The following is a 72,089-nucleotide window of genomic DNA, read 5'->3' as shown; positions in this document are numbered from 1 at the left end:
TATGACAACAATGGTGAAATACAACTAACAATTTTCATGTTTTTATATCCTGAATACTCTATTAAAAGGACTACCTGTATCATCTCATTCAGTCTTGAGAAAGAAAAACAAAACAATGAAGCAAGCCTGGTTCAGGGGGCTCATGCCTAAAAATCCAAACTATACAGAATACTGAGATGTAAGCTTCAAGGCTTTAAAGCTACCCTGGGCAGAAAAATTCAAGAAACTCTATCTCTAATTAACCAGCAAAAAGCTAGAAGTGGTGGTGGGACCCAAAAGGCAGAGAGCTGGCCATCAGTGGAAAAGCAAAGTGAGAGCACAAGGGCCTGAGCTGAAGTACCAGCCCAGCCCACCTGCCTGCCTGCCCACCCACCTGCCCGCCTGCCCCACTGCCTGCCGAAAAGAAATCGAATTCTAGAGAGACTCAGCAACAAGTGCAATTCTAGAAAGCCTGGTTGCATCTTACAAAGTCTGTCTGTCCCAGGTTGTCAGAGCAAAAGGAAATAGAGATACAACTAGAAAGATCTAGAGGAAGAGCAGAGAAAAACCTTATGGTAGGAATATAGGAAGTACATTCTGTTTGGATGGAGGAGAAGAACAAGTATTTTGATAATTTGATATCATATTAGAGTCTTCTTTCTGAAAAAAAAATTCGCTCTTAACTAGTTGATACCTCCAATCTGCGTGCTTTTTAAGCAGGGTCAAGATGGGCCATAAGCCAGGTGCTGGTGATTTACACCTATAATCCTAGCTGCCAAGAATACCAGAAGTGGAACTATATCTCAAGTGATAGAGCATTAGTCTTGAGCCCAAAAAAGCTTAAGGACAGTGCTCAGACTCTGAGTTCAAGTCCAAGGCCCAGGAAGTCACACACACACACACACACACACACACACACACACACACACACACACACACACACACTCTTACATTGATGGCCCATAAGATAATGAAAGGTAGAAATTGAGAAATTGTTCATGGGCTGTCAGCTGCTTGTTTAGTGGGAGCAATTTGTTGCTCTGGGAAGTCAGGAGCCACAAACTACCACAAGTCACAACAGAGGAGAGTTTTGGGGTTCTGGCAGTTCCTTAGAGCTCCTAGGTCCATTCAACTAACCTCTGAGTTCACATTTTGCTTTTTCTTGTTCATCTGCCTTTTGGAGCAATGGGGGCAGGGGGCAGTATTGTGCTGGTACTGGGGCTTAAACTCAAGAGCCTAGTCCCTTGGTTTTTGTTGCTCAAGGCTAGCACTCTGCAACTTGAGCCACAACTCTTATGGCTTTTTGGCTTAATTTGAGCTTTGATGATTATTTGGAGTTAAGAATTTCATATAGCCATGTGCTAGTGGCTCATTCCTGTCATCCTAGCTACTCAGGAGGCTGAAGTCTGAGGACTGTGATTCAAAGCCAACCCATGTAGGAAAGTCCCTGAGACTCCTATCTCCAATAAACTACTCAGAAAAAGCCAGAAGTGGGACTGTCAAGTGGTAGAGGACTAGTCTTTAACACAAAGAGACTCAAGGATAGTGACTAGGACCTCAGTTCAAGCCCCAGGACCCAGAAAAAGAAAAGAAAAAAACAAAACCTCACAGACTTTCCTTCCCCAAGCTAGCTTTAAACCATGATCCTCAGATCTCAGCCTTCTGAGTAGCTGGGATTACAGGCATGAGCCACTGGTGCCCGGCTTTCATCTGTCTATTTTATCATTTATCCTCATTTTTGTAAACAGTTACCAAACCTCAGGTACTATAGTTCATATTTGGACAATTATGAAGCCTTAAAAGCAAAACTCAGGAAAAAGATTAGAGTATACAATAATAATTCATACAATGCAAAAACTATTGAGAGTACATAATACTAATCCCTGGTCTGAGCAACACAGACAGGTCTTTAACTCTCTTATTTGATCTCCCCCATTCTGTGTGGGCTAGAGCTCTGGGCAGGAAGAATGGCAGCTATGGAGCTACTTTTTCAGTTAGTCAAAAGTTAGTAACTCTTTCTGGTGACCTGAATGGCAGGCAGATGGTACTTGTGTGTTAGCTCCTCATAGCTTTGACTTCTTTAACTAGAAGGTCAGGGAGTATATTTGGGTGGCATATTTCTAATTGCATCTTCTGGAGGCTTTCTTGATGTCCTTAGTTGGGGTGAAAGTCTAATGAGCCAAAATGCTAAATCTTACATTTGTCTAACACTGAAGGGAAATAGTAGAAGTTATTTGCATTTGAGATGCTACAGATGCTGTCATTGGATCTCTGCTATTCCTTTTACCATTTTTGTACTCTTCCATATACAACTCCAGCAAGAGGCTTCTAATTCTTTTTAAATGAAGAACATGCAATTTATCTTTACATCTACCAAAGCCTCTAGCTTTAGCTTTGTACCTATCACATGCAGGTACCTGGCACTTTCTTGTTGGATGAAGGGATGCTCTGAGATGGTACAAAAGAGAGAGGAGATTGAAACCTTCATATCTACCACCTACTTCCTAAAATAACGTGTTAGCTACAATTATATTCTAAATATATGTCATACCCACCTTGTACTCTGCTATGTGCTTAAAACACATAGGATTGCTCAATAAATTACCAGCTAAAGACAGGGAAACAAAACGTTAAGACAGGGAGAGAAAATTCATGTGACTCATGGTGGAAGAACTCATAGGATACAAGATCTTTTATTCAAATAGGGACTTAGAAAACCCTCTCTCTTGGGAATTCTATAGTATGGGAAAGTTGATAAGAATCTCACATCTTGTACCTATTGGAGAACCAAGAGTCTAGTATTGGGTCATAATTTGGGAAAAAACAATTCTTCTGAGACAAACAGACACACCCCAACTCAAACTTAGAAAGTAAACCTCCTTTTCTCAAATGACAGCTGCAAACAAGCCCCACTGCATTAGGGGAATGGCCCCTAATTCTGAGCTTTCTTCTGTTCTTATAGATATTAGCACAGCAACAAACATCTACTAGTGCTTGTTGTATAGACACTATGTCATTCTAAAGATTTTCAAAGATGAGTAAGAAGCCCAGAATTGTTAAGTCTGTCCTACAAGACGCTTGGGGAGTTTAACCCCAGTCAAAGTAAACAACAAATTGAAATGAAAAATACCATGAAAATCAACTTCTCTTAAGTCCAGAGTACTGAGGTCCCAGGGCAAACCACTGTTCCCCGACTGGGGAGATGGTGGAGACAATTACAGCTGAGACAGAGCCATGTGAAAACATTAGGTGTAGCTGACTAATTACTGGTGTCTGAATGTGTGCTAGTTTGACAGGACTTTAGGGGCCCACTTTTAGGGGAGGTAGCCATACTTTCATGCATTTTTATTTCCAGGTGAAGCACCCCAGGTTGTCCTTCTCATTGGTGTTTGAAGTCAGGGCCTTGCATTTGCTAGACGGGTTTCTATGACCCCCTCTGCCTCTCTCCTCTCTCCTTAAACACTACAGCTACATGTATTTCCCTTCGGTTCCTACCTGAGAAAATCCCACCTCAAGACCTCTACACTTCCGTAGACCTTCAATGCTCTTTCTTCAATCTTTCTCATTCTTATCCTTCAGGTGATGGTTCCAATGTCATCTCAACGATCTCTTCCCTACCACCCTAGCTCACTAAACTTTCCTACCCCATTACCTTGCTTTCTTGGAGGCATAGAACATGCCATCATGAAAGGTCTTGTTTGCATACTCACGAGTCTCTACCACTAGGATGTAAGCAGGGACCCTATATGAACTGTTACCTAGGCAAAAGCCTGGCACAAAGTAGACTTTCTGTAACTTTTGTGAATTACTGAGATCCCACCTAGGAAAATGTTAGCCATGATCAGATAAGATTGTGAAATTGGTTCTTTTGGCAAGCTTCAACTAGCATACATAAAAACTCTCCAGCAGCTAAGTGGGAAACAAAAGGATGAAGTAGGAGACAGACTGGAAAGGATATTTTGCTACATTTTCACAGGAAAGGAGGTTCAGGTGGGAGAAAGTGCTGGGCTGAGGATGAAGGGAGTAGATGTCAGAAGTTTTCAATGAGGGCAAGCTCAGCTTTCTTTACTGGACTGGTAAAGCCAGCCCTACCATGTGGGTATTTATAGAGAGCACGAAGCGGAGCTTGGAGGCATCAGGGCACAAGTTTCAGCTTAACTGTGACCTTCATTCAATGGCATCCTGGTACAATGTACAAGCACTTGCCAGTTACTGTCAGTACTCCTGCCTCCCTGTACCCCTGGCTAAGAGGAAATTTAGAGAAGCCAAGTAAACAAATTGCTAGATATAAGTTACAAGGAGAGCCTGTAGAAATACATTTATTTTTAAAAAATCACTCTAGGCCTGATGTTTCTGGAACGATTTGTGGGGTGAATTCAGAAAATGGGAATGGAGAGATGTAAAAAGGATTTAGGGTGGGTGGCAGAGAGAACTCCTTTAGGAGTTCAATAAGAACAATGAGAAGGCTTTTGGAAATGATTAACAAGAGTGACAGCTCTGTTCTGAGGGGAGAAATGAATATTAGAACCACCCCACAACATCTAGGTGGGAAGCAAGAAGTAGATGTCTCTGCTATAGACAGCAGCATTCGTGCCTGTATGACCAGAAAAGGAAAACAAGTAGCTTATTCTTTCAGATTTTCTGAATTTCTTTGGGTTGTTCTTCAAGACAGGGCTGTGTGCTACCCATTTGTCAATTCTGCAGGCCTGTGGCTAAGACTTACGTAATGTATACACAAAGAAATAACAGGATTTCTGGGAAGATTCTCTTAAAGACTTTTTTTTAAAAAAATACTGCATTGCTAAATTTAGGGAAGTGACTCAGAAAACAGGGCCCTCTCCATCATACAAACACCTCTCCAGAGAGTAGTCCATGCACATTTAACTGTTTTTCTCAACATTCCATCTTTTCTAGTTTCAGTGTAGTGTTTTGCATCTGTCTGTAAAGGGTCTTGCTATAGGGATTATTTGTCCTCCTTCCCCCATTTGTAAAGGTGAAGTAATGGCTTGAGACTACCATGAATAAAATGTAAAGCAGCATATGATGACTCCTCCCACAGATCAGAAACATGGGGTCTGCATGGTTTGTGAAGGCGAGTGTGTCCTCTACGGGGGAATTTCAGGGGACTTTTACTTGCCAGATACAGGACATCAGTCCATGAATGTCAAGCTAAAAACACTCACTTGATATCAGATGCATGCAATTGGCTCAATCCTTTGGTTCTTTTCCTGCTGTGTGGGTGCAGGGCTGGGTGGCAAAACCACGTGGGAAAGCACCATAAAGGAGTCGTGTAGGTTCTAATCTCAGTGGGCCACTGGTAAGGCAAATTTCTCTGAGCATGTCATACCATCTTTCAGCCACAGCCTTATGCCTAAAAAGCACAGTGTATATTCTGATCCCTTTTGATCTGTCAACGCTCAGTGGCACTGAAAGACTGTTATGTGCTGTAATTAGAAACAGCAATAACAAAACTTTGATTGTTAATCGCATTATTTTCCTATTAAATAGGCCAGGAAACAGACAGTCTGTTTCTCTTCTTGTCCTGATCACTTTGTAACTTCTAGCTTACTGGGCATTCATGTTCTTTGGCATTTATTTACTTTTGGAAGTCTTGAGCTGGATGACTTGGTCAACGACCTTGTGAAACTCCTTCCAGCTCCAGATTCAGCTACTCCAGATTCTGCCTACTTCTTGCCCAGCAAGCTAGTCAGTCCTGCTGGTTTCTGTGACAGGAAAATAGGTTGTCTTCTTAGCTAAAATCAATTGAAAGGATGCTCCAGAAATTAAGGGTAGTTTCTGGCCAGTCGCTTACTATAGAGCTTGCCTTGTGCCTTCAGTTATATAATGGTGAGTTCATCAGAAATATGTGAGTCCATAATGACATGTTGAAAGGAAGCTGTCACTGTTCACCCAACAAATCCCCTCTATACTGTGCTGAGAGAGCACTGTCATGGGGCTGCAGAGGATCAGAAGAGGAGGCTGTGGTTGTCAAGGATTCTGCAGATAAGTGTCAGGAGCTTCCACCATGACTGGCATGTCTGAAATAATTTGAGGGCAATAAAACTTCATGGAGAATGGGAAGACTCATGTTTGATGTAAGAGCAGCTTAGAATCTGTTCCAGGATATTTTATCAAAACATGTCTCTGATTTGGGTTTCTCTCTACTGGGCAAGGCAATTGCAAATCTGCCTCCAGCTTTACAGCTAATGGTACCACCCACTGAGTCTCCATATGGCCCTGTGACTAAGGACAGTTGTTGCAACTTTAAAGTGGCCCTTAACTATGCCATAGGCACAATACTACACATCAAGCTCTGTCAAGAGACAGAAGCTCCAGAGAGAAAACCCTGGCATAAAAGATAACAGCTCACCTATGACGTGCAGAACACCTTCTAAAGCAACAGCTCACCTTTAATGAGCACTCTGAAAGACAGGCCTTTGCTCTGCTTCTTATAGAAGTATCCACATAGGTGATTGGAAGAGCAGTAAATGGAAATGCAAATCAATGAAGCAAAGGGGTGGGGAGACTGTGGGATGGGCGGGAGGTGAGGAAGGCAACTGATGAGCAAGACAGACCCACCTCAAGATGAAACTGAGCAAATGCAAATTAGAGAGAATTTCAGGAGATGGATGCAATTCTAAGTTGAGGGAAATCAAATGCCCACTCCTCCCCAGACCCCATATGTGTAGCAGCAGGCAAGACAGAACACTGCTCCCTAAAAAGAGAGTGGGATGTTAGGGAGAGAAGTGGGGGTAGGAGAAAGCAGTTATTAGGCGACAGTGCGTTTTCCTAAACGAGAGGACCATTTGAAAGCATGTGTTGCAGGGGCGCCTGGGAGGGTGGCGTGACTTCCTAATTAGCCTTTCTCACTTTGGGCGTCTGTGAAGCAGGAGAGGGGGGCTTTACCCACTACAGCATTGGCAGCGCAGGATCTCTTGAGAGAAAGAGGAGGGGAGAGGAAGAAAACAGCCCTAGCTCAGTGTGGGAGCCACACTGTTCATCAGGTGCTAGGGTTGAAGGAAAGTCAGGCAGCTGCTGGATCTTAACTCTTTCTACAATCTCCTTTCTGGTCACTGCCCTCTCCCTGTCACTGGCCATCTTCTCTCAAATCCTTTTCCCAATCTTAAGATGTGAGAGGCTTTCTCTCTCCTTCCTCTCTTGGCCTCTGTCACTGACACAATGGACAGCCTTATCATACAGCTTTATGCATAATACATCACAGTACTGTGTGTCTTTTTACAAATTATAATCTCTAAGTAGTTGTACAAAGAATTTGCCATTTAACAAAGCAGTATATGGATACAATATATCTTGATTAATGTCACCCCTGTCTTTCGCCTAATAATCATTCACTCCAGATCTGAGCATTGTCATACCTGCCTGTAATTCCAGGTATGCAGGAGACAGAGGTAGAAGGATCACAGTCTCAGGCCAGCCCCAGGAAAGAACGTGCGCGCACACACACGCGCGCGCGCGCACACACACACACACACACACACACACACAGAAGAAGAAGAAGAAGAAGAAGAAGAAGAAGAAGAAGAAGAAGAAGAAGAAGAAGAAGAAGAAGAAAGAAAAAAGAAAATCTCTGCAGATTCTCCCTGCCCTCAAGAAATGTTAGCCACCTTTTTCCCTTTTCCTGGTTGCATGGCTGACCACTAGGGAAAAATCTAACTAAATCTGTTTCCTAGGAGCCACTGGCATTCCTGATCTTTCCCTCCCTTGGTTCTGTTTTCCTTCTCTGTAGAGACTGCTTGGCATTCCCCACATCTGTCTCCCACCCCACCCCCACGCCCGGCCCAAGCCCTTCCCCACCCAGATCTCATCTCAGCTGCTGCTCCTGCTCCAGTCTACGTTGAGGCAATAGAAACTGGAGTCTAGGCATCTGGATCTTGTTACTTGAAAGTCCCTTTTCATCAACATAGAACCTTAATGAGATTGGAGTTTAGAGAGAAGCCCCGGCACTGGAGACTGTAGGAGACTGATAAAGGTCTGATATCATTGAAAATAATTTAGCATTCTCCAGGATAACAAAGGAGAGAAAACAGACTGATATACTTACATGAAGAATTCAGTGAAAGTCCTCACTTAAGTGACTGTGTGTGTTTAAGTGTGTGTGTGCCTGTAGTAATTGTCCTGGGTCTTGAACTCAGGGCCTGGGTGCTGTCCCTTAGAATTTTTCCTCAAGGCTAGTACTCTACCATTTGAGTTACAGCTCTATTTTCAGATTTTTGCTGGTTAATTGAAGATGAGAAATTCACAAACATTATTTGCATGAATTGGCACCAGACCTCAATCCTCTGATCTTGGCCTCTTTGAGTCTACAATTAGGGGCCTGGGCCCTAGCACCCAACATATAAGTGTTTTTTTATTTATTTAAATTACTATTTTAAGTAATTATACAAAGTGATTCAACAGTTTATGAGTACAATGCATCTTGATCAATGTCACCCCTTCCATCACTCTCCTCCATCTCTCTCAACCCCACCCACTCCTGCCCATTTTCTAGTTCCATTTTCACATATATACATTGATCATTATGACTGTATTCACCTACTCTCCTCTCTTCATTTGTTAGCCCCTCTTTGCTCCCCTTGACAAAAGTTCCAGTTCAGTAGAATTCTGATTGTGTTATTAGGAAAAGCAAATGTTTCATCTCCTGTTGGAAGCCTCTGCCATACAAATGCAAGGATTTTGTGAGTTCTTTCTTTGCAGAATTTAAGAGCAAGTTCTACCCAAGGCAATGAGACTGCTTCCAGGTATGCCAGTTACCTAGGTAACTCAGGTACTGGGCGAAGACTTAAACAGGTGGGGAGCATCTGCACTGAGCCCTCCCAGGGGTGGAACTTACATTCTAGCCTTTTAATAATTATTAAAAAGGGCCCCTATTCTCTCTGGCTACCTCCTGCTGGCAAGGGGCATCATTAGGGGTAAAAGGTGGAGATGTGACCCCTCTGGAAGAAGGCAAGCAGCAGCTGTCCCTTGGTGGTCCTTGAATGAAGCCTGGAAGAAGTCCCATGAGGCAGGGGCTGTAACTTATTAGGAATTGACCACAAATACTTGTCAGTTATTTCTCTAAAACTTCCCATTCCTTTGGCTTGTGGAGTAGATCAAACCCAGAATGGCTAGCCTTGGAGAAGGAACCAAGGGGGGTGGGGTCCTGGAACCCAGCCCACTGTCGCACTCTCAAGGGCACAAGCCAAAAAAGTTGGGCCATTGCGACTGATTTTCTAGCCTATGAGGTATTCTGACTTTATGGAGTAGTCTGGTGAGGACATAGGAGTCCACAGGATGTAGATGGGGGTCCACAAGGACATAGTGTCAAATTCTTGATTCAGGCATCCCTGAAATGAGAACTGACTGCTCAAAAGGCATAAGGGGCTCCTCTGGTGTGGTCAGACAAACAGAGGATCTGTAGATTGAGTCACTCATCAGACGTAGAGAGGAGATGGTATGGTGGATGCATAATCAGCAATGGTAAAGGTGAGAAGTCTGAAGTGAGTTTCCTGTAGCTTTTGGCAGTTTGGTCTGAGGAGGGGTGGTCAAAGAGGTGGATTAACCCTCAAAAGAGAAGAGGGAGGAGGGGATCCAGGGACTCCTGACTCTGTCCCCATCCAAGTCATTATACCAGATGTAAGGTTCACCAGAAAGGAAACCCACAACATGGCTCAGGCAGAAAGGAGTTTTTTGGGGGGAAAGCAAACTGCCAGCCCACACAAGATTGAGGTGTGGGGACACAGAGGGGAAGGAAAGCAAAAAAGAGAGAAAAGGAAAGAGAGCAGGGACTGTGTCGAGCAAGATTGTATAGGAAAAGATATGGCCAGGTGGATTGTATGTGACCTCAGAGAAGGAGGTAACTGTCTCCAGGTGTGCCAGTTACCTAAGTAACTCAGGTACTGGGCGCAGACTTAAACAGGGGCATCTGCATGGACCTCCCTCCCAGGGGTGGATTTTACATCTTGCATTCTTATTTTTTGTTAGTAGTGCATACTCCTGAAGAAATAAACTTTCCTTTGCTGAATTCCTTTGAGTTGGAGTCCTTATTCCTACGTGACACCCCAATATCCTGAGACATTTCAACAACTCCTTCTATGCTCTTGGAGTCACTCTTAAAAAGGAAGAGAAAGAAACTCTCTCTTAAAGCTCTTCCTAATCTTTTCATTCTTTTAATATGGTTAACTCCCATATGGATACATAATATGGATTAGCTTTTGCATGCTAAAAATTTTCAGCGGAACCATACAGTATATTATATGTTGTACATATACATGTAGTATATTGTTTATATGTGGCTCCTTTTAGATTGCTTTTTGTCACTACCTAGCACATTCAGTTATATGAGGGGACCATACATTTGTCTATTTATTATACTGCTGGGCACTTAGGTTGTTTACAATCTGGGGCTAAAATGAACAGTATAATATAAACATTTATATCATATAACATTTTTCCCTATTATGTATCCATTTCTGTTGAACATCTATAGGATTAGAATACTTAGGCATATTCTATGTCTACTTTAAACTTAGTGAATCAATTTAAGTGAATACATGTTTACACTCCAAAAAGCAGAATATGAAAATTTCAAGTGCTTCATACCTTTACTAAAACTTGATTCTCTATGTCTTTTTAATTCTAGTCATTTTGGTAAATTTAGAGTGGTATCTCATATTTTCATTTTCTGAGTGACTAAAGATTTTGAGCTCTCTTTTCTAAATTTACTCGTGACTCGGTATCATATCCTGTGAGTTGCTCATTCAACCTTGGTTCTCATTTTGTATTGAATTAAACCAATATCCCTTTTATTATTTCAACCCATTACTCTGGTGTTGGTCCCTCTAGAATTTAAATCTTATCTTAAAAAAAAAAACCAAAGTTGTCATTGCTAGAGCTTGAATTCAGGGCTGAGGTGCTGTGTTTCCCTCAAGGCTAGCACTCTACCACTTTGGGCCACAGCTCCACTTTTTATTTCCTGATGATTAAACTGGAGATAAAGAGTCTCACAGATTTTTCTGCCCAGGCTGGCTTTGAACTGCTATCCTCAGATCTCAGCCTCCTAAGTATCTAGGATTGCAGGTGGGAGCCACCAGCAGCCAGCAGATCTGCTTTATAACACTTCTTACCTAATATCTAAAAGTTGTTGCTTTACATATGTATATTTTTAGAGCTACTATCACAATGAGGTAATTTCAGAAATCATTATCTGCGTTAGCCACAAATATAGTATTAAGAGCCTCCAGATATAGGCCAGTTATGCCATTTTCTGTCAAAACCATTTAGTGTCTGGGGGCTGGTGGCTCACACCTGTAATCCTAGCTACTCATGAGGCTGAGATCCAGAAGAGCTCAGTTCAAACCTAGCCTAGGCTTTTAAGTCCTCGAGATTGTAACCCCAATTGACCAGCAAAGAGGCAAGAGGCATGACTCAAGTTTTTAGAGCACCAGATGGGATCAGGATATCTGAAGAATACAGTTTGAAGCCAGCTCTGGCAGGAAAATCTGTGAGGCTCTATCTCCAATAAAACTACTCAGAAAAAGCCAGAAGTGGTGCTGTGGCTCAAGTGGTAGAACGCTAGCCCTAAGCAAAAAGAGACTCAGGGACAGTGCATACACTGAGAAAAACTCCATAAAAGCATGGCACTGGATAGCTACTAGGTGTGCAAGCTAGATGGGAATACAAGTAAGATGTTGGAATTTCTGCTGGCTAAAGAGGAAAGACTTTACTGAATCCCTGAGGTACTCACCTAATTGCCAAAAGGCTACTTTTAGAGTAAGGAGTTTTTAGTAGATTGGGGACCTCTCTCAACCTACCCTCACAGTGCCTAGAACCAAGCCTTCATAGAGTCAAGGAGTTATCAAGTAAGTCTCTACCAACTAGAACAAAGTCAACACCTTCAAAAGGAGAGAGTGAAGTCAGACTTTCTTCAACATTGAGCTTGATATATCCAATATGCATAAACAAAGTAAATCAATCCAGACTATACAGAGGTTCAAGTTACCAGAAAAGTCCTATTATAAATATAGGCAAGAATTTGAAAAGAAAATTTAAAGAATCCAATATTAAAACAGGAAAATAGGAACTATCAAAACTGCATTTCAGAGAGAGGAAAAAATCACAATACACAGAACCTTAAAGAGAGAGAATAGAAAATATATTTGAAAAGAAGTAGAAGAATTCTAAATCATTAACAACTACCTATCCAAAGTTTAAAATTTCCAGTAACCCTAAGAAATATAAACACATAGGCACATTATGCAAACTACTGAAGACCAAAGAGTTTTTTCAAACCATAAAGTTTTAAGCAGGCAGAAAAATATGGTCATAATCCATAGAAGGAAACAGTGAAAATGATGATTGAGTTCTCATCAGAACACCAAAGTCAGAGATAACAAGTTTAAAGTTTACACATAGTGACAAGAAAATGTGTTTAAAAATGAATAAAAATGATGGGCTGGAAGTGTGGCTCAAGTGGTCCAGCTGAGCAAACAAGCTGACCAAGTACCTGGCCCCAAGCGCAAACCTCTTTACTGGCAATAAATAAAAATAAAAAATTAGATAAGTGCATGAAGTAGATTGATTTAATAAAAACTTATGACATCAGATCTAGTATAGGAAAAGTGTCTCCTCTAGCCAGTTAGGGATCCCCTTCCTCACATTGCCTCTCATGAAAGTGAGAGCTTCCATTAGTCACTTCTTCCTTCGCTTAGGGCATGGCTACAAAGGCTCTGCTCCATTCCACTTCATACTGGACATTGTAGTACTTCAAACTGCTTTTTTAGTTTGTGGTTGCTTCAGTGTTTGCTCTTTCTATATTAATCTCAGTATCGATTATTTGATCCTTTCATTATGATTCAATGACAATTTCAGATGATTGGAAGGGTCTGACATAGAACTGCATTAGGTTTTACAAATAAGGTCTAATTATGTAAACAGTCCAAAGAAAGGATACAGAGTGGAGCATCATTTTTCTGGAAAATGTATGAGACCCTCCCTCCCCAATACTGACCTCAGGGAAACACAAACCCTGCTAAGTCCTCATGAGTCCATAGGGGAAGTTTGATCTGCCCTCTCCAGCAGTTCTGTTCATGAGCTCGTTAGGACCTTTATTGGAATGTGTTCATCTCAGTGAGAAGCATCTCATCCATCTCTGGCCCAGACGATGTACAATGTGACTTCAGAGAATGGGTACACTGTACTGAGACATAAACATGGTAGTCATTTCTCTCTCCCATATTTTTCCCTAATTATAAAACAGTTTGGTCCAAGAACTTTCTGGATCTTAAAACTACAGAACTACATCAAGGTTACTTATCCAAATGTCTCATGATATTATGCTAGTACATTCTTTTTTGATACAATTTTTAAAAATCGATTTATTTATTGTCAAAGTGATGTACAGAGGAGTTACGGTTTCATATATAAGGCAGTAAGTACATTTCTTATCAAACTTAGTACATTCTTAAAATAGCAGAAACTGGCTAGCCACCATATTTCCTTCTGAAACTCTAACAGGTAAATTTCTTTACAAATTCTTATAAATTCTCATAACCCTGGCAAGGAATCACTATTATTATCCTTCTTTAATGATGAAAAAGCAATGACATCGGCAGCAAAGTCCCTTATCTGTATCCAGACTCACTCTTAGGATGAAGATATCTTAATTTTCCTAGGGGACAGTTGACAACCCAGAAAACTTCATGGAAATTCATGTTGTGTGTGCTGTTATAAAAGGCAATAACCTCAGCTCTTCTGGAATGTAATTGCCAGGTTTTTGATGAAGACAAAGTCTCTTGGCACTGAATTGAATCTGTAAGTCTCATATTTTTTCCTCTATGGCAAAGCTTCCATTACTCAGGCCAAAAACATTTCTTGGAAAGTGGCATGCTTATTTGGTATACTAAAGATAGATAGTGGTGAACAAGTGAAAAATTGTAAAGTTTGTGGGCAGCATTAACACCACCTTCACCTCTGGTATTTGAGCCATGGTGAGGCAGCTGCTTCTGATTATGCTTTGACTGTCCATGATGGTTAATTTTAGGTGTCAACTTGGCTGGGCCATGTACTACCTAGATACTTTGCCCAAAAATTATTCTAGATGTGTCTGTGGGGTTGAGATTACTATCAAATGGCAGAATGAACAGAGTAGATGCCTTCCCTAAAATGGGTGAGTCTGAAGCCAGCCAATTAAAAATCTGAGTAGAACATGAAGGCTGAGGGAATGCCTCTTGTGTGACTGTGAGCTGGAACATCAGTCTTTCCTGTCCTTAGACTTAAACTGAAAAAAAAATGCTTTTCTTGGGTCACAAGCATACTGATTTTCAATTGAACATACTCCATTGGTTTTCTGGGTTCCAAGGGCTTTGAACTCAGGCTAGATATTATACTATTGGCTTTCCTAAGTCTCTAGCTTGCCAACTGCAGATGTTGGAATTTCTCACCCTCCATAACAATGTGAGTTAACTTATTACAGCTAGTATCTTAAATATAGACATACTCTCTGTAATCTAGATCTATCTCTGTAATTCTGATTGGTTCTGCTTTCCTGAAGAACTCTGACATAAACTGATAGTATCCCATTTCTCATAAACTGAAATGGAGCATGCTAGTGGCTAAATTCATTTTTTCCATAGGAGCTGGCTGAGGCCCTCATAGCCACAGATTGTAAATGTGTTGGCCTTCTCACCCCAGCTCCTATCAGCCAACAGTCAACTGAATGGCTGTGGCCAGATTGAATTTCTCAGGATTGAGTCTAGGATGGCAACTTTTCTTGGGAGGCAAACAAGGAAGTTGGGAGGAAAAGGAATAAACTAGAGAAACTCAAATACTCCAAGTAGGACCAAATTATCACTTCAGAGCTAGAACTGAGGTTAAGATCACTTAAATAGGGAGCTAGTCTTGAATTAAAGTGACAGGAAATTAGGAAAACAAAAATTAGGGCCTCACCCTTATAAATAAAATGCTCACAAGCTGGGCACTGGGCGCTCAGGCCTGTAATGTAGCTCTCAGGAGGCTGAGATCTGAGGTTCGGATTGCAGTTCAAAACCAGCCCAGGCAGAAAAGTCCATGAGACTCTTATCTCCAATTAACCACCATAAAAGTGTAAGTAGCACTGTGTCTTAAAGTGGTAGAGCACTAGCCTTGAGCAAAAGAGCTCAGGGACAGTGGCCAGGCCCTGAGTTCAAACCCCACAATCAATCAATAAAGCATGCATATTTAGGACACGTGCACAGTTGATGTGAAGGTCCAAGAAAGAATACTACTATGTCAGCATTTGTCTTTCCAGTTATTAGGAATGTTTTTCCTATACATTATTATTTGAATGTTTTCACTGAAAAATATTCCAAGGAATCCTTGAATAGTGCAGCATAGGATAATAGGGGAAAAACTAAGATGTCAGTTTCCTTCTCAGATCTAGAACAGTGGAGAACCAGGATACATTCCAGGCACTGGGCTAGATATCCAGGCCTGCAACTTATTAGTAATTCATTTTAGCTAATAAGCTTTACCTTTTTTTTTTTTTGCCAGTCCTGGGGCTCGAACTCAGTCCCTGAGCACCATCCCTGGCTTCTTTTTGCTCAAGGCTAGCACTCTACCACTTGAGCCACAGCACCACTTATGGCTCTTTCTATATATGTGGTGCTGAGGAATCAAACCCAGGGCTTCATGTATATGAGGTGAGCATTTTACCAGTAGGCTATATTCCCAGCCCCTCTAACTGGCAATGTTTATTTTATAGAATATTGTAGGGATTCAATTCAATAGCATGGGTAAACAACTGGTACATGCCTTTCTCCCTAGTCTTCCTTAAGCCTTCTGAAGAAAGGGTGGCAGCATGCTAAGATGGAATAATGGTTAAGGAAGTATTGATTTTAGCTTTGGTCCAGCCATAGAGATAGCCTACAGGCACCAAAAGGACTCTCCGCATACAGGAATGGCTTGGATGGGATTTAGTGTTAGTTCCTTTACCTATCAATGGGTATCCCTGTTGGAACCAGTATTTCTCAGAAAAATAAGTAAAACAAGGAATTTTCTGGTATTATGACCATGAATTTAGTGTCTCATTTCATCTAATAGATGGAAGCTTTATTGCCTAAAGAATGAGAAGGATAAATAGGTTACTGCAGTCATACTTTCTGATGTCTACTGCCAAAACATTTTCATGTTGACTGTTCTAGCTTTCCAGATGTTGGCACTCAGTGTCCAACACTGAAGGTGAGCATGCTTCACCCATTCCCTGAAGTCTGAGAGCCACAGGAATGCACCCTTTACTTTTTGTCAAGGACACAGAATTAGTAAGAAGGGACATCCTGCTGGAAATCTCTTTTGTTCAATGCTTCTTTGAGATGTATGATAAAAATCATAGAAGACAAGTTGCAGTTCTGTGCACCCACTTTCTTCAAATAGAAATCGTAATGAACAAATCACAAAGATGATTATATCCCAGACTCATTTAAGATGGAAAAAAAATTTTTTTGCTTGTTCCAGATCTTCAAAAATATAAATAATATACTACCTCTGGACATTTAGCTAAACTAGATATTTACACTAACTTCTAATCTTTAACTTCTTCTTCATGATTTGAACCTTTATGTCTTTGTATTTGTCTTGCTCTAATGGAAGTTTCCCTCCTTATGGCACCTGCTATTTATGGCTAACACTAAATTCCACTTCCTGCTTCATGAGCTAGATTTTCACCCACTTGTATTTCTAACACCCTCTTCTCTTTTCCCCTCACCATAGAATTCTTTTTGATATTTTAGCTTTATATTTCTATCTCGGTGCTGACAGAATTAATTAGTATAGGAAGAACTTAATTATTCAGTTCTCTCAAGTATTTGGCACAGGGATAAAGTCAGAAGGAAATATAGATACTCAAGGAAATGACACCTAAGGGATGATGGAGCAATATGAAGTATGTTATGTATCTGTGGTTGAAAAATAAAAGTCAAGTTTAATGGTCATAGGTGGTAATCTTCTAAATCCTATAAGATGAGAGTAGTTTCTTGTTATAGAAGCCATATCTCATTCCAAACAAAATTAAGTTAGCAAACATATATTAATTATCCACTATTTGTTTGTTTGTTTGTTTATTTATTTGTTTATTATCTGCTTTTATGTGAAGGAAATGCTAAGGGGAAAAGAAACATAAGGAAGATGGGATCTGTATCTTTAAACAGCCGGCACTCCATGAATGAGAGTACCAGTCACGTGTCTAACTTTTTTTTCCTACATTTTTAGTAGCATCACTTAATTGTATAAGGGGATTTCATTTTCATGTGTCTATATTTGTCTACAATGACCTTGATCAGACATGATCAATGTACCCGTCTCTTTCCTTCTATATTTCCTCTCTTCTTCCCAAGCTTCATTGTTCTGTCTTTAAACATGTACATAAGAGTATTTTGGGGGCTGGGAATATGGCCTAGTGGCAAAAATGCTCACCTTGTATACATGAAGCCCTCAGTTCGATTCCTCAGCACCACATATATAGAAAAGGGCCAGAAGTGGCACTGTGGCTCAAGTGGCAGAGTGCTAGCCTTGAGCAAAAAGAAGCCAGGGACAGTGCTCAGGCCCTGAGTTCAAGCTCCAGGACTGGCACACACACACACAAAAAGAGCATTTTGACAATAGTCACCCTTCCTCACCCTCTCTACTCACCCACCATTCTACTAACACTACCCTTCCAAACAGAATCTGTTTTACATTTATTTTTTCTAATGTATGCTAGTTGTTCAAAGGGGTTTCACAGTAGTATTGTACACATATATGCAGTAGTTTAATCTGTTCAAACCCTTTACTTACTCTTGCTATCCCTGTCTGGCTCTTCCATGTTATTCAACAACTTTCAAATATTTATTTTAGTTTCTTCATTTATGGATACAATGTATTTCAGTGTTATTTACCCTCTAATATTTCTTCCCATCCTACACCTCTATAAATCTGCCTAAACTGTCCAACAATTGCAGAAATGTTTACATATATGTTTGTCTTTTAGGTCTAGCTTCTACATATGAGAGAAAACATGTGACTTTTGTCTTTCTGAACCTGGCTAATTTAATATGATAATTCTCATTCCTTCCATTTACCTGGAAATGAAATGTTGCCTTTCTTTATGGTGAAATACTATTCCAAATTGTGTCTATGTATCACATTTTCTTGATCTATTCATCAGTTGTAGGGAATTATGCTGTCCCAGAAGTTTTGCTATTGTAAACAATTGTTGCAATAAACAAGGCTGTACAAATGCCTGTAATGTATCTGACTTATGTTTTTTTCAGATAATGCACAGCCATAATATTTCTGGAAAATATAATAATTCTACTTTTCTATTTCTCTTTTCTTTTGAGGAATCTTCATAATGATTTCCACAGTGGTAGCACTAGTTTTCAAATCTGCCAACAGTGTACAAAGATTCCATTTTCCCCACATCCTCACTAGCAATTGTATTTCTGTTAAAGACGATTCTGATTAGAATGAGATGAAATCTTATTGTTTAGATGTGCACTTCATTTATGACCAAGACTGTTAAGCATTTCTTCCTGTGTTTGTTGGCCATTTGTACTTCCTTTTTTATATTTATGTCTTCTGTTTATCTAATCATTTATTAATTGGGTTGTTGATTCTTTGGGAGTTAAATTTCTAAGATCCTTATAAATTCTTGTATTAGTTTCTTGTCAGCTGTATAGCTGGCAGAGACTTTCTGCCAGGGATGTTAAGCATTTATGACCAGGGCTATTAGGCATTTCTTCCTGTGTTTGTTGGCTATTTGTACTTTTTTAAAAAAATAATTGCCTCCTCTGTTTCTCTGCTTATTTATTAATTGGGTTGTTGATTCTTTGGGAGTTAGGTTTCTAAGATCCTTATAAATTCTTGTATTAATCTCTTGTCAGCTGTATAGCTGGCAGAGATTTTCTGCCATTCTGAAGGCTTCAGTTCAGTGATTATGTACTTGGCTGACAAGACACTATTTTAGGTTAATTCATTCTCATTTGTTATTTCTTGCTCTTATTTGCTATGCTGCTGGAGTTCTATTCAGGAAGTTTCTGACTATGTCAATATGTTCCAGTGTTTTTCCTATTTTTTCTCATAATAGTTTAAAAGTTTTATGTCATCTGGGTAATAATGGTTCATGCCTGCAATCTTAGTTACTCTGGAGGCTGAGATCTGAGGACAGTGGTTTAAAGCCAGCCTGGACAGGAAAGTATGTGAGACTGTTATCTCCAATAAGCTGCCAGAAATAGCTGAAAGTGGAGGTGTGGCTCAAGAGGTAGAGCACTAGCCTTGAGCCCAATAACTCAGGGATAGCACCCAGGTCCTGAGCTTAAGCCTCGGGACCAGCACATTAAAAAAAAAAAAAAAAAGGAGGAGGAGGAGGAAAGCAAGGAAGGAAGGAAGGAAGGAAGGAAGGAAGGAAGGAAGGAAGGAAGGAAGGAAGGAAGGAAGGAAGGGAGGGAGGGAGGGAGGGAAGGAGGGAGGGAGGGAAGGAGGGAAGGAGGGAAGGACAGAGGGAGTTTTATGTCTTACATTAAGCTTTATGATCATTTTGAATTGATGTATAGTACTGGAAAAGAGATAGGGATGTAATTTTTATATTCTGCATGTGGATACCCAATTTTTCAAGCACCATTTGTTGAAGAAGCACATTTGGGGCTCCTTTGTGAAAAATCAGATAACCAGTTGTGTGGATTTATTATTTATTGTTATTTATTTATTATTTTGTCTCATTGGTCTTCATAGCTATTTTTGTGTCAGTGCCATTGCAACCATGTTACAATGGTTCTGTATTATATAGTTTGAAGTCTGGTATTGTGGTATGTCCAAAATTTCTCTTTTGGCTCGATTGTTTTGGATATTTGGGATCTTTCACGTTTCCATTTCTGTAGATGATGATATGGAGGTTTGGATAGGGATTATATTAAATCTGTAGGTTGCTTTTCATAATATTGATTCTGTCAATCCATAGCATAGGAGGTCTTTATATCTTCTGCCTTCATTAATTTCCTTCTTCAAGGTTTATTGTTTTCATTGTCCAGTTCTTTCATCTCTTTGTTAGAGTTTATTCCTAGGTGGGGTTTTCTTTTTGAGGGTATTGTGAATGGAATTACTCTCCTGATTTCTTTCTCATTGTTTGTGTACAGAAAGGGTATGATGTTATATCCTGCTATATTGCTAAATGTATTTATCAGATTTAGACATTTTAGGGTAGAAACTTCCTAGTTCTTTGGGTATAGGATCCTATCATCTGCAAAAAGGAAGAATATGAACTCTTCCTTCCCTATAGAATCTATTTTACTTCTTTCTTTACCTCATTGCTATGGCTAGAAATTCCAATACTATATTAAATCAGGGTGGAAAAAACAGACACTCTTATCTTCTTCCTGACTTTAGAAGAAATGGTTTTAGTTTTTCCCCATTTAGTATGATATTGGATATAGATGTGTCATGTTTAGTCATTATTTTGAAGTACATTCCTTCTACTTTTGGTTTATCCAGGGATTTATCATTTAATAAAAAGGATGTTGAATTTTGTCAAAAGAGTTTTCTGCAACAATTAAAATGATCATATAATACTTTTCTTTGATTATGTTCATATGCTGTGTTATGTTTATCATTTTATATATGTTAAATCCTTGAACCCCTGGAAAATGAAACTAACTTGATCATAGCATATGATTTTTTTGATGCTTTGATCTGCAAGGCTATTATTGAGAATTCTTGTGTCTATATTAATCAAGGAAGTTGACTCATAATTCACTTTTCTGTTGTGTGCCTGTCTTGTTTTTAAGTGAGTGAAATATTTAAATCCATAGAATGAGATTGGTAGTGTTCCTTTCTATTTCATGGGAAAGTTTCTTTATTTGACTATTGTAACACATTTATACTCCTCAAGTTCGGTTTGCTGTCATCAATTTGACCCCCATTGCTGGAGAGACTCTTTACTGAAACTTTTCTTTTAATTTCAATTATAGAGCTTTTCATTTTTAGGATTTCAGTTTCTTTCTTCAGGATTTCTATATCTTTATTAAATACCTTTCCCATATCCAGGGTTGTCTTCCTTATTTCATTCAGCTGTTTATTTATATCCTCTTTGAATTTATTTAGGTTTTTGTGCATATTCTCTTTCATTTAATTGATCATTCTGACTATAATGCCTCTTCATGTTCTTTGGGTTTTCTCCTTTGTTACTTTTACTGTTTATGAATGAAGTGGTATTGCCCTTTACCTTGTCATGCTGCCTTATTTTTTTCATATTTCTTGTCTTTGCAATTGAGATTAATGCATCTGAGACCAACTCATTGGTTGAATGTTTTAGTCACTTGTGGTCTTGTAGTTGAACTCTTTGTTCAGGTAGGTCTGTGTCCTGGGAGGTGACAGTATAGTTTCTCCCTGCTGGACTAAGACATATCTTAGTGATCTGGGTTTTGACCATGTGTTCTCAAGGCTTTGGGCTCAGATAGAAGAGAATTAGCTGGGATCTCTTATATTTCCTTGTGCTCAGATTGGTGTTATATATGAGTTGAAGGTGGGGCTGGTTACGGATCAATGGTCCAATTCTGTGTGGTTTACACCTTGGAAGTTTGCCTTCTTTGTATATTGGACATCACTGCTGGTCTGAGATCAAGTCAAGTGTCCACTTGCTGCTCAGGCCCCTTATGTGTGCCCCATAGGGCTACAGATGGGGCATCCATGGGAAGTTACCCTAATGTGACCATCAATGGAATGAACAAATAACTCACTGAGTTCAATACCAGTGATACAGAATTTAGGGACTCTGGTCCTCTGCCCACAGGTCCTAGTTCTCCCAGACCCTGCCCAGCAGCTTGTTATCCTGTGGGAGGACTGAAGCAGCAGCAATTACATGAGCTGCAAGCCTTGCACTTGAAGCTCTCAGTCCCAAGCCCCCTAAACTACTAGTTAACTTCTAGATGCAGAGCACTTTGCCGTTCTGGGGATTGGTGCTGTATAGATAATGGTCTTCCAGCCTAGATTTTGTTTAGAGAGGGTGAGGTCACTGACCTCTTGAGTCCTTCACTGCCTCAGCTTCAGTTGCTGCTTTGAATTTTCAACTTGCCTGCATTGATATCCCTCTCATTTCTTGCTACTTCTTGCAGTTGCCTCCTGATCGTTCCTTATTTTCCAAGTCCCAGGTTGTAATTTGGCCTCAAGGCCTTCCTGGCCGTAGGCTGCTTGCACAGAGATAATACAATGGGATCCTCAAGTATCTCAGTTTCAGGCAGAAGGCCATCCCACAAAATGTTTCTTCACTGAAACTTTCCCAAAGCAGGGAGTGAAAATCTGTCTCACACACTAGTCTGTCATGCTGGGGAAGTCACTAACCTGCCTAATGTGGGAGACATGGATTTATCTCACAGTTAGGTTTTCTAGTTTCATAGAGTTTACTTGGATTGCCTTGTGGTAGCACTTCCTCCCCACTCAGGGTGCTGGGGGTGAAGCTGCAAAGTGTTTTTTAGTTTTCTCTGTTTCCTGTATGATTTACCATGTTTTCTAGCTATCCTGTTCCTCTCCTGTGATTCTCAGAGCTCTTTTTCAGTTGGAATACTGTCTCTCCTTTATTACTCACACTTCTCCTTCACAGAGACACATGGAGAAAGTTTTCTCTCTGATATCTTGAAGCACTTTCCTCAAAAAAAAAAATGTCTTACATTCTTGATCAGTGCTGTTAAATTGACATTTAGTGCAATTTATTTATTTATTTATTTATTTTGGCCAGTCCTGGGGCTTAGACTCAGGGCCTGAGCACTGTCCCTGGCTTCTTTTTTGCTCAAGGCTAGCACTCTGCCACTTGGGCCACAGCGCCACTTCTGGCCATTTTCTGTATATGTGGTGCTGGGGAACCGAACCCAGGGCCTCATGTATATGAGGCAGGCACTCTTGCCACTAGGCCATATCCCCAGCCCCATTTAGTGCAATTTATATAAGAAATTTAAATTTTTCTAACAGTGACTTTTTAAAGTAAAAATAAAGGGATGTGAATTAATTTTTAATACTGTTTAGCTAGCATATCATTGCCTAGCCAACCAAATTTTATTGTGAAATCAATATAAAGTGACTGTAATTTTTTCATTCTTTTTGTCATATTATCTTTGAAATGTACATACAAATCACAATGCAAATATGAAAATTTCACCAGATATATTTGATTTTTGGTTATGTCTTATAAAATTTGGAACTGAGATGATAGATTTACACACAGATTATTTCACACATAGTTAAAAGTTTTTCAATAACTGAAGCAAGTACCAAAACATCATATCCATTTAAAATTTGTGTGTATATTAACAAACCTTCGTTTGGAATAATTGCATATTGAATTACAATTTTACTTAGAAGTGAATATATTTCATGTTCAAAACTGTTATTCAAGTTTTTTGAATTCACTAACTTGTATATTAACATCAAATTCAAAAGATACTGTTTAAAAACCTGCTCTAGATTTATAAATATTATTAGCAAACTGTTTTCAACTTCTTTTCCTGCAGTGCTTGCAGCTAGTACATATAACATTGCCCATCAAGTAAAATCTTGCACATCTTGTTTTTGTTTTTTTGCCAGGCCTTGCCAGTCCTGGGGCTTGAACTCAGGGCCTGAGCACTGTCTCTGGCTTCTTTTTGCTCAAGGCTAGTACTCTACCACTTGAGCCACAGCACCACTTCCAGCTTTTCTATGTATGTGGTGCTGAGGAATCAAACCCAGGGTTACATGTATACAAGGGGAGCACACTATCGCTAGGCCATATTCCCAGGCCAATCTTGGGCGTCTTGATTCCTATATGGAAAGTATAAAAGTAGTTGTTATTGGTTTCTCTTATTAAAATAGTAATTGCATCAGAAATACCTGCCTAGCTAGGTCTTATTCAAGTTTTTTTCTCTTCCTTAGAGTCTGAAATTGAGTTGTTCATATGAGAAATATGATATCTGCAAGAAATCGTAAATGACACACTGCCTTTTTTCTTTTTGGCATTGATGACTGGATATTTGGTAAGAATCTCTTTTAAAATATTAGAGTTAGGTACAGGAAGTCTTTGAAAAACTTTTGTTACTTAGTCAGCATGTATTAGGTTTTTATTTTTTTTGAAGGTTTATAAGGAGGTTTATTAGTGGGGCCATAGTTCCCACGGGAGAGGGAGCTACATGGCATCAGCAACTTATCCAGGTGGCAGCTTCTCTCTCAGCATGTATTAGTAAAGGACATAGACCATTTTATTTCTTTCAACCATTTTATAAACCAGCAACTATTCAAATACATCTACACTTATATATGGAAAGAGTTAACTGAATCAATAACACTTTTCAGGCAATCTGCTTCTAATAACAGAGCACAGTTATTAAAACATATACAATTATTAGCCAGGAGCTGGTGGTTTATTCCTGTAATCCTAGCTACTCAGGAGGCTGAGATCTGAAGATGGCAGTTCAAAGCCAGCCAGGGCAGGAAAGTCTGTGAGACTCTTATCTCCATTTCATCACAAATAAAGCTAGCAGTGGCATTGTGGCTCAAGTAGTAGAGTGCTAGCTATGAACAAAAGGAGCTCAGGGACAGTGCCCAAACCAAGAGTTCAAGCCCCAGGACTGGCAAAAATAAAAACAAAAAAAATACATATGCATATATTTATGTATATATGTATTTATAAGTCTGTATGTATACAACTATATACATACATATATATTTGTATACATATGTACACACATAAGTATGTATATGTGTGTACATATACATATGTTTATGTGTGTACATGTGGATATATATAGAGAGATAGATGTAGATATATAATCATGTTGTTGTTTTTCCAGGGCTGGGGCTTGAACTCAGGGCCTGAGCACTGTCTCTGGCTTCTTTTTGCTCAAGGCTAGCACTCTACCACTGGAGCCACAGTGCCACTTCTGGCTTTTTCTGTTTATGTAGTGCTGAGGAATAGAACCCAAGGCTTCATGCATGCTAGGCAAGCACTCACTGCCAAGCCACATTCCCAGCCCAATTTTTATGATTTGACTCAGTCTTAGATATTATTCTAAAGCAGGAGAAAATTAGGGAGGGGTAACACTGTTAAAAATAAATGTACTCATTACCTTACTGATATAACTGTAACCTTTACAATTAAAAAAATTGGAGATAATTTTGTGAGGCTTTGTCTCAAAAATATAAAAAGCTGGACAAAGAGTGAGGTATGCCTGTTTCCCCAGCTATATAAGAATTATAAATATAAATAAAAATCTCAGGGTCCATGCTACCTTGGGCAAAAGGTGTGATCCTATTCACAAAATAGCAATCATGTTCAGCTATCCTAGCTATGTGGGAAGCATGACCAGGAGGGTAGTAGTCCATTCTGGTCAGAGCAAAAGTGACACCCCATTTGAAAACTAATGAAAGCAAAACCAGGCTGGACGTGTGACTCAGTGAGAAAGTACCTGCCTAGAAAATGTGAAGTCCTAAGTTCAAATCCCAATACTCATTTTTTTTAAAAAAATCTCTTATTTAATTCTGATTTCCAACTGTTAATTGAATTGTTCTTCTTGGACTATTGGGCAATTAATAATGTAGATGCTGAAAATGTCCACATTATTGTCTTAAATTGTTTTTTAACATAACAAATAGTTTTGCTTATTTAAAAACCTGCAGTATTTTGTAAAGCATGCAACATACTTTATTCCAGTCTCTCTTTTTTTCTTTACTGTTCTGGCCATAGTATTAACTTCTAGTACTAACTTCATAGTACTTTGTATTATCCTTGAATTCTAAATCAGTATTATGCCTTAGTTTTAATTTTTAAAATCTGTCTATACTTACTTTGCCTTTTAATAATTTACATTGCAATAGAATATATTTCAGTTTGGTAACCAATTACAGTTTACATAGATATGACACAATTTGTACCTTCTGCATAAAACATTCAAATAAATGCATTAAATGTTTCACAAAAACAACATTTAACTGAATTAATAAGTTAATACCAACTAGATGAATGATCTGTTGATTTGTAAGGCTAGAAATGACACACATACACTATATAAAGCAGTGATATCTAACTGCAATGTGCAATGGTTACTGTGCAATACAATCCTAACAAAATAACAACGCTGTGTTTCCCAGAGAAATAGTACTGAAACAGTTTTAAATATTTAATGAATTTAAATTAAACAAGAAAACAATTCAGTTTTCCCATTTCTAGCCACATTTCTAGTGTTTATAAACTACATCTTGCTAGAAGGAAGGCAATTTTTACTCTATCCTATTCTCTATCCCATCACTGTTTTAGGCAAGAGAGGAGGAATTGCTAACCTGTTTGGGTTCCAGGCCATTGATTGAACCCTATTTTCTTTTTTTTTTTTTTTTGCCAGTCCTGGGCCTTGGACTCAGGGCCTGAGCACTGTCCCTGGCTTCTTCCCGCTCAAGGCTAGCACTCTGCCACTTGAGCCACAGCGCCGCTTCTGGCCGTTTTCTGTATATGTGGTGCTGGGGAATCGAACCTAGGGCCTCGTGTATCCGAGGCAGGCACTCTTGCCACTAGGCTATATCCCCAGCCCCCTGAACCCTATTTTCTGATGCCTGCTTCTTCTCTTTCTCAGTGCTATAGATGAGTGGGTAAATTGAAATAGGTCCATCTTCTTAGACCAAGCCTGGCCTCTTATTCTCTTTCCCTTCCTTTTCCTTTTCCTGTACAACTGAATATGCCTCTTCATAATTAGGTGACCATTTTGTTCTCTTTTCCTTTCCTTTATACCTAAGTGGATGTGTTGATTTAGCACTTGCCTCTTAAAAACATGCCCTGCCAGCTTGCATTGTCTCTCTCTTCCTCTCTATACACTGAAATAACAATCCTTAGCATTGGTCTCTAAAGACATACCATGTACTAGCTGTGGCACGAACCCATGATCTGGAAGTTCTGGAAGGACAGATATGCAATGATCTTTAGATTAGACATGTAGCAAAGCACTGCACTGGGGATATATTTAATCACTACTATGACATAAAAAAGTCCAACAAGGGTGGAGACTGCAGAGGATAGGTGAAGGAGGGGAAGAACTAATTGACTTATTTAATCAAGCTATACAATGAAGAGAATTGTAGCTCCTCTTTCAGTTGACAATAACTGAATCCATTTGCTTCCTGGGCTCTTGCTTTTTCATCTCTACCTTCTTCCATCTTCTTTCTCTCACAGACATCCTCCACACATGTAGATTCAGTAGAACCAGCATCTTTCAGCTCCAACTTCAGACAAGAGAGTTCTTTCCTTAATATCTTTTTTTTCATTTCTTTATTATCAAAGTGCTGTACAGAGGAGTTACAGTTTCATACGTAAGGTAGTCAGTACATTTCTTATCCAGCTTGTTACCTCCTCCCTCATTAATCCCTTGCCTTTCCCCTTCCTCATTTCCCTTCCCCCATGAATTGTGCAGTTGGTTTACACCATATAGTTTTGTAAATGTTGCTGTTGCATTGGTTTGTCTTTTATTCTTTGTCTCTCAACTTTGATATTCCCTTTCCCTTCCCTAAGTTCCAATATATGCATATACAATATCCAGGGTACCATAGTCAGTTACAGTGACACCAAGGGTAAAGAAAGACAAAAAAGGGCATAATTTCACATGGTATGTTGAAAATAACTATCACAGTGACATACCACTTGTTTCCATAACTTGGAGTTCGTTTCACTTAGCATCATCTTATGTGCTCATATGGACATAGCTATTGAGCTATTGTGTTCTTCTGCTAAAAGTATCCTAGACATGTACTAATTATTCCCAATGACGGAGACCATAGAGTCTATGTTACTTTGGGTCTGGCTCACTTCACTTAGTATGATTTTTTCCAAGTCCTTCCATTTCCTTACAACTGGAAATGTTATTCTTTCCAATAGAGGCATAGAATTCCATTGTGCAGATGTACCACATTTTCTTGATCCACTCATTTACTGAGGGGCATCTGGGTTGGTTCCATAGTTTAGCAATGACAAATTGTGCTACGATGAACATAGTTGTGCTGGTGGCTCTGGTGTGGTCTTGCTTGTAATCTTTTGGGTAGATGCCCCAAAGTGGGGCTGCTGGGTCATAGGGGAACTCTATGTTTAGCCTTTTGAGGAACCTCCATACTGATTTCCAGAGTAGTTCAACAAGTTTACACTCCCATCAACAGTGTAGTAGGGTTCCCTTTTGGCCACATCCCCTCCAGCATTTATTATTATTAGTTTTCTTGATAATGGACATTCTTTCTGGGGTGAGGTGGAATCTCAGTGTTGTTTTGATTTGCATTTCTTTTATGGCCAGTGATGTTGAGCACTTACTTCTTCATGTGTCTCTTGGCCATTCTTATTTCCTCTTCAGAGAAGTCTCTTTTTAGGTCTTTATCCCATTTATTGAGGGGGCCGTTGGTGCTTTGAGGATTTGTTTTGGAGAAATTTAATTTTTTTAGTTCTATGTATATTTTAGATAAGAGGCTCTTGTCTGTTGTATGGCCAGTAAAGATTTTTCTCCCAATCTGTGGGCTTTCTATTTACCTTGCTAGCTATGTCCTAAGCTGTGCAAAAGCTCTGCAATTTGATGCAGTCCCATTTATCCAACCTTTCTTTGATTCGTAGTGTTTCTGGACCTTTATTAAGGAAGTTTCATCCTGTGCCAAGGAGCCCAAGTGTTTCTTCTATTCCTTCTTGCAATGTTTTCAGGGTATTTTCTTAATATTTTTTGAAAAAAATTCTCCAAAGGGACCAGAGTGACCTAATTTATATAATTTACTCACTTGTATAAGAGCTATCAAAGTGTTCCCAAGAAAAAGTAGGAGGCATGGTTAACAGAAAGGATGGGTGCTGGGAAGACAAAACATCAAACACTAGCACAACTAGTAATAAAGCCTTTTCCTATTACTTTGATCCCTCTGTTTGAATTCTTCAGTAACTTTATGAAGGCAATGTGACTTGGCTAAATCAAAATTTCTGAAATTTCTAAAATCCTGGAATTAATTCACAGAGGCTACATACTGGTGCCAATTTGGCTGCCTGTCGCTACAAATGTATGTTCTATCCTCTTACTAATCCACAGGGGAAATAATTTGAATACTGTTCCAAAGTTCCAATCAAACACCTAGTATCACATCTAATTGCTTTTAATAATCGTGGCTTATGCTGTGTTGTGTGAAAGACACATAGCCAGGCATATACACCGGGGAACCAGCTGCACTGAAGCCGCATGAACTCAGAGAAGGCATTGGGACTTTTCTCTAGAAGTTAAGGATGCTTTTAACTACAAAAAGTAAACAATGGCTGGGAAAATAAAACTATCAGTCACTGACATACACATGATTTGGAAAATTAAGAAAATTAATCACACATCATTTTCTCCAGTTATTGTTAGCATTTTGGTAAATTTCTTTCCATAATTTTTCTATACTTTACATAATTGCGATGGTAGACTCCATAACATTTTTCTCCTGTTTTTTCTTTCTTGGCATGTGTGTGTGTGTGTGTGTGTGTGTGTGTGTGTGTGTGTGTGCACACGCGCAGGTCTTAGGGCTTGAACTCAAGGCCTGAGAGCTGCCTTTGAGCCTTTGTGCTTAAGGCTAGCACTCTACCACATGAGACATGGCTCCACTTCCAACTTTTGGTGGTTAATTGGAGATAAGAGTCTCACAGACTTGCCTGCATGGACTAGGTTTGAACCACAATCTCAGCCTTCTCAGTGGCTAGGATTACAGGCATGAGCCACTGGTTTTCTTAGCATTTTATTGAGTTATTCCAGAAGTCTCTCAATAACTGTAATATTTCTAACTATAATTCTAATAGTCACATACCAGTGTGACCTACATCTCTGATGAGGTTGCTTGCAGGGCCTATTGTACTTACCTTGTGTCTCTGCCTCTCTGTCTGTTTGTCTCTGTTTGTCTGTCTGTCTGTCTGTCTGTCTGTCTGTCTCTCTCTCTCTCTCTCTCTCTCTCTCTCTCTCTCTCTCATTTACTACTCCTCCTCTCATGTGCACTAAAGTTACAAACAGCAGAGACCAATTAGTGTTTACTCTTGGGGCCAGGCTACATTTCCAAAGCAATAAGTTTCTAATGCATGCCAGGAAGATGGCTGAAAAATTACACTTTTGGAACCTGCTGGAACTCTCTGAAGAGAGCTATCTAGGTGGAACTTTGACTGCTTCTGGGTGGAACAGAGGTAGAGAGCGAGTCACAAAGGAAGTTGGGAAGCTGGTTGGCTGGAAGGCTTATCCATCAAGAAGCTGGGCCTAGAACAAGGTTTCTTAGAGAATGCTCATAAATTCTCAGAATCAATTTGTGAGGCAAACCCAACACATCTTTACTGGAAAATTGGAGAAAAGAAAAGGAATAGATTCTGGGCCCTGGTGGCTAATGACTGTAATTCTAGCTGCATAGAAAGCAAAGATCTGAGGATCAAGGTTTAAAGGCATTCTGGACAGGAAAGTCTGAGATTCTTATCTCCAACTCACCAACATAAAGCCAGAAATGGAACTGTGGCTTAAGTGGCAGAGTTACCAGCCTTGAGTGAAAAAGCTAAAGGCCAGAACCTGGGCCTTGAGTTCAAAGCTCCAGTATTGGTGTACACGCATGCACACATAAACACATACAAGGTATTGAATACCACTTTGAAAAAGCAATTATAACCAAATAATTTAAAGTATGTAAGTAGAGGAGAGAGAGTGAGACACAAAGAGATAATATGTGCCCATGTAAATATCTTAGCAGGGGAATTTCCTGAAGAAAGAAAGAACCAGAAGACTGCAGAAGATGTCAACATCACAAAAAGATTTTTAAAAATCAACAAAAGATAAACAAATTTTGCACAGAATACAAGAACAATCACAGAGCTGAAGGGGGAAGTAAAGCTACAAAAGAAACAGCTCCAAAATTTAGATGAATGTGATGACATGCTTGCAGATGCCTTATCAAATCGCTCCTGTTTCATTCTCAAGAGGAAACCCAAGAAGTATCAGAAGAAGCAAAGAAAAACTTGTAAGAAGAAATCAACACTTGAGAATCGGGAATGGCATCAAGTGCAGCAAGTGTTAGCAGACTTGAAAGTTCAGTTATATGTGAAATTCAGCAGCAAGATAAATCTGGAAGCTGATGAAAGTTAAACATTTTAGAATGCTTTATAAAATTTGTTTAATAAACTTGAATATCTTAAATGATAATTTCCCTTCTTCAAATGGCATAGGAAGGAAAACTTTCTTTTTGTAAAACTTATATTTAATAAAAGCTTGCCTATCCTCACTTGTCTTGATTATTTATTTTATATTTTTAAAAGAAGACAGTATTCATCTGTGTATTTTACATAATCATATCAGCTTTAGGGGCTCATGTCATGTTATTAAAACTGGTTCAGCCATCCTCAAAAAGAAATGTATGTAAGCACATAGAATCCCTGCATCTCTCTTCACTGGGTTTGAAGCCAGGGCAGAAGGAAAAAAAAAACACCTTCATCATTGTTCACCTCTTCATAGTTATTCTGCTTTACCCTCCTACATTCTAATCAGCTCAAACTACAGTATCCTCAGACATATCTTACTTTCTTATGTTTCTGTACCTTTGTACATGTGATTCCTTTACCCTCCCAATGCTTATTGTTCTCCTTCAATACTAAAGACAATAAATCACCTCTCCTAGAATGTTCCAGTATCTTTTCTCCAAGTACAGGCCTTCTCTCTGTATTCCCATGGTGCCCTATGACACTTTTCATTGCATTCACATTCAACACTGATATACAATTCTCTATTCAACTATTATTCAACTATTTCTGTACCAAATTGGAGAGGCAGTATCTTTATCTCAGTGTTCATATCTCTGGCTCAGTGCCAGTGGACATTCTGTGAATGTTAACTGGATAAATAGGTGATTGATGGACATAAAAGTGAGTAAGAAAAGAGCTGCAAGGATAGATACACAGATTGGAAGGGAGGGGTGGATCTACAAATAGTTGTTTGGACTGAGGGCTGGGAAGGTGAATGAACAAAAATGAAGCTTATTTGGGGGAGAATCTTGAGAAGTTTTGCTGAAAATTTGTGAGTTCAGAGAGACTGATGGACAGGCATGGGGGATAGTTGAAGATGGATCATGGAAACCATTCTCTCCCTTGGGAAAAAGTTTTACACCTGTACTCAATAATCACATTTTGTTCCTTTTGTTTTGGTTTTTTGCCAATCCTGGAGCTTGAACTTGGGGCCTGAGCACTGTCCCTGGCTTCTTTCTGCTCAAGGCTAGCACTCTACCACTTGAGTCACAGCACCACCTCCAGCTTTTTCTATATATGTGGTGCTGAGGAATTGAACCCAGGGCTTTATGTATATGAGGCAAGCACTTTACCACTAGGCCATATTCCCAGCCCATCAATAATCATATTTTGTAATGACAAGATAATACTATTTTGGTATTCATTGTATCTAAGATGTAAAATGCCCAAAAAGGAATGTATTCTTTAAAATGAACTCCAAGAAATGGAAACGAGATTTTTGTTGTTATTGTTGCTGTTTTCCCCCTCCTTTTGGGTTGTTAGCTTATTTGTCTTTAGGAAGCTAAAGGGGGTCACAGAAAAGGTGGACCAAAGGGTAAACAAATGCAGCAGTGGTATTCACTAGCCACTGTTGAAAATGAACTATACAACTTGTGGGTGGGGCAGTAGAGAAAAACTGGGAGAGAGTAAGAGAAGAGGTTCAAAAGATAATGTACTCATTACCTGACTCATGCAACTGTAACCCTCTGTACATCACTTGTACAATAACAATAAAATGTATTTTTAAAATAAAAAAAATTTACTGCTTACCTGACATATGTAACTGTAATCCTTCTGTACATCACCTTTATAATAACAAAAAATTATAGGATTTAAAATGCTAAAATGTAGCTCCATTCATTTCCATTTATTTCTTGATCTCTAATAGAAATATTGTTGTTGCTGGGGTTTTTTTTTTTTTTGCCAGTCCTGGGCCTTGAACTCAGGGCCTGAGCACTGTCCCTGGCTTCTTTTTGCTCAAGGCTAGCACTCTGCCACTTGAGCCACAGCGCCACTTCTGGCCATTTTCTATATACGTGGTGCTGAGGAATCGAACACAGGGCTTCATGTATACAAGGCAAGCACTCTTGCCACTAGGCCTTATTCCCAGCCCAGAAATATTGTTTTTTAATTTAGTGGTTACAGTAAATTCTGTAAGGGAATTCTCATCACTATAGTGTTACTGTTCTCAAAAGTTGTGAGCAGTTTATTGTTGCTATTAACTAAAGTAAATGACCTCTATGTTTCTTGTCTCTAAACAATCACTTTAATAGCAGAATATATCTTTCAGTTTAGCAGGATTTATTGTAGTAAAGAACAATTCATGAATCACTCCATACTCAGAACCAGGAGAGATTCTAAGAGTTCTGCAGGAGTATGCTCAGTGAGTTTCCCCAGGCCAGATGTAAAAGGGAAATGACCTGATGGTACTGTGAGGCTGACTACTAGACTTGGTAACGTGAGCTGACAGATCCATATTGAATACATTTTTGTGTATGTGTGTTTACTGATGGTCAACTACATGCTACAGAAATATATCCCAAATACCTTATGTGCCAAGTTTAGTTGAATTTTGTTGCAAAGACATTCTTAGGCCAATTATGTTCTGCTTCTTTGGACTAAAATTGGGTAGTTGAGTAAAAGGAAATAGGCTTGTTTGAATAATAAGTCTAAATAAAAATGATTGCTGGAAACACTATGAAGATCTAGACGAGAGCTTAAGGAAGTTGATAGAAAGTTATGGTTATAAAACTAGGAAATACAACTGGGGACATGGTTCAAGTGGTAGAGCACCTAGCGTGGACCCCTAAATTCAATCCACAGTACTGTCAAATTGTTTTTAAAAATTAGGGGATATGTTGATATTGATCAAATGTGAAAATCTTTTGTGTATTAAACTTCATTTGGTTTTTGTAATAAATTTTCAATGTTACTTGAAATTTTTATTTTATTAATAAAAAATAAACAGAAACTTAAGGAAAATTGCATGATATTCTCATTGTCATACCAAACACTATAATAGATTGGATTCGCATTCTCAATTTTTTTATTCTTTTCCTCCTGCTCTCCACAAAGTGATGTCTGCCAGTAGAGTTAGGGCAGTGTTCATCTCTGATCCCCTGTCTTTAGTCTTGGCCCTGTGAGACTCTTATCTCCAAAGTGGCACTGTGGCTCACGTTGGTAGAGCGCTAGCCTTGAGCACAAAGATACTCAGTAACAGCTCCCAAGTCTGGAGTTCAAGCCTCACAACCAATAAGAGGAAAAAAAAGATATTGAAATATATTATTCTGATGCTAATCACAGCACAGTTATGTTGGACTAAAAAGTAAGAGTAGGATAACTTCAAATTAGAAAAAAAAATTGTTTATATATTCTATAGCTTTAGTCAAATGGCAGACTGGAGGCATGGCCAGAAACCGCATCAGTAAGAACACTGGACCAGCTTGGAAAAGACAAAGGTGTGGATAAAAAGAAATATGGACAATTGAAGATAACATATACCCATGTCATGAAAAATAATATAGAACAGTATACTGTATATCTATTTTGCAATATGAATGTAAAATGTTCATACATAAACTCTAGAGACAAAAATGATTAATATTTTGTGCACATGGGGAAAGCTTGTTATTCTTGGATATATGAATAGTAGAAAATGGTTTCTTTCTGGGAGTATGGCCCAGTGGCAAGGGTGCTTGCCTTGTAAGTTCACCCTTAAGTACTATTTCAGTATCCCTTTTAAGATAGTTATCCTTCAAAATTTGAGCACAGTCTGTGGGGGACAAAAGTAAGGGGGCAGAGAGAGATAAGAAGAATAGTCAAATAGAGCCATTTTAATGTATAAATCTAGGCTATACAGGATGAAGGAGTCCATAGTTGAATTGATGTATCTTGCTACATTTTGGTCTTATTTTGAGCGTGATTTTTCTTGCCTATAATTGAGAGGTAGGAAACAGAGGAATTAAGAAAGAGATAGCGGGGGCTGGGGATATGGCCTAGTGGCAAGAGTGCCTGCCTCGGATACACGAGGCCCTAGGTTCGATTCCCCAGCACCACATATACAGAAAACCGCCAGAAGCGGTGCTGTGGCTCAAGCGGCAGAGTGCTAGCCTTGAGCGAGAAGAAGCCAGGGACAGTGCTCAGGCCCTGAGTCCAAGGCCCAGGACTGGCAAAAAAAAAAAAAAAAAAAAAAAGAAAGAGATAGCATAAACAATCAGTAATATCAAAGACTTCTCTTCCTAGATGGCTTCTGAAGATTTTTGTTTTAGTCATCTTTGTATCACTAAAATAAATACCCAAGGCAAGTCAACTTAATCAGAAAAAAAGGTTTATCTTAGCTCACCAGTCAGTCAGTTTCAGTCCATGGTTGGCTGGCCCAATTGCTTCGTGCCTGTGACAAGGCCGAATATGGTAGCAGATGGAGGAAGCTGCTCACTTCCTGGCAGCCAGGCAGTGAGAAAGAGGAGGAGTCGGATTCTCATTCAAGGGCACCTCTTTCCCTCATTTGACCAGAATACTTGCAATAGGCTCCATGTCCCAGTGCCACAGGCCAAGGACCACATCTTTTACCCATGGACCTTAGAAGGACATTTCAAACCTAAACTCTACAAGTTCGGTTCACTTCAACTCTGTTTCTTTTTCCTCTCTGGGTCTTTCTTAGCTTCCTGTAGGGATATTCTTTGGACTCCCTGTGTGTGGAAAAGCACTTCAGATGCAAATTGGAAGAGGATATTACAAACTTGCAAGAAGAAACTAAAATGGCAGCTTCTCTTTAATCACCTCTTTGCCCCAGTCCCCACCACTTATTGAGATATAAAAATATGTTTATTTTATCACTCAAATCAGTTGAGTGTGGACATAATTTCTATTGATGAAACATCATTTCTCAGATGAATTCCTTTCTTGTATATACAAGACAATGAGAATTATATGTAGATTTATCTATAGGGAGAAGATAAAAAGAGAATTGTGCATAGATTTATCTATAGGGAGGTTTATAATGAATATGTGTAACTATAGGGAAGTTAATAACTAAAGCATTCAGGTTGTATAATGGGACATCTAACATATGCACTGAGATTTCTGTCACACAAACTTCAAGTATTTAGGAAGAGGTTAGGTGGACTTCTATATGAATTTTCTGCATTAAGTTGATGATTAAAGAAAATGATTTCCAAGGTTCTTTTATTCTGTTTTTAACTATGGACTAAAGAGTTAAGTGGCCTTTTAATTTGGAGATCATTTCAACTAGGAGGGAATTTAAACCTAACAATTCCATTGACCTAACCCAGTTGTCTACCTACCTAGCATAGCATATGGGTGTCAGAGGCAATGGTTTGTAACTGATGGGTCTACTAACTTTTGATAAGTTTGCAATAAAGATGAAATCGCATCACCCAAATGTGTGTCTCATCCATCAGTTAGTTGATTATTGGACTAATATATATCCAGGCACTGTTCTGAACATGTAAGATAGGAGCCTCAAAATGATCATAATAATATCAAAGCAGAGTATTTGGGGGAATATGTTGGCAATAACAGGAAAACATGCCTGTATGATTGCAGAATTCTACCGTTGGTCCTAAGGAAGTTCTCTCTTGGGCCATATTCATATTGCTTCGTATTCATTTATTTGGATTCATATTTTTTCTGGCAAGGTGTTAAGAAGAATGTGTAGGATATCATTATTCTTGCTAACATTACTTTAGGACTGCTGAAGTTATACTATTATGCTCTTCTCTTTCAAGCAAGTGACATTAAAATGGGCATGCCCCAAGATCTTTGCTAATAAAACTGAACTCTTTTAACATTTAACTTTCCATAAAATTTAATGTTTGGGGCTGGGAATATGGCCTAATGGTAAAGTGCTCGCCTCATATACATGAAGGCCTGGGTTCGATTCCTCAGCACCATACAACAATACTGAACAACCAAGACAAAAAAAATCAAAATTTAATGTATCTTCATTATATTTGAAATTCATGCTTCTCAGAAGAAGTTGAATTTGCGTCTATTCTACTGGATCTTTGTTAAAATAATCCCCCAGTTCTGTTGATTATGTCTATGAGATCTGGTGATTTATTATTGAACCTCTTAGATTTAATTTTGTTTATTGTGCCAATCTTGTGTGAAAGAAACATGGGAATTGCCTTTCTCGTTCCTAATTAGGAAGTCATAAAACACAATTCATAGGATATGGGGATTGTTTTCCCCCATTCAATAAGACTGACTGACCAAGTTTATTAAGTATAAATCTCAGGATACTAGATTTTAAACCTATACTGTTAAAATATAAAAGGACATGCTGTTAAATAGCAGGCCAGTCTCCTTGACTTCCAACTGCTTATTTTATATTTTTGAGGGCAGAAAAATTTCCCCCTGTGCTGAAAATACACAGTTTAAAAAAGCAATAATAACTTTTTCTCACAAGTTACAGATGCTTTATTAGCTAGGAAGATGTTTTCTCATAAGTTACAAATGTTTTATTAGTTAGGACTGCTATAAGAGAGTATCACAAATGATTTAAAGAATAGAAATCTAAGGCCTCACTTTTTTTTTTCAAATTTTTATTATCAAACTGATGTACAGAGAGGTTACAGTTTCATACGTTAGGCATTGGATCCATTTCTTGTACTGTTTGTCACCTTGTCCCTCATACCCCCCTCCCCCCTCCCCCTAACCCTTTCCCCCCCTGAGGTGTTCAGTTCACTTATACCAAACAGTTTTGCAAGTATTGCTTTTGTAGTTGTTTGTCTTTTTTTACCCTGTGTCTCTCAATTTTGGTATTCCCTTTCAATTTCCTAGTTCCAATACCAGTATACACGGTTTCCCATATACTCAGATAAGATTACAGAGATAGTGTAGGTACAACCACAGGAAGGTGATACAAGAACATCATCAATAATAGAAGCTACAGATACACATGGGACGTTGAAAGTAGTTACAACTGTGATATAACAATTGTCTCCATAACATGGAGTTCATTTCACGTAGCATCATCTTAGGTGTTCATAAGGGTATAGCTATTGTACCTTGTGATGCTCTGCTATGACTTGCCTAAACCTGTACTACTTATTCCCAATAAGGGAGACCATAGAGTCCATGTTTCTTTAGGTCTGGCTCACTTCACTTAGTATAATTTTTTCCAAGTCCTTCCATTTCCTTACAAATGGGACAATGTCATTCTTTCTGATAGAGGCATAAAATTCCATTGTGTATATGTACCACATTTTCCTGATCCATTCATCTACTGAGGGGCATCTGGGTTGGTTCCAGATTCTCGCTATGACAAATTGGGGCCTCACTTCTTAACGGAGGCTAGAAGTCTGATATCAAGGTGTCAGCCAGACAGGCTCATTCTGAGAGGTGTATGCAGAAGCCATTCCAGGCCTGTACTTTTCGCTTGTAGATGGTCTTGTTCATCCTGCATTCCCTCGAGGAATGACTATCTTTTAAGCTGAAATTTATGCAATGGAATGAATATTTGTGTCTATCCCAAAATTCTTATGATGCCACCCCAATCCCACTATCATGTTATTTGAGACTTGTGGGAGGTAATTAGGTCATAAAGTTGGAGGAAGCCTTGTAATTGGAATTAGTACCTTGTAGAAGAAGAGGCCACCAAGCTAGCTTGCTTCACTGTCTTTTCGCCCTGAGAGAGTCCCAGACAGCAATATGCAACCTGGAAAAAGACTCTGACCAGTACCTGACCACACTGATATCCTGAACCTGAGCTTCAGCCTCTAGAACCAATAAGAATAATTTCCATTGTTTATAAGGTGCCCAGCTTCTTGCACATTGTTGTGACAACTGGGGCTGATGAACACAGTATATATATATATATATTGACTAATAGTTTAATGACTGGCTTTTTTAATTCATTATTTTCTGAAGCTATCTATGAATTAAATACTTACACCTCTGACCAACTCAGAGTGAAACTACTTGATAACCTAGCATATAAATAAAACACAATTTATTGAGCTATTATTTTACTGGTAAGCATTTAGATTACATGAAATTTTTGTTATGAATTATGCTTGAATTAGTTTATCTGTCATATATCTCCTTATGTACTTTGTATTACTCAGAGGGAAGTAGCTTCCTGTTTGATGGATCATGCATTATTTTAATTCCATATCCCCAGTATTTCTATGTATGTAGATGTCCTATGATATCAATATGCAATATCTGTTATAAAACACTTTTTTTCTAAAAAGATGAAATAAATACAAAGAACTATTGTTGCCTTCACAATTATATTTGAATTGCTAGGGTATAAGATACAGGCATACTTTTTTAAATTACTACTTTATTTTAATTTAAATCATCTTTCATTATTTATATCATCACCTCATTACATTAATTATTATATCAATAAAATACATCACCATTGTATAAATTACTCTCCAAAAAACTTACCAAAGATTTGTATTCTTTTCAGGAGTATATGAAGTTTCCCATTCCTCTACAATCTTACCAATAATATAGTTTTATTTAGTGTTGTATTTTTGGAAAACAATTTCAGACAAGTCAAAAAAGATGTTAGAATGAGTCAATGACTTCTTACATATACTTTACTTTACTTAGATTCAACAATTTATAAACACCTTACATTTATCTTCCTTTTCTTTGTCTATCTCCCACTCTTATCTCCTCTTCATACATATTTAGTTTTCATTTATGTCATTTTTCCTCAAAGTCTTTGAGAGAAAGTTGCAGACATCATGACCTTTTGATCATACATAGTCCTACATGTAACTCCCAGGAACAAAGATACTCTAATGTAACCATACAAAAAGATCAAATTGGCAGGTCACCAGTGGCTCTGTAATCCTAGCTACTCAAGAGGCTGAGATCCGAGGAACCCGATTTGAAGCCTGGAAAGTCTGTATGACTCTCATTTCCAATTAACCTCCAAAAAGTCTGAAGTAGAGCCATGGTTCATGTGGTAGAGCACTAGCCTTGAACAATAAAAGCTCAGGGATACTGCCCAGACCCTAAGTTCAAGCCCCCCCACAGAGAGCGAGAGAGAGAGACAGAGACGGAGACAGAGACAGAGACAGAGACAGACAGAGAGAGAGAGAGAAAGAGAGAGAATTATCTTCTATGCTATAAAAATATTTATAGTTACTTTTACTATTACCTCTTTGTTGTTCATAGTTAGCTACTAGTGCTGTATAGTACAAGCAGGGACTCTATCATGAATCAAGAGCTTATTTGTATTTGGCTGTCTTTCTGGGTTCTCTAGTCTGGTTTATAGACCTATTTGTCCATCCTTATATCAGTACAGAAAGCTGGATTATTCTAAATGACTTGTGTCATCATAGGTTTTGCTAAGTGGTAAGGAGGCTATTCCTTGTTTCTCACTTTTTCTGTCTCAAAATTATTTGGGTCATTCACAGGCCTTTAATCCTTTCTTCTGAGCTTTAGAATCACTTCTTTATGATCTTAAAAACATTCATCCATTTGGGGTTTTACTGGAAGCATTCTACTTTAGAGATTTAATTACAGATAATCTAAACATTATGGTCTGGAGTCTATTCATCTGAGCATGAATTTGATTTATCTTTTATTTAAACTGGTCCTATTTTTTGTTTTTCAATATCATTTTATAATTTTCTCCTTTAGAATCCCCTTCACCTTTTGTTGGATTTCTATTCCAAGAAATCAAAGAGGCTTGATTACTAACATGAATATTACATAGTTTTATTACATCTAAAAGTGTTTCTGGAATGTAGAAATCTGTTCACTTTTAATGGACTCATGCTATGTTTGATTTCAATAATTTGTCCATTTACCTAGACTTTTTTTGTAAATGGGTCTTCAAACACCCATGTCAAATAATAATGACTTAAACAGGAAAGCAAAAGGAAACATACTCAGATTCTCCTATGCTCGCACTCAACAACAATTAACACAGCAGCCTTCTGTGACCCCTAACGATGTGGGATATTTTCTCATCAGTAAGCAAGCAATTCTGTAGTGGAGGCCAGCGAGGTGTCCTCTCATTCAATTCAATCCTCATATACATGGTGATAGAATCAGCCCACAGATGAGAACTCAGTACCTAAGACATCCTTACTTTGTAGGTCTTAACTTTCCTTTGACCAATTAGGAGCAAAATGCTGTTTCCACAGCATAGACTCTAAAAATCTAAAAATGTAGTCTTTTCTCTTCTTGGAAATGCTGTGATTATCTAGCAAAAGTAAAATAGGTGTTTACAGGCACAGATAACAACTGTTATTAGTGACTGAGAATTGGATACATTTCTGTAGTTGGCAGACTCCCTATGAACAAGCCTGTGTTCATAATTTGGAGCTCTGCTGACTTCTTTCGGATGAGACTTCATTGCCCTTTCCTACAAGTATAACCCCTGCATGACGTTCTGGATGTAAATCTAGGCTCTTTCCTGAAGCACTTTTGTCATTTGGGTTACATTTGTCATTATTTACTTTTTCAAAGTATTTACTTTTCTTTAAAAATATGGCTCTGACTAAAGGAAGCTGTTTGCCTCTCTGGAATATGAACTGACTTAGTCGTCTTCTATGAGCTTTACTTTAAAAATATTGAAAAGATATTGTTTGGTAGAGCTTAATTTTAGGCCTCTTGGAGTCTTTTTCTTACTGATGTGAGTCCCTCGGTTTGGGTGTTGGCCATGTATTTGAAACTGGACCCTAACAGACTTAATTCCAATCCCGCTAATGGGGTTTAGGAAGTCTATGAGCTCACTAAAATTGCAATGGGCTCTTTAATAGGATCCATAGATTTCACTGGATTTTTAAAGAGTCTGTGACTCAGAGCTACTTCTGCACATGAAAATTTAGGGAATAGTTATGGAATGGACTTAGGCAGAATGGACAGAAAACAATCAGTGTTAAAGATGAGGATACCTACCAACGTAGTTTCTGGTCTGATGAAACAGTAATTCTTTCCATCTTTGGTTATATTTCCTTTTTTGTTGTTATTAAAGGTGATATGCAGAGGGGTTATCATTTCATAAGTCAGGTAATGAGTACATTTCCTTTTGGACAGTGTCACTCCTTCCATCACTCTCTCCCAGTTTTTTTCTTCTCATCCCCACCCACAAGTTGTATAGTTCATTTTCGACATAGTTTCAATTGAATATCAATGCTGCATTTGTTCACCCTCTGTTCCTCCATTATTGTGCCTCCCTAATCTCTCCAAGGGAAGATAAATGAATAAAGACAAAATAAAACAAAACAAAAAACCCAACAAGCTCTTGTTTCTATTCCCTATAATTCATTTCAGTAAGTATTATTTTATATGAACAGAGGCACATAGGCATTGTGTCTTTACATTCTTCCCCTAAGAGTATCTTCCTTTGGTCTCACTGTGTGTGAATGCCTTGAGTCCTGTATAATTTATCATGTCTGGGTGTATTTTAGATACAACTTCTGCATAGGAGAGAAAACATGAGCTATTGGTATTTCTGAGCTTGGCCTACCCCTCTTAGTGTGATTTGTTCTAGGTCCAGCTATTTCCCTGCAAGTGATATAATATTATTTTTCTTAATGGCTGTGTAAATTTTTATTATGTATAAATATCACATTTTTGATCCAGTCATCTACTGTAGGGCATATGGGCTATCTACATATCTTGACTATTGTGAATAATGCAGCAATGAACACTGATATGCAAGTGTTTTTTTTACAGTGTCCTGGATTGTGATGTTCTGGGTAGATGCCCAAAAGTTGTATGGCTGGGTTGTGGGGAAGATCTATGTTTAAATTTTGAGGAATGTCTAGACCCCAGTCCAGAGTGGTTGTACTTGCTTATATTTCCATTTGGTTATATTTTTATTTATTCTAAACTTGTTATTCATATCCTGGTTCTGAGTTTAGCAATGACTTCTAGAATGCCTTGAGCATTCTAGTAATTAAATTCATTCTTTATATGAAATTTCATTCCAAGTAAGGATTTTCAAAGGTCTGGTTGTACCTATTTAATGTGCATGCAATGGGATTAAAATGTGTGTAAATGTTGCATGCCAAGATTCATCTTTGCTGGTATGTTTCTTTGTGTACAGGCACAGAAGTGTTCCTTTAACCAAGAAAGTGAAACAATGGTGAGCACTCAAATGAAAAGTGGAGCCTTTGGCTCCAATCTACACCTCCTGGCCATGCTAATAGCTACCAACCCAGGATCTTGCAAACAAATGGGATTACTTAAGTTGTTTTTTAGGTCTTCTGCCCTGAGTGACACCATGATTCCTGATTTCAAGTTCTACCTAATCTTGAATGTATAGCCACCTCCATTTTCAATGCATGTTATCCATGGTTGCAGAGGATTTTCCCATGCCAAACAGATGCAGTTGGCTTTGTGGTTAAGAATAGCCTCTGAAATAAGCAGGTCTATATGGCCAATCAGTACTATGTCAACTGCACTCTAGCCACAATTTCTTTGTCTTGATTTTGCTTTTTAATTTTTTTTAAATTTATTGTCAAAGTGATGGGGTTACAGTTTCATAAGTAAGACAGTGAGTACATTGATTATCAGATTTTACTTTTTTTAATGTGAGTGATAATGACTATAATTTGCTTTAAAAATTAAATGGTCAATATATGTAAAGCCACAGAACTGTTCTGCACATACTGAGTGTGAGCACTCCCTAAATGATGTGGGTCAGGAATACACGTCAGGAATTTTTGTTACATGGACACTCAGAAATGAACATTTTTACTGCGTATGTTCAAATTAATATTGGCAAGCTAAACTGTGCAAACAGCATTACTCCAGAGAGAATCTTTAAATGTTATCACAAAAAAAGAAAACTCTGCTGATTTTTAATTACATAACCGGGAAAAAACATTGTCTGCTTGGATGTAGAATGAGCTAATAGAAAGCTGGAAAAGTAGTACAGCATTTGGGACAACAATCTTCAAGCCATGACTTTCCCCAAAGATATTATGCTATTGTTCCACTTTGGAGTGTCACACTCTATTGCACAGATTTGTGTCGAGACCCGCTCAGAGCTGTACACTTGTATCATTGTATTCTCTTTCCCATGTGCACTCTTTCTTTATTCAGAACCCAAAACTTCAGCAATAATTTTTCTCCCAACTTCTCTCCTCCCAAACCCATCAACTACCTACATAGCACAATCTTTGCAACTATGTAGGAAAAGACTGGTTGGAGCCATTTTCATTAAGATGTAACCTATTTATGTGATGGTCTTGAACAATTAGTGAACTTCTTTGCCCTATTCATTATATTCTATACTTTTTTGTGTGGATTAGCTTACTTTGGTAAGATTAGAAGTTTGCCTGTGTGCGCCAAAGCATCTTTGTGAAGCCAGACATTGCTCACACTCGATTTTTAGAGAGAAGAACTATGACTGTACAAAAATTAGTGTATGTAGAATGCCTCTAGGAGAATAGCTGTTAGTAGAGTACATTTTGAATAATCTCACTGGAGGATAAAAGTGAGTCATGTAGACTTTTGCACCTGGCTTTTATGACTTTGCAACAAACACAGACAAACCAATTGGTACTTATGCAAAAGATGTGCTATTTTATTTACTTCAAAGCAGAGCTAATGATCTAGGCAAATTTAAATGGACCCAAAGGCTTTCCTGAACCACAATTAGGCTTATCTAGAGGAATTCTGTGTTTCTCTCCAAATGGATCGATTCCTTTACTCATATGACAAAGTGTGAGCAGGAAAAGAGAAAGGTAGAGAGGAGACATGAAAAAATTGTTGTAGGTGAGACCCAGTTACCTGTCACTGTAATAAATAGGATGAGTCTCTTTTTCAAAGCTGTTCAAAGCTTGTGGAATGATTGGTTCCTCAACATAGAACATAAGCCCCAATCCTTTCTTGAAGGTGGAGACCTCTACATTACAGCAAAGATTTGTAGGGGCATTACCCAAAGGGCAAAGCTGTTTCTACAAAATGATGTTGAGGTTTCTGGCTGGATTTGAGTTACCTCCAGGTAGGCTTGGTTCTTTGGAAGAGTTCATCACAAGGACCACTGCTGAGGATTCCTTACAGTTATGATAGTTATAGAAAAACCAGAAGCAGCTTTGTCCAAACAGGGATAGCCCCTGATTATTTCTCAGTATTTGCTTTGAGGGCAGGACAAGACATCCTGTTCTTACTGTACCCCTAAGAGCATTGCACAGAGCCCAGCATGTACTTTTGTAAATAATTACTGACTGACTCACACACTCACAACCCAAGGAAGCCAACCATTGACCATCTCCTGCTCCTTGATCTTACCCTTCTCCAATTGCATCTGACCAATGTGCTGCAGAAAACTGGGGTGGCAGTACACTCCTGGGTATTATCCTGGTAATAACTTTCTATAGCAACAGCTCAAATACAGAACCCTCTCATAGATTTGCAGGGGGGTGGGGGATGTTAAGCAGTGAGATCGATGCCTTCTTCACCTTCCCTAAGAATGAGCAGGTGGAAGGAACCCTCACTCATCAGAGGAAGAAGGCATGGGCTCCTTCTTGCAAGTGTCATGCCTGGCTCGATGCTGTTGGAGATGACTGGACTGAGAGAAAGCCTGGCCATAGTCCTCACACTGGTAGGGCCTCTCTCTTTTGAGCATCTAGATGTGCTGGGCCACTTCTAAGGTGATACATAAGTCTTTGCCCCACTGGGCACAGAGGAAGCTTCTCTCTGGCATGGAGCTGCTGGTGCTGCTTGAGGGTGGAGGAGCACGCCAAGGCCTGGAAACACTGAAAGGAAAGGGCTTTTAGCCAGTGAGGATGTGCTGATGTTCAACATCTGCCCATCAGACTGACAAGAGACAGCTCCCACCCATCCTGGGAGTCCTCTTGCAACATATGTGAGAGTACCTGGACCATCGGTTCCTTTTAGGAAGAATCTTTGGCCTGGGAAACCTGCACAAAGGGAGATACGAAGAAGTTATATAGAATGCACTTTATTGCTTTCACTTCAGGTTGTCACTACAGCTCTACTATCCATGTCAGAATGTGTTTGAGCCCCATGGGGGTCAAGCTCAGGGAGGGAGTTGGGGCCTGTTTCTTTGGACATCCCACTTGCTAGAAGGCCCAAGAGACTACTTGTCAGAGAGAGTAATGGGCAGAGCAAGTTTCTAGGTGCTAGCCATCTCCTGCCCCTGTCCAGGGTGCTCAGTAAGCAAATGAGTCCTATGTGAGCGTGAAGAAGCCTGGGTGAGAAAGCGGGAGGAAAGCTCTGCTCTTTCTTAGTGCTCCCACAATGTCCCTCAGGCTAACTTCTGCTGTCTTTCCAGGGGCACAAGTCTGGTGTCATCGAAGGCTTTGCTCGGGACCTGGGCTGTGTAGGCCTCCCCTTCCAAAGACACAGAGTAATTCTCTGGTATAAAGAGGTGAGTTAGGAAGACATCAGGCAGGTTCCCAAGAAAACCCAGCCCGTACTGCATGTGCAGGCCTTCCCGGGCTTTCTAATAGCCAGAGAGGGGGTACGCCTGAGAGCTTGAACTGCCTTTGAAATGATGTATAATCTTAAACATGCTCAAGAGTTTGTGTTCTATGTCATGTTTGTTTAATACAAAAATAGTTCTTAAGCCAGGAGGTAGTAGCTCACACCCACAATCCTAGCTACTCAGGAGTCAGATATTGGAGGTCTGAAGTTCAAAGCCAGCCCGGATAGGAAAGTCCAAATCTCTTAGCTCCCTCTAAGGAACCACCAAAAAGCCAGAAGTAGAGCAGTTACCCAAGTAGTACAGCACCAACCTTGAGCAAAACAGTTAAGGAACAGCTTCCAGGTTCTTAATTTTTGCCCTAATATAGAACAGAGGGAAGGAAAGAAGGAAGGAAGAAAAGAAGGCAGGGAGGGAGGGAGGGAGGGAGGGAGGGAGGGAGGGAGGGAGGGAGGGAGGGAGGGAGGGAGGGAGGGAAGGAAGAGAAAGAAGAGCAAAGAGAAGAAAAGAAAGAAAACTAGTTCTTAGGTTACCTTCAGTTTAAATGTATGCTCTTCCCCTTCAAGCGTGCCATATGTAGCCCTGGCAAATCCTACCTTCCTGAAGAAGCCGTAGTCCCCAACTTGACAAGTACAGATTTAAGGCTGGATAGTATGAGGCACTGAAGCCATCTGGGTTTAAGTTTGAACTGATTTACTACAGCTAGAAAACACAGAGAAAGCCCAATGGGGGTTAGTGGAGAAGAATCCTTTGTATGAGTAACAACACACAGTGTACAGGACTTGCTGGAGTGAATGGCAGCCTACTGAGGGCCTGAGTGGTGGCCTTTATTCACCGGAGGCCCGGGCTTGCTTTGGGGAATCCCAGAGGAGGAGGTATTCACAGAAGCCATTTTCTGGGCAACCATTGTGAGTGAGGTACTATGTTGAATACTTCATAAATAAGCTTTCATTTATTTCTCCCAGCCATACTTAAGATAGAGACTATTTGATTATACTTTTATTTCCATTTTCAAGACACTGAGGCCTACTGAGATTACTTACCTGCCCAAAGCCACACAGCTCAAACCCATAGCAGCCCTAAGCTTTCTAATTTCAAGGCTGCTCTGATAAGCCATGAGCCTTACTACCACCCAGCTGTGGCTGACCCATTGAGGCCTGCCCTAGGGCTGGGCCCTGCCACAGCATCCTAGCAGGGAAGATCCACTGCTCTCTGCAGACATCCAAGTCCTTGTGTTTCCTGGGCCAAAGAACCTTGGCCTCGCCACTGGTCTCCTCCCTGTGTTCATTGACCCAGAGTGCCCTGTGCAGAAGCATGAGGCCTGGGCACACTGTCAGAGTCACTACCTCCAGGGGCTCAAGGAGTCACTGAGTAACTGCAAGCTCCTTCACTGTCTGTCTCAGCCACCGCCCACTGCCATCTCAGCAGGAATAAGAGAAATGATCTTTGTTCTTAGTGTGTCCTGTAACGTATCCCCATCTCATCAAAATCCTTTCCTAAATGCCATCTACTACATCACCAATTGTGTGTGTGTGTGTGTGTGTGTGTGTGTGTGTGTAGAGCAAACAAGGGAGGAGAAACCCCACTTTCTATTCTGGATTTAGAAGTCCCAGATAGAAAGAGGACAGGCTGCATTCTTTTGTTGTTGTTGTTGTTTCCAGTCCTTGCAATTAAACTTAAGGCCTGGGTGCTGTCCCTGGGATTCTTTTTCACAAGGCTACAGCTCTACCACTTGTGGGCTGGGAATATGGCCTAGTGGCAAGAGTGCTTGCTTCCTATACATGAAGCCCTGGGTTCAATTCCCCAGCACCACATATACAGAAAGCAGCCAGAAGTGGCACTGTGGCTCAAGTGGCAGAGTGATAGCAAAAAGAAGCCAAGGACAGTGCTCAAGCCTTGAGTCCAAGCCTCAGGATTGGAAAAAAAAAAAACCAGAAAAATCAAAACAAACATTTGAGCCACAGCACCTCTACTGGATTATTTCTGAGTAGTTTATTGGAGATAACTGTCTCATGGACTTTCCAGCCAGGATGGCTTTGAGCCACAAGCTTCAGATCCCAAAAGCTATTATCCTAGGTAATTATCTAGGCATGAGCCACTAGTGCCTAGCTTGGGTGGCATTCTTGAGTGGGTTCAATGTCTCAGGTCCTTTTGTGACCTGATACCCAGGAGTCTGTCACCCGTCTAACCTTGACGCTTTATCCCTGTAGCATGTCTGTGTGAAGCTGGTATACAAATACACACACACACACACACACACACACACGAGTGTGCCAGAAAAATACATGTGATATATTTTCAGAACAGTGGGACTTTGAGAGCAGGGGTGTGTGTGTGTGTGTGTGTGTGTGTGTGTGTGCCAGGAAAATACATGTGATGTATTTTCAGGACAGTGGGACTTAGAGAACAGGTATTTGTGTGTGTGTGTGTGTGTGTGTGTGTGTGTGTGTGTGTTTGTAGTACATACCACACACAAGCTAAGAGTGAGCCTCTTAGGACTGGCTCAAGGGCTAGCATTTCCTAGCAAGGACACTAATGGATGGTGAATTTGTTTGAAGCAGAATTCTGAGGTCTCTTCTCTTTGACAACAGACTATGCATGTTGCTGTGGGAAGGACTGCCTTCCCTTCCCCACTCCTCCACCCCATATCTTGCACAAGCACCCTATTCTCCATAGCCTCTGACTCCTTTCCTGCCTCTAGGTCAGAGCTGAGTCTTCTTGGGCCCGTGCACAGCCTTCTGTTAACTCACCTTCGTTCAGGGGACTGACGGCAGATTCCACATAAGGAATACCTCCTTTCTGCCAAAGCCATAGCCACAGTGGATACATCCCCCTGCTTTCTCCCCTCTATAGCTATTTAAGCCCCTCTCACAACCACCAGGAAGCCCAGGAGAAGGGCTCAGGATGGAATTTTTTAAACTATATTTTGGCAAAGTCTGCACAAATACACCTAGCTGGAAAAAGGAACAGTACTGCCATAGGGTGGCAGCCCCCTCTGCTCCCCAGAAGTGCAGGCCCGAAGGCTGTCAGAGCCCAGCCCTTTCCTGGAGTTTTGCCCACACCTGGAAGCCAGCAGTAGACCCTCTACCGTGCAGCCTCCAGCTCCCCTAGCTCTTACATGTACTCTCTGTAGAAGCCTGGCTCATTTGTTCCAGTTCCCACTCTCTGCCCTTCTAACTTTGTTCCATCCAGACTGAGCTATGTCCAGACCAAGGTGGCTGCCTTCCACTTTCTCCTCTGCCCAGACCTTGTTCCTTACCTCTGGCTGGGACCCAAGACAGTTGCTTAGCTGGAAAATGCAGACAGTAGGATGGGGCCCTGCCCCAGCGCTGGTCCCACGTAGCCTTTCAGTAACAGGAGCCAGACTTGGGTACAAATTAACAAAGATGGTGTCTCTGCCTTTCACACTTTTGTGTCCAGTCCAGCAGGTGAAAGGAGCCTCAGGAGTTGGAGCTAGTGTATACACTCAACCTTCTTGCCTGCAAAATCAGTGAGGTTGCTCTCCTGCTGCCAAAACAGATCCTCAAGTTCCCTCAGTTCCAGCCTTCCCTTTCTGCCAGGGCAACTTTCCCCTCTCTTTCCTCCCACCCTCCCCCAGAGGCTGCCCTGTCCTCCTGCAGGTGGCCTCTGCCTGCTGTCAACTCAACCTTCCCCCCTTTCCCACTCTTATGTACCCAGGGGCCACACCTCTCAGCTTCCTGGGGAATGTCAGTTCTTCCCTCCCTGGGGGTCAGAACTGGGTACTTGATTAAGCAGGGGTGGGGGTGAGATTCAGACTTCTTTCCAGTGGTCCATTCATTGGCTCAAAGATGGCCACAGCCACTTAGATAGGGGTGGGGTATAGAGAGGCAGTTTTTCCATTCCCTCCTTTCCTCCTTCCTTTCTTTCTGCCTTTGTCTTTGTAGGTTTGTTTTGGTTTGTTTTTGGTTTATTTTTTGTAATACTAGGATTTGAACTCACAGTCTCATGCTTGCTAAGCAGGTGTTCTTGCCACTTGAGCTTCGTCCCCTGGCAAGTGCTATGGGAGCTCCATGGGAAGTGGCTTCAGACTTGGTTTATAAGGCCATGCTTGTAATGGGATAGTGTAGACCACTGTGTGGAGCATGAGATCATGTGAGCCCGGTGTCCCCCTGTCACCTTCCTGAGAAGACTGGGCCATACTCCCAGATTCTTTGGGCCAATGTAGAACCATAGAATTTGCATTTTAACAACCCCTGCATAATTCTGAAGCATGAATCCTAACTACACTGGGGAGAAGAGGTTTGTTGGCAGAGAAACCAAGACTTTTCCTTTTCCGGCTTCACGGGTACCATGTGCAGACAATTACTTTTTTTTGGGGGGTGGGGAATATAGGGGTTACTGTATCTCAAACTTGTGCCATGTGCAGACAATTCTATCTGTGTCTGTGTGTGTGTGCACGCACGCGCGAGCACGTACAGTCTACTGGATCTCAAACTTGGCCTGGTACTGTCCCTTTGCCTTTCCCCTCAAGGCTGCCATTCTACCATTTGAGCTATAGCTCTGCTTCTGGCTATTTGAAATGAAAATTGCATGAATTTTTCTTCCTTGGGCTAGATTCAAACTGTGATCCTCATACCTCAGCCTCCTGAGTAGTTAAACTGGACTACAAGGGTGAGTTATCAGCACTTCCTGGCCAGACAATTCTAATTTGGGCTGGCAATGCTGTGAGTAGCAAGGAAGAACTGGCTTTTCTGGGATTTGGGGAGCTCTTCTCCCCAAAGATGGCTTTTGAATTAGTCTTGAAGGTTGAGTATGAGTTTTCCAGGCAAAGAAGAGGAGGAGTCTCACTGTTATCAGCATTCTGCATCTTGCCTGGTCCTGGCTCATCCACCTTGGAAGTCTCTGTGTTCTCTGCATTGTTGCCTCTGGCTGGGTCTTCCTGACTCAGCTCTAGGGCTCCCCCTCTGGCCCACATGAACATCGACACCAGGATTCTGGCTTCTAACCACAGCTGCTGGGAGCTTCGGGCTCACAGGGGAGCCCGGGTCATGCCACCTAAAAGCGCTGGCCAGGCTACAAGGGACCTTTTCTTTCCAAAGTACCCATCACACCTGCATGCCTTTCCTCACAGCTACCTAGCTCAGCCGTCTGAACACGGAGGCAATGCACAGCAGAGGAGAGGCTGTTGAGGTTTCCATAAAAACACACCTCCCTTCCTTTCAGCTGTTGTTGTGAACATAACTAGAGAGGCCTGATCTTCACAGTGCCCTGGCCATGAATGGGAAGCCAATTGACTGATTTCTCTTTTTAAAGGAGATTTCCCTTCAGTCTACTGGAAGTCTCTCTCTCTCTCTCTCTCTCTCTCTCTCTCTCTCTCTCTCTCTCTCTCTCTCTCTCTCTCTTTCTCCTCTCCAAAACAAACCAGACTTAAATCTTGCCTCAAACCCCAGCAGTGATAACATCTAGTCTTTACATAGCTCATGAAGACCTCCACCAAATTTCACAGGCGTGCAAGTGGGGATAAAAGCACCAGTCAGTATTATCAATGAAGTATACAAATAAAAGGCATAATTGGGTTCTGGTAGCTAACTCCTGTCATTCTAGCAACACAAGGAGTCTGAGATCCAAGCATCACAGTTCAAAACAAGCCTGGGGAGAAAAGTCCCAAGAGTCTATCTCTACTTGTAATTCAGAAAAGAAGTAGGCTGAACTAGTGGTGTGACTAAAGGGGTAGAGCACCCGTTGTGAGAAAGAGAGCAAGTCCCTAAATTCAAGCTCCACTACCAGCATGCAAAAATATAAACATAAAGGCAAGCTTTGTACAGTCTTATGTCATCGCCATTTAGAGAGCAATAAGCCAATTTCTCTAGGCAAGTCACCAAATTTGGGATGCCTGGGAAAGGTATGGTCCTGCCAGTTGCCTCTCTCCAGCTAAGGCAAGTCCTGAAGAAGCTAAAAGTCAGAAGGGGTCTGCTGACGCCCATGCCTGTAATCTGTGCAGCAGGGACTTCCTTGAAAGACAGCCTGGCAGTGCAATCACATGGGGGCCATGACCTCGGTGCACAATGTGGTACCTGCAGTTCTCGTGGTAACTTTCCACCCGGCTGGAGGCGCCAGTGGCAGAACATGCTCTCCTATGGAAGAGGAGATTTTCTTTTTGCTAGAACCTTCTATACACATTTTCTCTTCAAGCCTGCCACATGCTGGCTTTTAGCTTCTATTTCACTGAAATTGTCATCAGAAATTATCTCCATATGGAAAATTCCAGAAGGTACTTTTTTTTGGTCCCTTGCTCAAACTCTCAGCCTTAGCAAGCATGGTTGGCCTGTCCCTGTTTCCTAAATTCTTCTCTTACTCAGCTTCCTTCCATAGCACTTTCTCCATGACTCGCTTCTGCCTCTTCTTTTCTCTGAATATGACCATTTCTCAGAAGTTGGTCCTCTCCTCCTCTTGTTTCTTCCTCCTCTTTTCTCCTTCTTCCTCTCCATGTTTCCCTTTCCTGTATCTCTTCTCCCTTCCCGGTCTCTCTTCCTTGTACACTATCTGTAGATGATTTCATCTATGATCACAGCTTTAAATAACATCTATATTCTGAAACTACTAAATATGTATCTCTTCTGAATTCTAGATTTGTATATTCAACTACCTAATTATACTCATTAACATCCTAAACTTAACCATTCAAAACTAAGTCCCCCAAACTTATTCCTCTCCCGACATCACTATCTCAATCAATGGCAACACCACAATCAAGTTGGTTTAAAACTCTAATAATTATTTTACCGTGATTTTTCTCATCACTCCTGTCTTATGAATCGATATATACTATTTCTCTCCCTGTTTGCATTTCTTGATTTCAAAACCTACTGAAAAGCTGTAGTCATCAAAACTGGCATAAAGACAGATAGAAAGACCCATGAAATAGAATACCCAGCCCAGAAACCAAAACTAAACCTTACATATATAGTCAGATTGTTTTAGACAATTGTGCCAATACCATTCCATGGGAAGAATACAGTTCTTTCAAACAGTTGTGCTGGGTGAGGAGAATGTTCATGTAGAAAAGAATGAGGCCTGGGTGTTGGTGGCTCATGTTTGCAATCCTAGCTGCTCTGGAGGCTGAGATCTGAGAATCATGGTTCAAAGACAGTTTGGGCAGAAAAGTCCCCATGAGACTCTTATCTCCAATTAACCACTCAAAAACCGGAAGGGGAGCTGTGGTTCAAAGTGGTAGATCACTAGCCTAGAGCAAAAGAGCTCAGGGACAGTACCCAGACCCTGAATTCAAGCCCCATGACCAACCAAAGAATAAAGATAAAATAATAAAAACAACCTGGAACAAATCGAAGACCTAGACATGAAGTTTACTACTATCAAATGGAGAAGATTGTTATACTTGGATTGTGAAAAGCCCCCGTAGGCTCAGGTGTTGAATCTCTGTCTCCTTGCTGGCAGTGCTGGGAGGTAATTGGAACCTTTAGTGGGGCTAAGCTTCAGGAAGTAGGTCACAGGGAGAGGAGGAGCTTGTCTTTATGCCTGGTCTCTCTCTCTCTCTCTCTCTCTCTCTCTCTCTCTCTCTCTCTCTCTCTCTCTCTCTCTCTCTCTCTCTCTCTCTCTCTCTCTCTCTCTCATTGCTTCCTGCCCGCTATAAGGTAGAGCCTCTTCCCCATGCTCATATTGCCATGCCTTACCATAGGCCTAGAATGAATGAGACAGAGCAATACAGCATACAGGCTCGTTATTGACAGCTGTTTTTAGCCAGGTTTCTAGTAAGAATTGTGATTTAGAAACCAAAATCAGAGCAGAAGCCAGGCACCAGTGGCTCACGCCTATAATCCTAGCTACTCAGGAGGCTGAGATCTGAAGATACTGGTTTGAAGCCAGTCTGAGCAGGAAAGTTTGTGCGACTCTTATCTCCAATTAACCAAAAGAAATCTGGAAGTGCATCTGTGCCTCAAGTGATAAGAGTGTCAGCTTTGAGTGAAAAAGCTAAGGAGCATGCCATCGCTTGAATCAAGTAACAAGAAAATCATTAACTGGAATCATTTCATTTTTTCCCAGTTTCTGCCCAAACCCCTTTCTGAGTTGACACCTTGCAATAATAGCCCAATAGCTGATAACACAAGATGATGTGCATTTATTTGGTGCCTACTGGATGCTAGTCCACATCACAGAAGAGAAAGTTACTTTCATCTCCATTTTATGCAAGAGGAAACTGAGGCACAGGGGGATTAAATAATTTCCTCTTGTCACAAAGCTAATAAGTGGTGGAAGATTCAAATCCATGTATTTGGTTTCATAGCCCATGGCTTAAACCAATACTTCCAATTACCTCTGAGTCTGGTGCCTTCTAAATTGCCAGGGTGAGGGTAAGTTAGGTTCAATAACTTATGGGGTTCAGTGATGACTCCATATTGACCAGAGCAGTTTGCTTCTGGGAATGTTGTTTATAAACAGGCCCAGAGCCTCTGGAGAAAAATCTCTGCTGGCAGTAGGTTTCTGAAGGCTGCCTGCCTACCTGCCTGTGGCTGCCACTGGCCAGGGCAGTGGAAGTCTCAGTAAATACAGTCTGCTTCCAAGATAAAAGCTTCATAGCCCACAGCACCATGTACATGGCTATGAGTCTCCAGGTCTCTAGGTCTCTGGGTCACCTGGCCCTACCCCAACACATGAACATATTGCCAGTGAAAACACACTTGTTGCATGTATGTCTCTCTACCATTCTGTGGGGAAAGGTCCAAGGTCCTAAAGAATACCTGACTCATGATGGAACTCTACTAGCATGACTGTGATGCCTGGAGACAGTCTTTCTTTCTTCACTGTGAACTCAGCTTGCTTCTCTCTTCTCCAATGAGGAGACTGCCATTCCCACCACCTTTTTGCCCTGTCCCTACTGTTGCTCCATCCAAGGCCTCATCCCAGCCAGGCAGCTCTGCTCCATGCTTCAAGAGCACCTAGCCCATGTTCACAGTGGAATGTGGTGTACATCAGCACCTCCACCCAAACACTGTGCCTTTGTTATTCCTTTGTTTCTCCCTACCTCTCAAAATGATGCCTCTCTGCCATCTTTGAGATCTGGAGAGCCATTGCGTGGCTGGACACTGACTGCAATAGCAGCCTAATACCATGAAGCCACTTCCCTCTGCATCATGATTCCTGGGAGTGATTATTACAATCCTCGCCCTCTGCTGGTCTGGAGGACTCTCTACTGGGAGAGAAACTTCTCTGCCTCTGCTGTCTCAGATTCTGCTATTTTGTCGCCTAATCCCAGGCAGCTTTCTCATCCTTTTGTAGCAGTCCTGGAAGGCCTCTAAAATTCAGGGCCTAATTTGTTACCCTTTATTTTAACCTTTAATCTTATCCAGAAGTTGACAGGGAGATAATTTCTGTTTCTTTTTGGAGCAGCAAAAAGTTGATGAATGGATCAAGAAAATATATATACCTGCACAATGAATTTTACTCATACATTAGAAAGAATGATATTGTTCAATTTGTAAAAAAAATAAGAAGACCTGGAGGGACTTGGAATGTGGCCTACTGGTAGAGTGCTTGCCTAGCATGCATGAAGCCCTGATTTGATCACTCAGTACCATATAAACAGAAAAAGCATTGTGGCTTAAGTGGTAGAGTGTTAGCCTTGAGCAAAAGAAACTCAGGGACAGTGCCCAGGCCCTGAGTTCAAGCCCCAAGACTGACGGAAGGAAGGAAGGAAGGAAGGAAAGAAGGAAGGAAGGAAGGAAGGAAGGAAGGAAGGAAGGAAGGAAGGAAGGAAGGAAGGAAGGAAGGAAGGAAGGAAGGGAGGAAGGGAAAGGAGGAAGGGAGGGAGGGAGGGAGGGAGGGAGGGAGGGAGGGAAGGAGAGAGGGAAAGAATGACCTGGAAAAAAATATATTAAATGAAACAAGTCAGGCCCAAAGAAACAAAGTACCCATGTTTTCTCTTATATGTAGAAGCTAGATGTAGCTTACAAACTCCTAAGTAAATATATTGGGTGGTATTGTTATGCCCAGATTTCGGGTCCCCAAAGACCACCAAGGAGCCGATTCTGATGCAAATGCACAAAAGTCTTTATTGCAAGCTCAGCCTGGACTCTCAACTGTCACCAATGCAGCAGCGGATCTGGATTGAGAGCCCCAACTCTCAGGCAGGGTTTTTATTGTGATTACAACAGGGGCAGGGTATTTCCAACTTGGCAGATACTTAATTGGATGGCATTTAGCAAGTAAGTCTTGCCCTATTTCTATTGGCTCTCTCCCCTTTCAGTGATCTATTTTGGCTTTGATAATGGGAACTGGCCTTGTATCAGGAACTGACAGCAGGTGGTCACGTAGCACTGATGCAGGGGGTTAGTGTAGGGGGTAGAGCAGGTCACAAATGGGTTAAGCAAGCCGTTTACAGAAGCAGAATTTTGTGGTCAGGTTGACTTAGTACCAACTTTATTTTAACAATTGCTACCATCTTTTCCCACTACCACTAAGCAAGAATGAGCAGACCAGAACAATCCAGTACTCAATCATAAGTAAATCAACCCAACAGTTAGCATGGCATTTCTACTAATATTATGGTTATTTCTATAGTCTATGACCATGATAATTTTTATTATCCGTTACCATGGTTGCTACCTAGGTACAGAGGGGAATAAGGGCTCCCTATATTTTTAAATGTCAAACTACAAGAAACTAGTCTCACGGGTAGAGGTGTAGCCCTCTAGCATGGAGTCATCACCAGGGTTTAGAAGCTGTTATAATTTTAACACTAAAGCTTACTATATTTAGTTACTCAGGTTCTCAGGTTAGCCCTTACAGTATGCAAATTTATATGCATGTATTAAGTAAAATACAGGAGATTCGAGGGAAATCTCAAATAGTGTAATTCTTTAGAACACCAAAATAAAAGTTCAGCAAGATCAAACACCAAGAAGTAGTACTCACAAGGGGTGGAGTGGGGTCAAGGGGAAAAATGCAGACAAAAGTCCAGTGTGGATCCTACAAAATTAAGAAGAGCGAGGGAAGAGAGGTGAGGGATGAGTGAGAATGTTGAAAGAGGTGACATTAATCAAGATGTGCTGTATTCATAAACTGCTTCGTTAAATGGGAACTCCTTTGTGCAATTACTTAAAGATAAAAACTTTAAAAATACAAAATTAAAGTTACCAAAAAAAAAAAAGCAACTAGCAGAGTGCTGATGGTTCACACCTGTTATCCTACTACTAATCAGGAGGATCAAGGTTTGAAGGCAAACCCAGGAGGAAAGTCCAGCACGCACACACAAAAAAGAAGCAGAGCTATGGATCAACTGGTAGAGCACCAGCCTTGAGCAAAAAAGCCCCAAGTGAGAGCAAGATGCCCTGAGGTCAAGCTACAATACTTAGCACACACACACACACACACACACACACACACACACACACACACACACACACACACACACACCGCAAAAGCAACTTGGTTTCAACATCCTATCTCAGTAGTGCTTTTGCCTAGAATTTCCCTTCTCATTCCTCACTTGGCCGACTCCAGCCTATCCTTTAGAACTCAGCTCAGACATCCCTTCAGAATCTATGTTCTTGACTTTTTCTAACTCTGTACTGTCTTCTGCAAAAGTGGGGTCTTGTTGCCTGTATTTGTGCCGAGTTCTTATCAGATATTCTACAACACACGCCAAATTAACCAAATTCAAGATGAGGTGCCACTACCTTGAACCAGATGCATGTGGGTTAGTTCCTGCTTAGAAAAGACAGGCTAAAATAAGAGGCATCAAGATAGAACAGAACATACAAAAGCAGAGAAAAAAGAGAGAGGGGGGCAGGACACAACCTCCTCACTACAGGCTTCAATTTACTGTACAACCCACATTGGGAAAGGAGATATTTCTGTGACTGACCATCAGGTGGCAGCATTGAACTTTGGTTGAAATACTCATCAATGTAACAGACACAAAAAGGATCTTGATGCCCTTCCAGGTGGTCAACAGGAGACCCTTAGACCAGTCTCAAAGAGTGATTTGAGGCACAAACAAGGCCAGGCTGCCCTGCACAAAATAGGGATCCACAAACATTTGTGGATGCAGCTTTTTTTTATGCTTTTCTTATTCCAATGTGTTAAGGAATCTTATAGGGTGCCCAAAGAAGAAAAGAAGGCAGGGAAGTGGGGAGAAAGAACAGATCCACAACCTTAGCCTGGCTTAACCTGAGAATCCCTGGCTGATTTAATGGAAGCAATTCTCCTGGGCGACACTACAGTCCAAACACCCAGCCTAGTGGTTCCAAACTTGGTTTATTCATTAAGAAAACACACAGTGCACTCTTGTCCTCCCTCTGGCCTCTGGCTTTTCCCTGGAAGGCTGAGGTGTCTTTTTATTTTTTCCTTCAGTACTGGGGATTGAACCTAGACCCTCCTTGCCCTTGTTAGGCAAGTGCTCTTCAATTGAAGCCCCTCCCTCTTGTTTCTATGGTTAGAATATCAGGCTAGCTTTACCCAGGCTAATCTTGAACTTGGTACCCTCCTCCTCCAGGTCTCTGGGATTACCCATGTGTGCCCCTATGCCCAGCTAAGCAAGGTATCTTTCCAAGCCCTCAAGAAGGCCACTGACTAAAAAGACACAGCCTTTGCCACACAGCCCACGCTCCCAGTGGACATTCCTCTGCCTCCACTGTCTGTTCTTTAGTCATGCCCAGGTGGCTGCCTTAACGTGATTCACCCTGCATACACCAGCCGTAGTTCACTCAACTTTCCCCTCTCACTTGCTTTTTTGGCTCATGGCTGGCACTCTACCACTTGAGCTATGTCTCCACTTGCTGGATCATAGGAAATAAGAATCTCCTTGATTTGTCTGCCTGGGTTGATTTGGAGTCATGATTCTTACATCTCAGCCTCTTGGGTCATAGGCAGTAGCCATCTGTGCCAGTAGGATTTTGTTTTAGTAACTGGTGACCACAGTGCAGCTTGTTCTCTGCAGTCCCCCAAAGTCACTGCTGACTGATGGCAGAAAGATGCCAGAGCCAGCGAAGCCTGGAAGAGGAAACCCAGGTGTCCCAGGGCAGCTTAGGGGAGCTGGCCTGGTTGTGGCTGGCTCCTGGCTGACCCTATACATCCATCTACCTACAAATTATTGTTTCCCCATCCATCCTGCCAGAAAGTCTATTTCCACATTGAGCCTCTCACTACCATCTAAAGCCCATGTAGTGGCAGGAATTCCAGTTCTAGGTATTACCTGCAGTCCTTGGCTGCTCATCTCAGGTCAACACAGGTTTTCTTTCAGTCTCTCAGCAGGAAATAGTGGGGGAGGGGAGGAAGGGCAGCTTTGGAATGTATAGTAGACTCTTGCTGTCCCTGGGTATATGGTTCTAAGGCGGCTGTGGGTAAAAGAAACCATGCATGCTCAGGATGCATGGGGTTCATGCTGTCCTTTAGGGGCTTGATTCATACACACACACACCCCTATAATGCTACTAAACGAAAGACACATCACTGTTAAACAACTCTAAAAGTCTCACTTTAAGTAAGCACAGTAAGGTTCACCTGTTACTTCTGGAGCACCGTTGGGTTTCTGCAAGTCAGATTTTTCACAAAGTGAATAGCTGAGAGACACTCAGCAGATCTCACAATGATTTAGACACAACTGATGATTTCAGGGCACTGGCTGGGAGCCTCTCTCCGTCAGCTGAGCTGTAGAATGCATGCACAGGAAGTAAAGATTTGGATTCTAAAATTTCTCTGAATTATTTATGTAGGCTTTCATTCACTCATTCCTGATCAAAACCGTGTATAGCCAGGCACCGTGGTGACTCATGCCTGTAATCCTAGCTTCTCACGAGGCTGAGGTCTAAGGATCAAGGTTCAGAAACCAGCTGAGATCAGAGCAGTCTGTGAGACTCTTATCTCCAGTTAATGAACAAATACCCAGAGATGGAGGTAGGTCTCAAGCTCCAATTCAGGCACATAGTAACACACACACACACACACACACACACACACACACACACACACACACTAAACCTGCAATTACTGTATAGCCACTTGGCTATACTTGGAGCAAGGCTGAGGGACAAGGGTGCCATATTAAGTTCATCACCCAGGCTTCAGGTGCCTTGTGATGGCATGAAAGAGGGCTGTAAAATAAGTGATGAGCACAGGATTATGAGAATGTGTCAAGGGAAGGAAGAGAATTGAAAGGTGGGAGGTGGAAGGGAAGGCTTCATCCTTCAGCCTCAAGGACAGATTACTTGGTGAGGTGAAGAGGGATAGCTATGTTATCAGAGCTTTCTTTTAAGTAACATCAGGCAGGGCTGAAGTCTGTGGTGGAATGACAGTGGTCCACCATGGGAAGGAGCAGTCATCATCCACAGTGGATGGTGTTCCTAAGCCATCTCCTTCCCTGCTGGTGGAGTGCATGGACACATGAGGAGTCCACGGACAGCAGGGCCTAGGCTTCTGCCTAAGCCCAGTCCCCACTGTAAAAAGGCACAAAGCACAAAGGCAGAGAGAAGGCAGGAAACAGGAAAAGCTCTCAGAGTGACGTCAGTAGAGCTGAGAAGTGTGCACACACAGGAGCTGTCTTCACACGTGCACAGTTCCCTGACAGATTTGAAGAAAATGCTCAGGACCCAGGAGGGAAAAACCTTAAGCCAGAAGTGGAGAACCCCACATAGTATCTAGAAAGCCACACCCCACCATTAACCAGGGCAGGAATGAGAGGTAGGACCACAGTGCCAGAATGTGAGGACACAGCAGGTTTGTGAGCTTCCCTCCCTCCTTACCTGCCCTCAAGGTAAATATTTATCCCCAATCTCTGAGGCTGAGACAAGTCTCTCCCCTTCATTAAGAAGCTTGGAGTCTTTGCTGAGTGAGGGCCAGGGTGGTTGGGGAAAACAACAGGTAGTGGCCTGAATAAAACCTAGTTCTTCTCTATCTCACCCCAGTGGACTTCCCAGGGCCTCACACTTCCTTCTGTTTGCCAAAGACAAGGGAAGCTGCAGCTAGGGATTCCCCCTTAAGGTCACCCCAGCAGAGCTCCTGAGCGTGGGCCAGTGGAGACAGGGTGGGGAGCTGCAGGCCTGTCACATGCCTGGTATTCTGTCCTCCATACATGTCTGGCCTCACCCCCATTGTCTGGGGAAATAGTGTCTCAGGGACACAGTGTGCTCTGCTTCCTTGGAGGAGAATGTGCTCTTTCTCTACTATCTGATGGCGCTTGAGCCAAAAAATGTGTATCTCCCTGCTTCTCCTTTCTTCCTCCTTCAGGCACTCTGTAGGCTGATAAAAGACCACATAGCTGAGCTCTGAACAATACAAAAAGTCAGGGCTGAGAGGGAGCAGGTTCCTCCTTCCCCAACACCAGCAAGATGGCACATCTGGTTCATGCTGAACCCCTGGCTGGCCTTGGACCAGACCCATCCTCTACCCCAAGGCCACCTCTTGCCCCCCACGAGACACTGGGGTAAAATGGTTTCTCTGGTAACCATAACAACCAGAAGGACAACAACCAGCTCATTGCTCCAAGTGGCGACCCCAGCCCAGGGTGCAGCTTTGAGTTCACCCACCCTGCATCTGCTGCAGCAAAAGGAGCCAGGAAGGGCAACAGGCAGCCCCACACAGGGCCTGAGGTTAGTATTTTGTGATGCTTTTCCATTAGCTAGGAAGAGCAGAGGTAATGCAATCAGGAGCCAGGTGAATTGCCACAGAAGACAAATGGTGACCGTCTTGTGGCTTTGGGGGAAACAAGCCACATCTCTTTCCTCTGGGCTGTCACACACACACACACACACACACACACACACACACACCATTCCCATGGTGCTCTACTCTCATCTCTGCACCCACATGACTGATTTGGTTTCTCCTTTGGAGGCAGGAAATGTGTCCATGGGTCTGCCCTTGGAAGCTTACCCAACTCTAACATTAAGTATGGTGCTTGTCTCAAGAAGGTAGCCCATGAGCGTGTCTTGAATAACAATGAATACTTGGGTTCTAGACAGTGATCCAAAGGAATGGAGAAGCAGGAGTGGCCCTCCTTGGGGTGCTCAAGCAATACATTGGGTGGAAGAGATAACCACAATTACCATGATGGAAGGGCACAAGCTCTATGCCTCTCACCTTGAAGAGCACACAGGTCCTTCCCTGGAGTACTTGTCCCCTGGGAATGGAGGGATCCAGTCTGTTCTTGTCCGCTCATGTGCTTGGATGAGTCCCTGTTTTACACTCAGCCATTTGTCTTCTTAGGGCAAGATCTGCATATGAAAGAAAACACGTGACATTTGTCTTTCTCAGCCTAGCTTATTTCATTTAACATTATGATCTCACAACACAATTTCATTCTTCCTTATGAATGAATAAGACTCAACAGTGCATATATACTAAGTTTTTCTTTATCCATTCATTGCTTCTTGGGATTGAGGCTTATTCTGTAGTGTGACTTTTGTGACTATTGCTTCTAGAAATATTTGTGTGTATGCATTTCTATTTTAGACTGACTTTGATTCCTTTGGCTATATGCCCAGGAATAGTATAGCAGAATCATATGGTGGTTCTATTTTTAGAGTTTTGAGGAACTGCCACACTTACTTCTATAGTGACTGCTTTAATTTATAGTCTCACCAACAGAGTATGAGAGATCTTTTCCCCCATAGCCTCATCAATATTAATTGTTGTTTGTTTTCCCAATGAGTGTCATTCTGATGAGTGAGATGAAATCTCAGTATAGTTTTGATTCATCTTTCCTTTATTGCTAGGGATGTTTCTTCATGTAATTCATCCATTTATACTTTGAATGTTGTCTGTTCAATTAATTACCCTACTTAGTAAATTGATCAATTGTCCTTTTGATATTTAATTTTTGGAGTGCTTACTATATTCTGAATATTAATCCTTTACCCAATTCATAACTAGTAAAGATTTTTCTCCCATCCTATGGATTGCCTCTTGACTATTGTACTTGTTTCTAATTTTATTCAATACCATTTTTCCATTCTTCCTTTTATTTTCTTAGCAATTGGAGTCTCATTCAGAAAGTCCTTACCTATGAATGTATCCTCATCTCTTTTCCCTATATCTTCCTCGAGTGGCTTTAGTTTCATGTCTTAAGGTAGATCTTTGATCAATTTTTGAATTCATTTTTGTACAAGGTACAAGGTAGAAGCCTAGTTCTGCCTTCTCCATGCTAATACCCTTTGTTGGAAAAGCTGACTTTTCTCCCAGTATATTTCTTCTGCTTCTGTTGACAACCATGGCTTGGTGGTGTAATTTCTGGATTATCTATTCTATCCCATTGTGATCAGGGAGTTTATATTGGTGATCAGTTCTACATGAAGTAGCCAAGGGTAAAGTCATCTGAAGTTAGTGTTATCCTGGACAGCAAGGACAAGCCACGCACTGGTGACATCATTTTGGAACATTGTGCTAATTGTTTCACAGTGATTTTCCATTCTAGCACTGTGTTTAAGGAGGGAATTGATGTTGTGGGGCACACATAAAGGAAAAAAATCAAGGTCCATAGAAGCAATGACCACCTTCTGGGCTTCCTGCTTCCATCCCTTCTTCTGCTCCCAGAGTGATTTTCCTTGGATAGAAATAGAATCACATCACTCATTTAAAGACTTCAGTGTTATTTCCCTACTGCCCAAGGAGTAAAACCAAAGACTCTCCATGTTCTAGAACTGTCCTCGTCCGGCTCCTTGCCCTCTCCTCCTCCAGTGAGCACTATGGCCCGGCTCCCCTCCTCCCTGGGCTTACCGTACTCGCTGTCACTCTGGGCTTTTCTGAGTGAATTTGTTTCTCTCTTTTTGGCTCTCAAAGCACCTATTCCCCCTGTATTGTTCTTGCCTATGTCATTACCTTATTTCCTTATCTATATCCTAAACTAGACTGTAAGCTCCCTGAGGGTGGCAATAATGTTTTCTTTCTCATTATTTTTATTTCCCAAATTAGGGCTTTATCTGGCCACAAAACTGGCACTGCGTAAATATTAGTTGAATGAATGCGAAAACACATGAATCAGTACACTGACCTTTACTTAGAAAGCCTCTCCTTCCTGTTTGTCTATCTAACAAACCCTATTTACCCTTCCCAGCACCCAGCTCAGACATCAGGCACCCCAGAAATGATTCCTATGCAGCTGATTGTGCCCTTCCTTCAGAACTTGGCACATGTCACTCAGAGCTTTGTACTTATTTCTCTGATTATGCTTAGTCATCTTCATATACCCAGGACTGTGGCTGGCCACATACTGATAGCTAGTGTCATGTCTTATAAACAATGATGACAACAACTTCAACTGAGAATGCAGAGGACAGAGAAAAGAGAAACTGGACTGTTAGTTTCCGGGCCAACCCACCCCAAGGGAAGGCTTGGAGAATTGGTGTGCCCTTTGCTGAAGGTTGATTGTAGATGAGGATGAGATGGGTACCCTCTGAGGTATCAGAGAAGGCAAGTTTAACATTTTAAGTCTCTCACCACATCTGTGGTAGGAAGGCCCCGCTGGATGCATCATCTCCTAGGGACTGAGCTAGGGGTCACTCCTCTTCACATCCTGCTCTGGAGGGCTCTTGGCCTTGGCCTGCAGCAAAGTCATTTTGAGTCTGGGAGCCATAGCTAAAGCCCAACCAAACCGTTGTCTCCTTGCACTTGGAACACGGAGATTCAGCTTTGTACTGATACCTTGATTCACTCTGGGTCATGGCAGGTGTGAATTCTCACAGAGGCCTGGCAGGAAGTCAGTTTTGTGGGCAGGAAAGGATCCCAGAGAAGACTGAATGCCTCCAAGCCCTCAGCTTCATGGCCACGGTGTCCTGTGAAATGGATAATGAGAGGAGCAGGGGGCTGGAGAGGTGCTAGCTACAGCACAGACCTTGCACACATTCTTTTTTTTTTTTTTTGAGTACATTTATTTATTATTTTTTTTTACAAAGGAATTGCTATTTTATTAAAAGTGGTTTATGGATACATTATATCTTGATCAATGTCTCCCCTTTAACCATTCTGAACCGTCCCTTCCCTACCCACTCCTTCTTTTTTTTTTATTAATTGAACATAAATTTTTTTTTACAAGGTGTTGTGCAAAGAGGGTGCAGTTACATAGTAGGGCAGTGTGTACATTTCTTGTGATATCTTACAACCTGTTTTTCCATCCCTTGTCTAGGTCAGGTAGACCCATATGCAATATACAATGTATCAAGCACGTATACAGTGTTCACAGACTTGGTCTTTACTGTCTCTCCATCTCCCTTTGTTAACAGTCATATATCAGGGAGATCATGCCCCTTTGTTTTCTGTGTTCTAGGCTTGTCTCACTCAACATTATTTGTTCGAGTTCTGACCATTTCCCTGCGAATAACAATATTTCACCATTCCTAATCGCTATGTAGTATTCCATTGTGTATAAGTACCATATTTTTTGGATCCATTTGTCTGTGGAGGGGCATCTGGGTTGTTCCCAAATTTTGGCTATTGTGAATTGCTTGCACACATTCTGAATACAGATCAACTACTTTCCAGGAAGCCTGCTGAGTCAGGGTCGTGAGACATGTTCTTGGTTTCAGCGGATGGGTTATTAATAAAGATTCATAGAATACCCTATCCTTCTAGGCCTGGTTTCTTGGGAAGTATGCACAAAAGTATGTGTATCACGCCTTCTTGGGTCTGCTCCAGTATCTTCAGATCAAGGTACTGGGTATGGGGCCAATGTGGCCATCAGAGAGCATGTCTAAGCTTTGTTCCTAAGGACAGACTTTATTTTAAAAAAGCACTTGAGGCTGGGAATGTGGCTTAAGGGTAGAGTGCTTTCCCAGCATGCAAGAAGCCCTGGGTTCAATTCCTCAGTACCACATACACAGAAAAAGCTGGAAGTGGCACTGTGGTTCAAGTGGTAGATTGCTAGCCTTGAGCAAAGGAAGCTCAGGGACAGTGCCCAAGTCCTGAGTTCAAGCCCCAGGACTGGCAAAAATTAAAAATAGCACTTGGGTTCTGTTCCATTCATCTCAACAAAAGGCAAGTTCTGCTCTTACTTTTGCAAGCATTCGTGAAGACACTGGATGCAGCTTCTGTGTCGCTGTGCGATGTTTCCCTTGCCTGACTCTCACTGTTCTCCTAATCCCTTCTCCAGCAGAACCCTCTCCCACACTCCCATTATCTGAATCTTAGAAAGCAATTCAACTCATGATAAAGTAGAACCCATAAGCTCTGATCAATAACTCGAGTCTGATACATCCAGCTCAGCCAAGACCTGTGGAATAGCACTTGAACAAGAACCAGCACAGTCTGCAGTGGATGTCAGGCCTGTGTGAAGGTGGAGAAGAGGTCCCACCCCTTGTTGCTTCATGGAAACCATGCTGACTAAACAGATTGGTTTCCATAAAGAGTTTATAACAATATTGCAATAGCATTTACCCGAAAAGTTCCTTGCACCTTTAATTAAATTTTTTTTCATCTATCAAAACACGCGCACGTGTGTGTGTGTGTGCGTGTGTGTGTGTGTGTGTGTGTGCACGTGCGCACGGTCCTGGGGCTTGAATTCAGGATCTAAGATCATCTGTACCTGACCTTTTATGTTCAAGACTAGCACTCTAACACTTGAACCACAACCCCCCCACTTCTGGCTTTTTGGAGGTTAATTGAGATAAGAGTCTCATGGACTCTCCTGCCCTGGATGGCTTCAAACTGTGATCTTCAAATCTCAGCTTCCTCAATAGGTAGTATTATAGGTGTGAGCCAACAGTGCTCAGCAAGTATCAAAACTTTAATGAGAACCCTAGTTCAGCAAACCAAAGTGTTTTTTCAAAGGATGGTGAAAACTAAAATAGCAGAAGTGCATATTACATGAAACAACCATCTTTAAAACAAGAAAAATATGCAAACAATCATACATCCTGGTACGGGATCACTTTGAAATAATAAATTATCATCTATATAGAGATGAGTTTAGTAACACAAAACTTTCTGACATTTAGAACAACTTTTTTTTTAGCATAATACCTGTTATACAGGCACTCTCCAATAAACATTCGGTGTGTGTGTATGTTGAATTTTCTGTACTATCTAGACAAGAGGTTGATGAACATTTAGCATTCATTCCAGATACTGAGAAATAAAAAAGGATGCACAGCAAGTGATGGAGAGAAGACTTGCGTATAGAGAATACTATCCCATTCTGCAGCAGCCCAGCTATACCCTGCAGGCCTGCAGGAGTGAGTGCTTAGAAAAGTGTGTACAGAAGTCTTAGATGGCTCAGTCCTTCCCAAGCCAGGCACTATCTAGAAGAATCTATGAGAGGGCCATAACTACTTCGTGACATTAAAACCCTATTCACCTTGTTCAGCTTTATCTGAAAAATATTTTATAAATATTGGATATAGGAAGAGCCATCGAGGACAGTTCACAGAGACCATGTTGGTGTTACAGTGTTTAATTATGGCACTGAATGAACATGATGAAGGTAATAAGATGGGGATCACTATAACGTTGTTGCTATTTTTCAGATGAAGAAATTGTTTGGGGGGAGGGGAGCTTGCCAAGGGCCATGCAGAGGGATGCACGGCAGAATCAAAATTAGTAGATGTTTCTCTCTCAGCCTTCTCTGCCACAGCCATAACACTCTATTCTAGAAATCCTTCAGTCTTCTTATTGTATCATGGCATGCTTTTCTTTCTTGGCTATTCTGAGGATGGACAGCCTGACATCTGTCACAGTATTCTGATTTTCTGTTCCTTCTAGTTTAGAATCCCTGAAAGTAGTCAGGAAAACATCTGTGATGTTACTTCAAGTCTTTTGCAAGGTGGCTATACGTTTGGGCCTTTAGCTAATCGCCCAAGTTCTTGATTCATTTTCTGTTTTCCTCTTTTATAGATGACCAATATTCCCAAACTCTTTCTTGGGGTCCCCTTTCTCCTTGCCCATCTTGACCATGTACAAGTAGGGTCCTAGAGAAGGATGCTAGCTAGCCTCATTCCATGTTTTGCCACCGCTGTCCCTTCTGCTAGATTTCTGTAGTTGAAATGGAGTGTCTGTAGACCATCCTGGCCTGCAGATTCTCTGGCTCAGTTGGATTCCTCTTCTATGTCCCACTGCCTGATGTGTTTGGGTGCTGTGGAGTGAGGGACTTCTGGCTCTGCAGTGTAATTTCTCCACAGAATGCAGCTCAGGCACACTATAGGTCCTCAGCAACTAAGTGCTGCCTTCATAAGCTAGCTTTTAAAGCTTCCTCTGTCTATCAACCCAGCAAGCTGACTCTTACCTTATTCCAAGTCCCAAGAAAATAGGGACTAGATGACTTCTTCTGACTCCTCCCACTGTGAAATCTGCTAAAGGCAGAATTGCCTTGGAGGTCACAGGAGGAATTGCAACATCAGCTGAAAGTTAAGCCCCCAAGGTCCTTTATGATTTCACTTTTTTGCCCTTTAGAATTGTTATTTGCAGGCCCAGAAATAATCATTTTTCCTCTCTCTTTCTCTCTCTCTCTCTCTCTCTCTCTCTCTCTCTCTCTCTCTGAGTTAAATCTCATTTTTCATCTCTCTGGGAGGTGGGTATTTTTCAGATGACTCAACTATGTGTGTGGTGGATGTGTGGTGAGTGTCCTGGGAGAAATCATACTTGAAGTGGTCGATAGCATTGCTTGATTTTCAGATGTCCTTAATTTTTCATCCGATAGAATTGAAATATTTTCCCCAAGTATTATTAGCTTTTTGTCTGGTCCCAATCATGCCAGGTGCCCAGGAGTGGATGCAGAGACCCAATCCAGGAGTACATAGCAGCATGCCTGCCACAGAAACAAATAGCTCTCTACAGCCCACTGCCCTCTCAACCCCGTCCAACCCCTCCTTCCAATGCAACCCATATAACATAATACCTCCAAACCTGGCTCTTGCTTCTCTGACGCACAAAGAATTTCTAGTGAGGTAAATATTCTTCTAGTGATTAGGGGATTAAGTGCAACCTGGTACAAAGGCAAGCTTTCAAACATAGGTTTTGCATTATTGTTGGAAGGGAAAATAAGATGGAAAACATATCTATTAATGGGCACTTTTAGGCTTGAAGATCCGGCAGTTCAGTTATTAGCAGGATTTCCTCGTGTGAGGAGGTCACCTGGTTCAGGCCCACATTCTCCTTCTCTTCACAGGCCCTACCTATGGTTGCAGTTGCTATGGCAATAAGATTGTTGCGAGAGAGCCAAAGAGGTTGTGCCTTTACTCGGAAAATGAGACATTTATGAAAATCCACATTCTTCTCTGCTAGAAAGAAAAAAGGAATTGAGGAAAGGAAGAAAAGTGATCTCATGTTATTCAACCATAAGTTATGTGACAGATGTGAAGCTAGGTGCTTAACATATGTTTTGTATTAAAATGTGTGTATAAAACATTTTACTGCAAACTATATAACCTACCAAAACAAAATGTTCAGCTCAATGATTTATCACAAAACAAACACACTCTGCGGGGGATGGGGGGATGGGGAGTCTCAAGAAACAGACATTGCCAGAACCCCAGAAACAGCACTGGCAACATCCTTCAATCATCATTTCCTTCTGCAGCCAAGTACAAGTGATTCTGCCTTCTCATAGAATTCTCTGTGAAATGCTGGTGCCATTTTTATTCTTAAATTCAACTTTCCCCCACTGTTTCTATCTCTTATTAATGCTACTTTGTGTGATTCTGATATAGCTCTCAAAAATTATTCATCACAGATTTTTACGTTATTATTTGTTGGTGTCCCTTTTGTATGTCTTTATTTTGAACTTTTTGTTGCTGTTCAATTTTAAATATGTATATCTTAAACTATATGTTAAGTAATTTGTTTGAAGCATGCCTCACAATCTCTTCTTTTAATTGGAGTAAATTTACATTTAGTAACATGCTTACATTTAAATCTATCATCTTAGTATTTTCGATCTCTCTCTCTCCCTCTTCCTCTCCCTCTCCCTTCCTCTCCCTCTCTCCCCCAGACCTGGGGCTTGAACTGAAGGCCTGAGCACTGTCTTCTTTTTGCTCAAGGCTAGCACTCTACCATTTGAGCCACAGGGCCACTTCTGACTTTTGCTGTTTATGTGGCGCTGAGGAATTGAACCTAGGGCTTCATGCATGCTAGGCAAGCACTTTACCACTAAGCTATATTCCCAGCCCCTGTTCTCTGTTTCTTTTTTCACCTGTATAATGTTGTACAAAGGAGTTGCCATTCAACAAAGCAGTTATGAATACAATGTGTCTTGATCAATGCCACCCTTTTCAACGTTCTCACTCATCCCTCCTACTTTTTTGATGAAAGTTTTCTTTTCCATTTCTTAACTTGGAAGTTGCATTTAATTAATTATGTTAAATGTTAAGTTTATTGGTTTCCTTATCATTATTATGAACTTTGATTTCTCACATATTTGAAGTCCCCCACACTATTGTTATTTTATATGTTTGATATTTTTGTGAACTCAGCAATATATTCTTCAACTGCTTTTCATCCTTCCCTGGGTCTCTAAAAATTCCATCTGAAAGCATAAAACTTACTTTTTCTGAAGATTTGGTTTTAGTATTTCCTTAATTGTGAAACTGTTAATAACTGTTCTGTTTTTGTCTATAGTTTTTTTCTAGAAAAGCATTTTCTTAGTTTTCGTTCTTTTATTTATTTATTGTCAGTTCCAGGGCTTGAACTCAGGGCCTATGCACGATCCCTGAGTTTCTTTTTGCTCAAGACTACTACTCTACCACTTGAGCCACAGTGCCACTTTGGGTACTAAAGAATCGAACCCAGGGTTTCATGCATGCTAGGCAAGCAGTCTACCCCTAAGCCACATTCCAAGCCCCTTAGCTTTCATTCTTGATAGATTTTTTTTTTCTGGACACAACATTCTAGATAGCCAGTTGTTTTCTTTCAGTATTTTGAGGATGTTATTCCACTGCCTCCTGGTATCCACTGGTTTTGCTGCACTCAGTTCTAAGTCTTACTGTGGCTCTTTCAAGGGTTATCTCTTTTTCTCTAGCTGTCTCTCTGGTGTTGGTTTGTTTTTTTTTAATATTATCCCCCATCTTCAGCTATGACTTCTGTTTTTTCCTCCTTTCACATTTCTCTAATACCCTTAGAACAGGTATATTTATCTTTTGTATCTCTTATCATCTTCTCTGTATTTACTATCATTTATCATCCTTTTCTCTTTGACCTCTCTTCCTTCCTTCCTCCCTCCCGTCTTTGCTTTCTTGCTTTCTCTCTCTTTTTCTACACACACACACACACACACACACACACACACACACACACACACACACACACATCTTCTGACCTGCCTTCCACTTTACAATTTCTCTCTTCAGTTGAACATCATGAGCTGTTAAGGTTTTTCACTGGGCTCTTAGTTTTTATTATATTTTTTAATTATTGAATTTCATTTTTGTCTCTTTTATACAAAGTCCTATGTGTGTGTTTATGTCCTTAATCATGTCTTTTATTTCACTGAAAAACATAGCCACACACACTGTATATCTTTTGCTTGCATCTCTGGGTGTATTTTTCACGCCACTCTCCCCTGCTGTCTCCTTAGGAACTCGATCGGTATGGACTATGTCAATGAACTTTCCTGTCTCTGGCTTCCAGTTATGTTTGGCCAATGGTAAGTACCAGCAGAAATGGAGAGAAAGGGGAGGGTCAGATTTAGTGTTGATTTGCCTGGTCTCTCCTGTGAGGGTCACTGTGGGCTGAGTACATCTTTGACCATACATGTCTCTATGTTCTGATATTTTTTATAGGTCTTTCAATATGTAACCCTTC

At 40.9% G+C, this 72,089-nt stretch overlaps 1 long non-coding RNA gene and 1 pseudogene across 1 annotated transcript; one reads left to right on the top strand and one right to left on the bottom strand.

The window, feature by feature from the left end:
• The first annotated feature begins 30,054 nt into the window (after positions 1-30,054).
• Positions 30,055-31,085, top strand: LOC125360135 (annotated as a pseudogene).
• A 4,249-nt stretch (positions 31,086-35,334) lies between these two features.
• On the bottom strand, positions 35,335-49,931 carry LOC125359353. The gene is made up of 3 exons (XR_007212543.1): positions 49,654-49,931; positions 38,302-38,453; positions 35,335-35,685 (listed from the first exon to the last, which is right to left on the bottom strand). It is a non-coding gene; the product is annotated as an uncharacterized LOC125359353 (long non-coding RNA).
• Positions 49,932-72,089: the final 22,158 nt, after the last annotated feature.

Source organism: Perognathus longimembris, chromosome 11, assembly GCF_023159225.1.
Source record: "Perognathus longimembris pacificus isolate PPM17 chromosome 11, ASM2315922v1, whole genome shotgun sequence".
Taxonomy (NCBI): Eukaryota; Metazoa; Chordata; class Mammalia; order Rodentia; family Heteromyidae; genus Perognathus; species Perognathus longimembris.
Note: the sequence above shows the minus strand (reverse complement) of the source record. Positions and strands in the feature narration are given on the sequence as shown.